At 37.5% G+C, this 72,089-nt stretch overlaps 1 long non-coding RNA gene and 1 pseudogene across 2 annotated transcripts; both read right to left on the bottom strand.

Moving 5' to 3' along the window:
* Nucleotides 1–15,223: 15,223 nt before the first annotated feature.
* Nucleotides 15,224–15,968, bottom strand: LOC149173751 (uncharacterized). Its single transcript, XR_016259703.1, has 2 exons — nucleotides 15,764–15,968; nucleotides 15,224–15,604 (listed from the first exon to the last, which is right to left on the bottom strand). It is a non-coding gene; the product is annotated as an uncharacterized LOC149173751 (long non-coding RNA).
* Nucleotides 15,969–41,780: 25,812 nt separating this feature from the next.
* Nucleotides 41,781–50,896, bottom strand: LOC149173750 (uncharacterized; annotated as a pseudogene). Its single transcript, XR_016259152.1, has 8 exons — nucleotides 50,536–50,896; nucleotides 47,249–47,272; nucleotides 46,521–46,626; nucleotides 46,259–46,327; nucleotides 44,243–44,736; nucleotides 43,879–44,140; nucleotides 42,332–42,540; nucleotides 41,781–42,091 (listed from the first exon to the last, which is right to left on the bottom strand). The product of XR_016259152.1 is annotated as an uncharacterized LOC149173750 (transcript).
* Between the last annotated feature and the right edge of the window lie 21,193 nt (nucleotides 50,897–72,089).

Here is a 72,089-nt window from a genome sequence, read left to right as displayed (position 1 = left end):
CAGCGTTGGCCATGAAGCGCAGTATCTGTTGATCCGCGTCAAAAACGCGTAAATTAGTTATGTTATCAACGATAGAAGGCTTATACAAAATTTCAACAGTAAACCTATCCTAAGTGGTGTCATCCTAGCAACTACATTAGCTAAGGCATCGGCAGTTGGATTACGCATTCTTGGCACAGCGATAATATTGAAAGCTTGGAAGTTAGAAATCAGTCGCCATACCTCTTGTTGATAACTTTTGAGATGAGGTGACAAACAGTGTATGGTGTTACATACCTGTCGTACCACGATTTCTGAATCACCTACCACTTTGAGCACAGCAACATTGAGGCTAATGGCTTTGTGCAAGCCCAATACGAGTGCTTCATATTCAGCAGTGTTGTTCGTGCACTCGAACTCCAAGCAGCTTGAGATCAAGTGTTTCCTGTGCATTGGGTCTATCAAGACACACCCGGCTCCAGAGCCATCCTGTGTCTTTGATCCATCAAAATACATGGTCCACAACTCGTTTGTACACGAACCGCTTGATGCGCTAGTACTACTACTGCTACTGCTACTAGTGTTACAATGTGTTGTACATGTTTCATTTCCATCAGTTGGGCAAGGAAGGAGACCCAACTGTGTGTCTAGTGGGGTTGGGGCTGGTTGTGCGAGATAACACCCCAGTTGTGTTTCTAGGAGGCAATTGTCGAACATGAGTTCCGCAAAAGCCAACGGTTCGTTCTCACCATTGATGGGAGTGACATTATGTTTCATGTACCTCTCGGATAACGACCAGACCTAATTGCTTTTGCTCTGGTACGGAAGCCATAAGTGTGACCAGTCTGTGGCAAAGTATCCATTCAACTTGCTGGACCAGTCTCTGCTAAGCAGTAAGTTGTATGCTTCCGGTATGTCCATAATGACAATGTTGATGCATTGGTGAACTCGATTGTCATGAGATAACTGGATTATCACATCTCGTAGTTCACAAATGGCTGGTACGCATGTTCGATCTAGTTGGATGATCTGCGCAGATGTCTTGCTCCATTGCGCATTGATCCTCTTGGCAATGGAGAGTGGCATGACATTAGCTGATGCGCCAGAGTCAACCAAACAGTTGTGAACATTGCAGTTAAATATTTCAAATGAGAGCAAGAATGGAGGGCAAAGAGAGTTTGCTTCTTCCATTCGGAGTGTGTTGAGCATAGTTGTATGTAGACCGGGAGATGTGTTTGCTCCCTTGCTGGTAGAGGTTGTGTTGTTTGTGGATGTTTGCCCCAATGCACGCAGCAGAATATCCCGCTGACCCTTGATCTTAGCTAACTCGAACAAAGAGATGTTTGCACGAGTTTTCTTCATATCTTCAACAATATTGTAGTCAAGAGCAGGTAAACTCACTGAGGTGTCCAGGGTTAGACTCGTGTCTGTACTGTCCGGTGGAGTGTTCTGAAGTTTACTGCTCATGGACGTACTCTTGTTTGCAGTTGTCTTCCCGGGCTTGCTTTGTGCTTTCTGCTTTGGGACGGCTGGTGGATCAACCTTCCTCATCATTTCAAGCTTTTCTTGCACCTCCCCAACAGTAAGGGGAGCCCCTTGACTTTTGAGATTGTATTGACCATCTTGCTTTGGGGGTTGCTTCTCGGTGTTCATTTTCTGTGTTGCGCGCATTGATACATGTTGATCACTTGCCCAGCACTTGGTGCTTCATCAGATGCAGCATCTTCTTCATCATCTTCATCTTCGGCTGACACTGCGCATTGTTTCCCATGTTTCTCATACCATTGTACATCAAGTTCGCAACTCAGTTCCAATCCAGACAAGTCCTTTCCAGGTGATGGTCATTATGGAATGAGCAAAAATCGAGTTCGCACACATTTCTGTCTGCAACACTGAGTTGGAGCTCTGCACAATTTTAGCCGAGTAGCTGCTACTGCCTGATGACATGATCCTCTTCGGTTTTCTGGGAGGCTGCCTACTGGCAGCAACTGTTCGTTGCTTCAATTCAAACACTCTGTTGTCAAGGTCTTGACAAGACAAGTAAGGGTTTCAATGTCACTTGCTTCCTTGTCTTTCCCCTTACTCGCAACAGCCTGGGGCCTCCTGCTCGCATCCTTGGAGTCTTTCGTTGGTTCATCATCTTTGATGATTCCAATCACGTGCAAGTCCTTTTCCATAGCGATCGCCTCTGGTTAAAGTCTTTCACTTTCTCTTTCGACTCCATCTTGAGACTGCCCAACTCTTTGAGCAACATGGCAGGGGTCTTGTCATCAGCAAATTTTTCCAAAAACATTCTCTTGAACATACCCCAGTTCTGGATGGAGTTGACAGGAAGGTTGTGATACCATACCGTTGCTCGGCCATCCAAGGTACACAGAAACAATCTACATGCAACGTCGTCGTAACGTACCTCGAGTGTCTGCAGTTGTAGGTAGAAGTTGTCCAAGTGGTCTTCTGCCTTCACTATTCTGTCGGGTCAAACTTTGTCAACATCCTCTCCGAACGCTTTGGCATCTTGTGCAAAGCACACGAGAGAGCTAATGGTCCTTGAGTCATTCGTTCCAAGTTTTGATCAGCCATGTCTTCCTCTTCTTCATCCTCCTCTTCTTGAGAATCTAATCATTCTGCCTCTGAGTTGGTTGGTTCGTCTCCACCTCCACCTCCTCCACTACCTTCCCCTCCGCCTCCTGTACCGGAGCCTGAGCCCAAGATCACAAGGGTGTCCTCTTCTCCCTGTCAGAAGACTGGAGGTTCCTCTCTGTTCTCAACAGCTTCTGCCAAACCTTCGAGAGTGGCAAGAACTGCTTCTTCCACTAATGAGACAACAACTCATGTGGGAGTGGTCTTTGGCTTCTTTGATGCGTATGGAAGATCTTGTATTCCTGGGATCAGTCTGACTGCTTTGGCAAACTGACGGGTGATGGGACGGACAGAGCGGAGGTGCTGATATGAAATTTCGTGTTCACATCTGGGAGGTGAGGATTGGCCAACTTCAGAGTTGCGCATAGGTGAGAGGGAGTGCGAGTTATTGCCTTGCCCAGATGATTAATGAGTGGGGGTGAGAGGACATTCAGCCATAAACTATTGGCGGCCATCCTAGCACCAGAAATGTTAACAGTGTTGGACCTGCCAACATTCAGGGGATCTCCCCGATATGAAGTCCCAACTAGACCTCACACCATTTGGTGTAGGAGTCCCATCCGGTATGATGGCCCGGTTGCCATTATCTTAAAGATATGCCTTAGCTCTTGCTTGTCAGCACATGAGAGTGGTTTACTTAGTCTTCAAACAGTGAGGTTCGTGTGCCTGGTGAGTGCTTAGTGTAACTTGTGTCTAAGTTCTTTCACTACAGAGGGAGAGGGTGAGAGTGAGTCTCAAGTTGAGAGGGAATAGTCCCAACTCAGGTAGAGACACACAACACAATAGGATCTGCGCAACTTCAGGTGGAGTAGTCCACACGGATGTGCCAGTCACAAACACAAAATGAAAAATTCAGGAGGAGTAGTCCACACGGATGTGCCAGTCACAAACACAAAGTGAACAGATAGCACATACAACACCTAGCGTAGTAGTCCACACGAGTGCAACAGGCATTATAACAAGTTTACAAGAATGAGTTTGTCTAGTGTCCGACGGAGTAGTCCACACGGGCGAGACAGCGATAACAACTGATACAACACATTTCCAATAGTGTATGCATTAAAACAACCGAAATAGTTCAACTATCTTAGTACAGGTTAAAGCAACATGCATTACAAGCGTCCAGAGAATAGTCTTACAAACGAATACAATACATGTGTGAAAATGTGTTGGTGTGTTAACAGGCTTCTGAATTAAGCAAAAGTTCCAAGACACATCCGTACACCATACATCACTAACCCCAGTAGTGGGGCATTGGAGCCACCGCTCGCTCTTCAAAGGAAAGACAACAGACTCTCAAGGCTATGTGGGAGGAGCCAAGGTGAAAAGTCTTTTGCATGTACAAATGATGGGTATATATAACCAAGGGTGAAATTGACCCTTGTGACTCTTCCACTTCCCTCATGATTGTTTGACTTACATGATTCTTCAACTTCATATGTGGGTCTCTTGGACTTCCACATTACATTGCATTGATTGCAACGTGTATGGCCCATAGTAGTGATGTGGCCGAGATGACTCATGACATGACTCGACATGACACTGTTGGTATGTTCATGTTGATGGTGGTATCCATGTCAAGTTGATATGCTGCTAAGTAGTGAGTGTGTTCTTGGTGTATCATAGCTTCACCTTCGCATGACAAGGTGTGCGGAGTCTTCGATGGTCTTGGTGTTCGCTTGATGTTGCATGTGCATGTGTCCCCTTCGCTGGTACTTGGTATGCTTCATGTGTTCATCTGTTCGCGAACAAGTCTCCTAGCATGCGCTCCTTGTTCATCCCTTTCGTCATAGCATCATGTCTCGTTCATGTACCTGTTTCTGCAATCAGTCATGATGAGATGACATCAAATCCAGAAATCCCCTAGTCTACCATGATGCATCATCTTTCGTTTCTAGGTGCAGGTGACCGGGAGAGAGGACAAGGCTTTGAAACTGCACAAAGCACATTTCAAGTCAGGATGCGAGGCTCTGGGGCACAGTTGGAAAAAATTGCGCAGAGGTCACTAAGAGGCTAGGTTGAGCAGTTCAGGACAACAGGTGACATCTGCGGGATATGGCTCAGCTGGGAGGCAGAATTGCGCAGTTTTTCTAGGGAAGGTAGTGCAAGCAACATGAGGCACTGGCAGTGAAAAGTACGCAGATTTCCAAAGAAGGTCAGAATCGAGCAGCAGGAGCTTGTTGGTCAAGACTGCACAGAACTAGGAGGCAATCAAGCAGGACATGACTGCGCAATTTCTAGGCTGAGAGGGGTGTCAGGCAGCAGGTGGACTATCCATGAAAATTGCGCAATTTTCAGGAGTGGAGAGCAGGCGAGCAGGGGGACTGCCTGACAAAACTGTGTAATTCCCTGGGACAGTGCAGTGACAGGAAGTGGGTGCTTGTCCCTCATGTCTGCGCAGTTTCTTCAGGCAGTACAAGCAGGCAAGTTGGACAGCTTCTGCGCAGTTTTGGAGATGAGTGCAGCCCTGGTCACTGCTCCAGTCAAATTCTTCGGTTGACCAACGGGAGGCTTGATAGATAGGCTTGCAGGAAGCACAAACTGAGATGGCTTCTTGGGCAACTTCTGCGCTATTCTAGGTGACAGTCAACTAGGTTGATTCCAGAAATCATAGTGATACCTCTCCATCCGAGGTACTTAACTGTTGCCTTGATCCGAGATTCCTACACCTCTTGTACCCATCCGAAGTTCAGAGCAGAATCCGAGTTTCTTGCTTTTCTGTGGTGACCCTAATGTTGATCAGTGGTTGTCATTGATGTCAACCCAAGTAGCACCAAGGGTTACCCCGATCTTGCATGGGCATTTTGACTTGAAAACTTACTCTATTCTGCGTCAAGGATCTTCTAGATGGATTCTACTCGTCGAGATGTTTCCGTTGATATACGGCACGCCAAGTAATTCTTCACGGCTTGAGAGATATTCGTGTTTGAAGTTAGTAACCCCAGTTAGTGGGCTAAAACCCTACGGGTTGTGGTCATTGAATAGTCAATAATTAATAATAAAAAAATTGCTCCTAAAATCCCTCCAACGTTCACTTGTTGAGGACCCTCTCAACTCAAGACATTCATATAAATAATGACCCCCATATCCTCCTCTAGTAAGGATTTTGTGGCTTCAAACAGGTCATCGTGGCATTTTCGCTATAACTTTGTTTTCTATGAAACTTTAGAAGCTGAAATTAAAACCCATTTGAGTTGAAATCTTGATGAACCTCGTGACTGAATTTCAGATCTTGGTTCGCTATATTTTTGGAGATATGATCTAAGGAAGTTAGGGTTTTTGCAGGCTCCCAAATTCCATGTCAAACAGGTGACGTTAGGAAAATCGTCATAACTTTCTCTCTAAGCATTGGATTCCAATTTTGTAAATAGTGACAGAAAGAGGACAGACTGTAGTTTGTTGGGTATCGTTTTCAGGGCCGAAGGTCGCAACAGTGACACATGGCACTTCGTACAAGTTTGCTCTATTGAATCAGACTATAATCAGGTCATCGTGGGAGATTGGGCATAATTCTTCCTTGAAGAATCCAATCTTGATCAGACCTGTGGGGTTGGAAAGAGGACTCAGAGGGCTATCATAAGACGAAATTTCAAACCCTGAAGATCTATAATTACATAGATACAACAGATTCAATATCGAGCCCCTAGAAGGCAAGAAAAAGCATGCATTCAAGGATCACTGTTGTAAGGACCACACATCAACATTCAAGGGTAAGTCTCCTACAGCAAGGTATGTATGATTAGTGTTTACATTTGAATTTTGAGTATCATCTCTGACATATGTTTTTGCAGGACAACATAAGTATATAAAGGGTCTTGATTATATCTCTATGTCTCTATATGTCACAATTAGGTTTGATACCACATTTCGAATGTCCTATTCTTGATACTACACATTTGATGCTACACCAAGTCTACTAAATCTATTAGATGTTGTAATTTCATGTTACTTGTCTTATCAAAGTTGATAGAATGGTCTCTGTTGTTGTACTTAGAACTTGGTTCATCACAAGTCTAGGGTTTGTCATCAGTTTCTATTGTATATATCTTTAGGTCAATTTTGGATATAGTCTTGCATAGAGTCCAGGCCTATATCAAGAGTGGGAGTCTTTGTCTACTGCTACAACAAGTCAACAACAAAAATGACAAGCACACTTCAAGTACGCATTGTAATTTTAATTTGTATTTATTCATTATTGTGCACTTACATGTGTTTTGCAAGCAGAGGTAAGTTGAAAGGTATTTCGTTTTGTTTTAGGATTGGTTTCGCCGGGCAAATTTTGCATGCAGCTAGAAGAAGATACAAGTACAACTTCAAGCAAGAATTCAAGAGCATAAGTATCAAATCAAAGGAAGCATTGCAGCGGGACATTCTTTGAAGACATGATAGCCATCCATATATTGTGAAGACGTGTCAAGGCCAAGAGTCATCATTGTAAAGTTGTAAAAGAGTAATTTGTAAAAGTGTCATCATTGGAAGAGTCATTATTGTAAAAGAGTCAATCTACTTAGAGTCGAAAAGGCATTATTGGGAGGTATAGGAGTCTTTGTTGGCATGATGTCATGGTTGGGTTGCAGGTCATAGTGTTCGGTCAAAATTATTGTAAATCATATTGTATCGTGGATCGTTGTCCCTAATACGGGAAGCCACACTCTTGTCTCATTTCAGTCATTATAGGATGGGAGGGAGGTGTTAGGCTAGTGCATGAAGTCGCCTACAGGTTGGAGCCTGTGAACACTTCAGGGTGGTAGGTTGGTCTAGGATGTTGGGGCATCCATTCAGTTGACTACTGAAGGAACCAGGGCGTCGGGGCATCCTTCCAGTGAGAGCTGGAGAAGAATGATTTTCTAGAATTCTAGTAAGTTGTCGCTTTCATTTCAGTGGGGAATGAAGATTAAAGAATTATTAGAAAAAAGTTTGGTGGTTTTTGACCTGGAGGGGGTTTTCCACCTAAAATTCTTGTGTCTACTGTGTTCTTTTATTTATTATTATTATTGCATAAACATTAATAATAATTGAAGATTAATTAATGCTCTGAAAAGATTTAAAAGTGCTAATTGCTAAGGAATGTTGATTCACCCCCCCCAGTATTTCCAACACCTAACTGCATATATATAGTAGTTATGTCTTTGTATTTGAGCCGACATGACAACGTTAAGTGTTGTGTCCTTTTATTGAGACGACATGACTTTCTTTAGTTTATTTAATTCAATTTGAGGCCAACATGATTGCTCTCTTCATCGTTTTGCTTTTTGCCTTCTTCAAGAGGATTGTGCTTGTCTTGGAGGGTTGTTCTAGACCTTGTATACATTACATATACGCTCAAGAAGAGCATGACATTGACTCTTTGACATCCTAAGGCTCTCAATGGGAGCTACTAAATAAATAAACCTCATGCTCATGAAATCCATGCAGCAAGGAATAATAATAAATTCATTTTCTTGTTTACAAAAATCATAATTACAATATCATGAAGACCAAACCTAGTTACACTTTCTTCAACAGGCACAAGCTTCACGACGAAATGGAAACAGTCGACTAGGGTTTCAAGTCCAAGCCCAAGCCCACAATTGGGCACAACCACATGGTTCGTTGAGTATGGTTCCAATTCCAGTTCCAACCAAACAAGTCCACACTGCGCAATCAAGTAAAGATATGAGGCTCAAGATGGAGTCAAAGTGGACACGGCAATAGTTACAGTCAAGAGGGTTCGACCTTTGAGTGCAGCAGAAATAAAAGTGGATGCAACACAACGGAAGTGTAAAAAGTTGCAAGAGTTTGAATTTCAAGTTAAAAGTCTGCCACATATATTCCCACAAGTTGTCGCATACATTCCTGCCACACGACTCAAACCTCATAATAAAATCGCGGAACCTAAATGAATTTTAATTTTTTAGGTTCAACAAATTTTGAACCTCAAGATTTGAGTTCTTGTAACATTGTGACATAGAGTGCAACCAAGGGATGATCAACAAGGCAAGCACATGTGAGAAGACCACCAAGCAGCAAGCACAATCATCCAACCTAGGAGAAGTTAGACTCCCCATACCAAATACCTCCAAGGAACCATCAACAAATATCCATTTATGTGATAAAAATCACGAAACGGGACCTCATACACTAAGAGGTGTAACACAATGCACAGGACTTAACCTTAGGTGCCTAGAATGGAGCACCTAGCTTGCATGCATGCTTGGGATCCTTGGAATTAGTGCCTTAATTGAAGAAGGCCAAACCATGCAAAACACCACACTTCTATCTTTGGGATCAGCCAACCCTTATTAAACTAGAAATACACTTAATTACAGAACTTTTGCTAAAATTGGAAAGGCAAACTCAAAATAGAAAAGCAAGTTCTAAATAAAAAATACAGCTAATAAACTAATCGTGGAAAAAAATCTAATCCAAGAAAGGTTTGAAGTTGATGCATGCAGACCTAGCAAGCGTCCTCTGACTCCTCCATAAGTGCTTCACCATTATGTAACCATCGGTGTACCAATGTCACATGGTTCGGGTTCGGGTTCGGGTTGGACAATGATTAGGATCAGTTTGAGTTCGAATTTTTTGATGAGATTCGGATGAGGTTCGCCATTAGGTACATCTATATATATAATGAATTATAGGATAAAATATTAAGAAATCAACATCAGTAAACATCAAAAATGCTATCACAGACATGGAAACTGCAAGGATAAATTACAAGCTTGAGTTTTGACATGAAGTTATGAGTTTTGTTGATATGGACTTGGTCAATGGCTATGAGGTTCGATGAGGTTCGCCGAACCTCAAAAATTTTTTAAGGTTCGCTAAAATTCGAACCTCAAGGTTAAAGTTCGACGAACCTTGTGACATACCGTGTACCATCACTACTCTATTGAGCACACCATAACGGTTTGAATATTCTTGCAGTGGTTGTTGATGTATTTGTTGCTATAGAACTTGCTCATCACACTACACCACAACACTATCATCACTATTGCACATCCTCCACTATCATTGTGATTGTGCGGATCTACTACAACATGCAATGGTAAATGAGAAACACCTTCAAATTTCAAAATAGCATGTAAATTAACAGTCTTGAGGAGAAAGAATTGTGGATAATACTACGGAGTGATTCCAAAGTTTCCATATAACTTTGGATCCAAATTTATGGGTTAAAACCCAATTATACGAGCAAAGTCTCCATGATAATATTGAAAGGCAATTAAAGCTATGATGGTCCTAGATCCAACCAAGGCAAATCTTTTAATTCTTAAGCATCCACTCTGCATTTAGAATGGGGAAAAATTGGAAAACATTTAACTAAGCCCTTATCCTTGGCCTATGATTTTCAATTTTACTATTTTGGTCGCAATCCTTCTCCTCTCAAATTCCTTCAACCAATACCTATTGGAGACTAAAAAATACTCTGAAGCTTTCTTTGGACAAATATAAAAGTTGGTAGGTGCTTTCTATAGTTAACTGGAATATTTACTTCCAAGGACTAGGGTGGAATGTGGATTGTTAGGCACTAGTACTCAAGCCTAGGCCATGTGTACCAAAATGGGTTATCCAAGCCTTGGAAGGAATGGAGGCATGTAAGGTGTGACTATGACACTGTATCAATCGAAGAGCTTCTTTGAGAAGTCAAGGTTGGACTAAAACCAGTGAACTCTCATTTTCACCCTAATCGTGATTATAGTTAAAGGGGATTTTGTTGCTTAAGTAATCTAGAAGGTTGGAGAGTCTATCAAGCCTTTCCCGATTTTGAAAGACTTGGGGTTTGGATTTGGCTTGTATTTCAATGAACACTCAAATTGGCAATCAACTATCCTCCTATGTGAAGGCCAGACCCTAGTTGAATCAACACGATTTTTAGCCTTAAGATTCATCAAAATATTAATTAAAACTTTATGCAACATCTTTGACTCTCAAACTAGACGCGAGATCCCTTGGCTCAAGCTAAAGAAGTGCTTAAGACTTCCTCGCCTTGACAAAATGGTTTTGAAACATGTAAAAGAGCTTATTTCAAACTTGTTGATGTTGGAGCTTCAATCTCCCATTAACTAGTGAAAGTGCTATAATTTTAATTAGTCAAAGGACCAAGGCCTTCAGAAAATAAGTCTCAGCGACTCATGTCTAAGTAGTCTACTTGCGTCTTCAAACTTCATAATGCATGGAAACCTTGGGTTGAGTGAGAAAAGGCCTTCTTTGCTTGGTCCCTTATCTTGGGCGACCTTGTTGTAGGCCGTAAGTTGGTTCATTTTGGAATACCTCAACCCCTATGCCATTTCTACGAGCAACATAAAAACCTTGCACATCTATTTTGGTTATAATAAAGTCGCTTTGCCAAGTCACCTTAGAAGTGCATCTCAAAATTATTTCCCCAACTCCTCCCTATTCTCCTTTCATGAAAATCCACCTTGTTAGGGGGCAAATTATCCTAGCTTATCTAGTTTCATGCTTCCTAGCAGCTTTTTGGTTTTCATAAGGAAAAATGGAACGTAATCTTGTTCCATTAGGCCAAAGCAAATAAGAATATCTCCTGCCAAAAAGGCATTGGTTTAGGTTAATCTTTCGTTGCAAATCAAAGTGCAGGTCCAAAAGGTGTAGTTAAATGTCACTCACTTCTGGGTGTCTTAGAGAACTACGGAAAAGTGCCATGCAAAATGAGCAGGAACCCCATATCAAGTCTTTGACACATTTTGCTTGATCCAAAGAGCCTCAACAAAGTGAAAGGAGGCCAAGGAACAAAGCTGGATGAGCCATGGCAGATAGGAGAGAGTATTGCCACTGCTAGCCACACAACCCTCATTCTCGACCATTAAATTATAAATCCCTGACTCAATAGGCAACCAAGTATATGTTTATGCTTCAAGCGTCAAGGAAACCACAATTAATCTTGTTGAAATTGTAGCTGCCAAAAAAGGTGCGAAAATCACCAGATGGTGATTCAAAGATCTTAATTGAAAAACTTTAAAGTCAAAAGGAGATCCAAGGGATAATGAAAATGAAATGATTTGAGATTGCCAACAACAATGGAGGAGATGAAAAGCGTTTTAAGATCCTTCTCCTATATAAGGTTCCAACATGTGAGGAGAACATCAAACAAAGTGGTTGATAGGTTGCAAAATACTGGTGTTGAGGCTAGCTGGGGAGGACAACCCCTACTAACTAGGAGGCAAGATCTGTAAGAAGACGAATATCTGCACATGATTACAGCATTGATCGACTTTGACAGGAGCAATTGTTCCCCGAGAAGATTTGGAGATCACCTAACCAAACTAGAGAATATCTTAAGAACAAATAGGGGATAACTAACAGAGGTAACACTCTAGAAGGGGGACATGTGGGATGATAACAGTCAAGAGGAGATGCCCACCAATAGTAGCATTACGCTACAACCAACTCAAAGGAGAAATCATGATGACAAATCCAAATGAGACGAGTGCTACATGGAGGAAGATAATGTGAGCAGGAGGAATGGTTAAGGACAATCAATTCTCAGGCGAAGTGCATGGTGATTGTGGTGGGAGGGATCAACCATGAGAAATGCATCATGAGAAAGGGGAGTTCATTCATCATAAGACTTGACAGTCTTTGGCTAGTAGGCATAATTTTCTGGATTCTTCATCTCCCCAAGCTATTGATCAGCAGCTTGCAAAGGCATTCAAATTTTAATATTTATAAAAGTAAAGTCATCCAGGAACATCTCAAAAATGAAGCCAGATTACACAGTTATCAGCAGGTGGGGATGGCAGGTGGGGATGGCAATTGATCTGGGACATTGAGAAGACTTTAGGAAAATCCTCTAAGCATCCATCCTTATCAAATTTAAAGCCAATGGCCAAGGCACCAGAGAAAAGAAAGAAAAAGCTCGGGAGTGAAACAAACAAGAAGCACAGTCCTCTTGAATCCACAAGAGAATTCAACCTCATAGCTCACATAGGTAGGAAAAATCAACACAGCTACAATGAAATTGTCAAGAAGAATCAAGAAGCTCACAATGCCCACCACACTACTCCGATAAGGAAGCAAGTTGAGAAGTTCAAGAGGTTGGATGCAAAGACCATAACAATTTGGTGGGTGGTGCAGAGGGACCATCAATCTTCATGGGCCAAAAATCAACTAGAGGCAAAAGAAGAGTTCAGAATTGCAAAATGTTCAGAATGGGCAATAAGGGTTCAATTGTTGGAATTGTTAACAAGAATTCTGCTAGCCTGGAGGATTTGGGGAAGAGAACCAGTATGTTGAACACAATAATGCAACAAAAAGATAGATGAGGACAATTATAAATGGGAATTAATGTTTGGGATGATGAAATAAATTATCATAGCAGCAAGGTCGTGGCCATAGTAAGTTGGAGGAAGCTGGGCCAGAGACAGAGCAGATAGAAATAATATCCACTCTCCACCCCGCCGTAAGCAAATCTACGAAGACACCACACATTTTAGCATATCCTCACCAAAGTGGAAGTGAACCACCCATTGGCTTCTGTAAGAAGAGAGTGGACCCTTCTCAGATTTTGGATCAAGCACTGGGAACCAAGTAATCTCCATCGGCATGCCAGTTTCTCTGACCTTCAGGTATGGTCTGTTCGACACTTTCCTGTTAGTTTCTCGGGATAAGGAACCAGATCAGCAACATGAACGGTGACTACCTTGGGAACAAAAGGATGATTGTGTTTTACAGCAGTTATAGCAGGGATGATAAGATAGCTAGCATAACTCTGATACGACTATTTAAACTCTATGTTTTGAGAAGCATGGACAAGAACATGAATGATGTTTATTGTTTTTTGATCTTTTTGAAACAAAGACTATCGAGAACATATATAACTCCCAGGATATGCAGAGTGCAAGTTAGAAATTTACTGAAAACCCAAAGGTACTTTATGCAACATTAATCAGTATATGCTTCACGATGAAATATATGCCTTAAAACTCCAAACTATTTGCAGCCAGCTATCATAATTCACTCGAACTTCTAAGGCAATCAAGACAAAAAGTGAAGCTATGCATTTATGAAAGATAAAGGTGAAGTAAGTGAGATTATAACTGTAATACCATATTAAATATCATAGTGAGAAGGTACAAATGTTTACCTGTGCCAAAATAGCTCGAGACGGATGAGAAGCACAATTAACAAATTTTTCGGGAAGTAAATTTAGAATACTTTCTTATGCAGATTGATAATTGACTATGCAAAAAGTGCTCCTACATGATAACAGAAACTTTGCACTTTTCTAGATGAATGATTCCTATCATGTTATGCTGTAATTTTAGACTTGGGAAGAATGTTAAGTTGCTATCCAAATAAAATCTTTAAAATATTCTAAATGCACTTCATATATGGGGCCAATGTGAGCTCAGTGACCAAGAAACAATATACAGATACATCCATCTCTAGTATTATAGCGTTTTCCAAGTGATATCACACCATTGGGATTGAACTATATTGAGTAGAAGCATTTCTAATTCGCTATCCTCAAACTACTAAACCAATCACACCCTCATGTCACCTGAACTTAAATTGATTATGTGTTCGGCAATCGAACACCATGCTGCAAAGTCAAATGTTGACTTCACAACGTGTGTCTTCCAATGGCTCGAATACACAATCAACATAAGGATGGCCCTCGTTTCATTTCAATGTGTGGTCAATCTCACCTTCACTGACTAGACAAGACAAAAGTTGTGAACCAAAAAATGAGAATACGAAACTCAACAGCTATATAATTAATGAAGTCAAACTTCAAGAAGGAAATGCAAGCGACATACCAAATTAGTTTCATCTCTCCATGAACCGAAACACCTATCACCTCTAAACACAGCACCAAACAAATTTTCTAAGAAGTAGATTGTCAATGCCAATTCCTAGTCAGGGTTTCCATTCCCATGTAGGCACCTCAATTTGAACAGTATAGTTTCCCATTGTCGTGGAACTTAAATTTACTGCATTTCTGTTTTTGACCAAAAATAATAAGACGGTCTCAAGATTACATAAATTACACAAACTTTCTCTTGATTCACACAAAAAACTGCGCTGCTCAACACTCCACTCAAGAAAGTAAACCCTCGATATGCTTATTTCTAAAAGCTGGAAATCTTGTCCTGAATGCAGTAGTGTTGTCTGTGTTGATCAAAAGTATTTAATGAAAATATTGAATAGAGTAGATGTTTAGTTCGTTGTGTGACTTCCATTTGCAGACTTCAACAGTGAGCTGGTGCCCATGCTAGTAAGGCCTGCCCTCTCCTCAAAGCATGCAAGGCTGATTAATGAGATTTACCATTTTCCCTATCCTCTCAAACGTATTTGTTGGATCCTTTTGGGAGGGTGATTTCGAAAGTACACTAAGTAATCGGAACCATTTTGAACAAAATATTGCTAACGGATAGACCCTGATGAACAAATTTCATATGCAAACAACCCAAAGTTGTGCCTAATAAGTATGGAGTTTTGTTGAATCGCCAGTTTCCCATATCAGAAAACAAAATCAAAATAAAGGCTCTTCGCACTTCCCCTTTCCCTCCCCACTTCCCCCCACACAAACATTTTGCTGCCCATATATAAATATTTTACTTCAAATACTATAAAATCATCATCACAACAGGGCAACATATGAAGCAATATATAATCCAAATTCTTTTCAGGAAGCATTCCAATCTGGAAAAAACCCAAACTACTGGAACACCCAAAACTGCCCTTCTTGTTATTTTTCTAGGGCAAAATCGAGAGAAGCACAATTCTCAAGTCCATAAAACAAAAAATCAATTGATGTGTCATAGCTGTTTCAACTGCACATCTGCAATACATATAAATGCAATCTGAAAGGTCATAAACAATGGCATTCTCGTCCTCGCCTAAGAACTCTTTCGGGGATTATTTTCTACTGTATTTTTAGGGGGCAATCCTGATTTTGAGTCCAACTCCTTGAGTTTATCATCCAAGCTCTTCTTCTCCCTATTCTGCAACTGCCTTGATGCTCCAGTCATCCAGAGACCTGCAACAACGAAAAAAATATGGGTAGACCAAATGGAAAAAAATAATAATAACACTGACCTGATACAATAAATATGCAGGGATCTTGGAAAGGCGACCTGGTGGAATGTCAGCATTCTACACATACGCCTACAACTAAAATAAGCGGTGTTAAGGTTACCTGCTACGGTACCGATGGTGCATATCCACAGAATTATCTGTCCTGGCTTTTCTTCCACTATTCCTCTGCCTCCCACCATCCTGGGCTTGAATTCTACCTCCTCTGGAATTGCGATGGTTGTAGTCTTTGTCGAATAAGGTTAAACCCGTACACCCCATGTGTGTAGTGTATCGACATGGTGGGAAGACACCTTGGATGGGTTCAGTCACTTTGTTTCTTTTATTTTTGTATGTTCGTAAATAATAATTTTGCTAAGATATATATGTTTTTATTTTTGTACGTTGGTAAATAATAATTTTTTTAAAGATATATATGTTATTATTTTTGTATGTTTGGTAAATAATATTTTTCAAAGATATATATGTTTATATATTAAAAGACTAGAGATTTTAAAAATATGCATCTATTTCCATATCTAAGTTTGCTTGTCTCCCCAACTTTTCTTCGCTCTCGCCTCTGGGGTATGCCCTAAACTGCTTCTGCTTGGCTAAGAGTTCATCTTCCTTGGACGTAAAGAAACAGGTTAATGGCCCAAGACCCAGAGGCATCTAGCAGGAGTGAAAGTATGTCCCCTTACGGACCATCAGTGGCTTATTTCAAGTGGCGTGGTTTTCCTTGATTAACGGTGATGAGTGAGCCTACATTCGTAGTTAACAACCAAAGATGGTTGTCCTCATTGTTGATTTGACAACTAAGTTATGATAGGTTTTTCCACTTGTGAAAAAAAAAAAAAAAAAACTTCTTCTCGCTCTCTGTAAAGGGAAAGTAAGGTATAGTAAATGTCTGCACTCAATTCTCCCACCATTTCATTAAGATAGCTCTAGTTGCCTAAAGTTTGCAGACGCTAGTTTTCTCAGATGAGTCCTAAAGTCTAGGGTGTTCACAAATAGGGATTTCTGTTTTTTTCCGGGTTCTAGAAAAAAAATTAGGGTTTGTTCAGAGGAGGGTTTGGGTTTGAGGGAGGTAATGTTGGAAGCTAGGTGGAGGAATTAGGAGTTCGACACTGCAACAGTGAAGGGGTTGGAGCTTAACATATTCAGTTGTTGTAGGTTATTTTACATTTTGAGGTTTCTTTTGACACATTTTTCAACATTTTCAGAGACATTTGATGAAAGGACATTGCATCATAAATGCATTCTAACATGACAACATGACAAGAAATTCCAGAACCTGTGGAAACAAATGATCTAGGACAAGTGAAAATTGTGTCATCAGCCAAAGTTGGGAAGTGGGTTTGGGTCAATGCCAAACGGCATTGGGGCATTTTAAAACGAAGATTAACCTGTCTAAAATGGGAGCATACAAGGAAAAAATGGTCTCAAAGGGATAGTACTTGGGCCCTTCGCAATAAGAAATATTCAAATAAGTCCCCTTTGCAAGCATGTGGCAATAACAAACCCAAAGGAAAAGTCATTGATGATTTTGTCTTTTATAGTCCCACATCCACATCTCTCACCTGGTCATCTGATCTTTATGTGAAAGAATTGTTAAGTGCAAAAAAGAGGTTGGAGGTTTTAGAAGCTAAAGAGCAAGAAAGAGATCATAAAATTCATGTAATAACAGTTGAAAACCAGGCTTTAGCAGAAAGCAATAAAGTTTTGAAAGAGTAAGTAGAATTGCTACAGGAAGCTCTCCTAATAAGGAAGACAGAATGGCAACGCATGAAGGCAGATGTGCAAAACATGAAGAAATTTGTAGAGGAAAATATAGAGGTGATGAATGCGAAAGCATCCCAAGGTAAATGAAAAGTGGTTGCCCAAATAGACAACCATGAAGAGAAAGCAAGAGAAGAAAGGAAAGGAGGTTCCACAAAAGTTTCCAAAACTTGGGCTCAAGTTATTAGCAATTTTGCTAATAGGGAAGGAGAAGCAAACATTCGGGTTGACAACATGCAAGATAGAGAAAGCAAGGAAAGGCAAGATAGAACAGTAAACATAATTATTAAAGGGGTGAAAGACTATGGGAAAAATGAATGTACTCTTGACCTTGCAAGGGACTTCTTGAAAGACAAGTTGTTATGGCAAGGAGAAATATGCCAAGCATGGAGGGTGGGTAAGTTTAACAGTGAAAGAGTCAGGCCCATAAAAGTCATCATGCCTTGCTTTCCTGATAAATATATCATTCTAAGTAAGAAGCAACTCTTGAGGGGTTCTCGTTTTTTTTCTAGAAGAAGATTTAATTGTAAGACAACAAGAGGAAAGGAGGGAGGAAATGTCAAAGGTTAGGGTAGCAAGGGAGAGCGTGGATTTATAAAGCTAAAGTTGTGATAACGCAATTTGGACCTCCCTCCAAAACATAACAGCAAGATGGTAATAAAGAAGAGGCAACAAACTCTTTAGCAGGAAATCGGGAAGCAAGGTCAATAGGGACACAGACTCAAATGTGAGTCTTGCATGTCAAAACAAATAGCAATCAAGTCATACCCAGGTTTCCTTAAGATTAGTTTGTTGGAACATCAGAGGTTACCCTGGAAACGAGGACCTCGGTTAGGGCCTATTGCGGAAGATAGAGACATAATTTGCCTCATAGAAACACATGAGCGTGAAGGCTGCAAGACACCTTTGTTTGAAGGGTACTGGAAGATGGCAGTGTGGAACAAGGCAGCAAGGAATGTCAAAGGACATGGGGGTATCATGGAATTAGTGAGGGAAAAAGAAGGCTTTTTCATAAAATTAGAAAAAGAAGACTCAAATAAACAATTTATTTGGTTTAAAATATCAGAAAATGAAAATCACATCAAAACCGCAACATGCTATTTTGAGCCGCAAGTTTAAAAATCTACAAAAGTAGAGGGCTTGATCACAAAGATCCCTTTGCAGCCTTAAAATTAGATATTGCAACATATTCTCAGCTAGGTGAAGTCCTTATAGTGGGTGATTTCAATGCTAGTACTACAAGTGAGCAAGCTAGCATTCTTTGTTGTAGAGAAGATTGTGACCTTATCTGGCTTACAGAAGAGAGTAATTGTCACTAGGAAAGAATTTCAGAGGATAAGGGCTACAATGTAACCCCCTCCTCCCACATCTACCCAAGTAACCGACCTACTGGGGTAAACATGTGATGAGAAGTTACTATGATATGATTTAACCTCCTAAGTCACGTTAAGGAAGTAGAACTAACGGAAACATACCATACAGACCTCCAACGTCAACAATAGGACTCCTAAGAACCATACCAACCTTTCAGGTAACCAACCCCTGGGTCCCAATGATGTTTTAGGCCACTTGACCCTTGGATGCTCCCATGATATGGGCCTGATAGCGTCCAGGAGGCTTTGGACGCTCTCATGACAAGGCATGCCAACGTCCAGGGACTAATTTGCTCAGTGTTGTGCCAGCATCCCTGGGACTTGAGCCACTTTTTCAGGCCCAGAGACCAAGTCATTGCCCATAATTGAATGAAACCTTCAAAATAGAAAGATAACAAGGAAACAATGAGGCAAATGCAAACACTTTAACAAGCCCTTGATTGAACCCATACTAACCATGACAGGCATTTTGTCAAACATATCACAAATATGTAATCTATAGGTGTAAATAACATATCTAAGCATAGGGGTCGCATACTCAGTTGAGAATCGCTAAGAAGCATTGATGCCTCAACACATTAGTTGCAGTTTCATCTGTTAGGTCATAGATACATTTTCCATCAATTTACAAGTAAAAACATGATGAGAGCCATACATAGCTACTGTCATAAAACATATACATAACCAAAATAATAGCAAAAGAACTACCAAGGAAATCATAGCCATATGATCCACATATAAACCAGTTTAATACTCATAGAAATACAAGGAGAAATAACTTCATATTGATGATGCAAAATCCAAACCCGGGATGGTACTACCACGTTCCACCTGACCACAGAATGGCTAAGCCAAGTCTCTCTTCATTCATTCACCCTCGTACCATATTCCCAGTATGAATGTGGGATCTCATATAACACATCAATCCAAAACCGTCCAGGGCTTCCAGAGGCCAACCACCTCAACCCATCAAACATCGACTCCACCTCACATTCGAACATCACAAAATCATCATCAGATTGTCTCTACCCAAGCCTTTCTGGGCTCCAAAGTGTTTGTTCCAACCAAGGCTTCCAGGACTAGTAACTCAACGCACAGTTGTCATCAGGCTTCCAAAGCATTTGTCCAACCAAGGCTTCTAGGACTAGTAACTCAACCCACCAAAGTCTTCCAAAGCGTTTGTCTAACCAAGTGTTCCAAGACTAGTAACTCAACCCAAGCTATTACAGGGCTTCTAGAGTGTTTGTCCCACCAGGGCTTCTGTGAACTAATAACTCAACCCAAGTTAAAGGAAACATGAGACTAACCAGAAAATAAAGAAATAAATCCACAACACCATGGCTACCCAAGAAATTGCAAGGCTATGCAAATCCACTGTCAATCCAGTCAATCCTCCATGCCAGTGATAGATCATGACCAATAAACCACATGCATATGCCATGCATTCCAAAACTAGTGAGGAAAACATACATGCAACTCGGTACCTGCAAGCCAAATCCGTTGTAGTTGTTGATCCCGATGTCCTCTTGCACTTTCCTGCTCTCCCTTTGCTTTCTTGCTCCAAAACTCCAAGTATGCCACACTCTCCAAGAGTGTTCCAAGAATGAGAGAGAGCTTCAAAATTGAACTGACAAACGTATGTGAACTAATCCTCATAAGCCTTTTTATTAATGAGGCCTCTATTTTCTTAATTTTCCATTATTTTCCTTCATTTTCCTCCTCACATACAACTTGTAACCTTTCACCTCCCTTTTCTCCTAATTTCCATTATTTTCATAAATAAATGTGTCAAAATGTCACTTTTTCCTTCCAAATCCTTAGCCATTGCCTTTTTCAATTTCCTTAGCCATAATAAACTGAAGGAACACCCACACTAGGATGTCTTGCCCAACATTCAACTTGGAATACGTGTCCCATGACCGTGGTCTTATATGTTTTTACATGAATTTTTAACCAAGGTTGTTACATGCAATCTCTTTGGTGAACAGTTGCTTACTCTATGTGGGGCTTTCGATTTAGTCATTTGTAATGGTTTGACTAGATGGGAAAAGTGCGGTAATTTCACTTGCAATGCTTACAATGGAGCAAGTATAGTAGATTATGTAATTTTCTCGCATGGTTTGTGTGAGAAAATGGAGGAATTTTTTATTGGAGATCAACTTTGGGACTTAAAATCATATCACAAGCCAATTTATTTAAGTTTCTCTTGGACTCGAAAGAAACATTTAGGGTCAAAAACTCAGTGTGTTCAACAAAATCTCCCAAAGGGAAAAATTCTTTTGACTCCAAATAATTGTAATACCTTCAAAATAACACTAGAGAGGCTCTTCGAGAAGGAGAAAATCCCAATTCATGGCCTTCATAGTCACAAATTATCACATTAATGCAAAGCGCACTTGCAGAGTGCAAGAGAGTAAAAATTAAGAAGTTTAAAACAAATTGCTTTTCGGTTAATGCTTGGTTTGATGATGAATGCAAAAAGGCAAGGAGAATGTGGAAAGAGTCAAACAAGGATAACATAAACCTCAAAGCTTACAAGTAGATATTAAGAAAGGAAAGGTTGATTTCATGGTTTCAAGGAGGGAAGAACTCATCTTCCTTGGGAAAAATAACCGCAAATTATTTTGGAAGGAGCTCCAACCAAAAGAGGCAAATTGAAAATAGTATTAGATATTATAAATGGTTCGACTATGCAAGACAACTTTATGAGCAAGATCCCAAGATTGGCCCTCCTCCCTTGGTCAAAATTAGAACTTCAGCAGGCATTTCTAAAAGTTTTAGGAGTGATATTGGGGTAAAGCAAGGTTGCCCATTGTCTCCTACCCTTTTTGGTTTATATATCGATAAGCTCGAAGAGTGGCTAAATTCGCAAGGGGGTGACGATATCCATTTGGGCAATTTTGTTATAAGGCTTCTTTTGTATGCAGATGACCTTATTATGATTGCTAAATATGCCCTTGGTTTACAAGAACACTTACTTTCCTTTGAGCATTTTTGTAGAAGGGTGGGGATGCAAGTCAATATTAACAAAATGAAAGCAGTGGTTTTATCTAACAAAATAAAATATAACCAGCATAAGTTCTACTTTGAAGGCAACACTCTGGAAGGAGTTGCGCATTACAAATACCTCAGAATTGGCTTCAACAAAAATCTAAGCTAGGATGGTTGCAAAAAGAAAAGAACTTTGGGGGTTGGAAAGCATTTTATGCTTTTCAAAATAGGTGTAGAGAGACAGAGTTATGGGACTGGAAATCCACTCAAATTCTTTTTAGGCCTTTAGTAATTCCGGTGATTCTCTGTGGTTGTGAACTGTGGGCTAGTTGTACATCCGACATGCAGTGGACGCAATTGAGAAAATTCATAAGCGTTTGATTACAAACAAATTCAAAATTAAAAGTTTAGTTCATTATGCTATCTTGTTAAGTGAAACAAGGGTTGCTCCTATTGAAGAAATTCCTATGGTGTGAATCACAAGGTATTTAAAAAAATTAAGAAAATGGAAAAGGGCAGATGGCCTAAGGTTGTCTTTAATGACATATTGTGCAAAAGAAAGAAGACTTTGATGTGGCAAAATAACAAATGGTTTAGTAAATGGGGGTTTTTGCTTGAACATGTGTCCCATAGACAACAAAGAGATAAAAGCTTCTATTATAGATAAGCTCCACAAATGTACTTGGGAGAAGGAGTTAGGGAGAAAGAAAAAGTATTATATTGAAGAGTTTAATCCCACTCATAATCATCAACAAAAAGCATACATAGGGACCATATTTATTGGAAAGGAAAATTTCTTATTGCTTAGTTAAGGACTAATTCTCATAAATTTCGTTGTGAAAAGGGGCACTGGAAAAGGCCAAAAGAAGTGTGGGAGGAAAGAGTATGTATTTTTTGCTCTTCCAGAAAAATGGAAACAAAAAATCATTTCATTTTAGAATGTGAGGCCTTCAAAGACAACAAGGACAATTATGCAAATACTCTAACAACTAGCTCTTGGGATAATCTATTAAGCGAGGGGTTTGTCGAGAAGCTGGAGCGTTTATTGTGAAGCTTCATAGGAAAAGGGTTGAATACAAGAATCAGACGAAGAGGCAATTTGTCCCATAGGCTATCTTTAGCCTCGCGGATGTTAAAATAATGTCTTCTTCTTCTTCTTCTTCTTCTGTATAGATATCGCGCTACACTTGGAGTATACCATAAAACTGCCTTTCTTTGGTTAAGAGCTCATCTTCCTTAGACATAAGCAAATAGGTTAATGACTCAAAAGGCATCTGGCAGGAGTGAAAGCCTAGCTAGTAATTCCAGGTGGCATGTTTTTTCTTGAATAACAGTGATGAGTTAGCCTGTATTCACGAATAGTCAATGACCCCACTGCTTATTTGACAACTAAGTTATGATGGGTTTTTCCCACTCTGTAACAAGAAAAAGATATATTGGGCCTAGAGTATGCCCTAAAAGTGTTTTTGTTTGGTTAAGAGTTAGTTTGTCTCCTTACATACTACTAGTGAGTAATTTCAGGTGGCATGATTTTCCTTGAATAACGGTGATGAGTCAACCTGCATTTGCGGATAACAACCAATGATGTTCATCCTTATTGTTGATTTGACAACTATATTATGATAGATTTTCCTAGTGTGTGTGTGTATATATATATATATATATGAGAGTAAAGAATTTTTAAAATATACATCTATATTTATGTGTGTGTTTTTATATATTTAAAGAACTGAAATAAAAGATATACTTAGGTTTCATTTATTTATTATTGAAGAAAAAATTATATTTATTGTTATATTTAGATGATAAATTGTTGATTATTTTATTACAGGTTATATATATTTTTAGTGTTTTTTTCCTTTTGATGTATGATTTTTGTCTGAGTAACCATTCAATTTAAAATATTTGGAGTTTTTACTAGTGTAGATCCATGTTAATTCCATATTTAGCGATCAAATTTATATGTAGATATTTTTTATCATTTAACTCAATGTTATGTATTAAGACATTTACATATTAATATTTTTATTCCTCTAGATGCTTGGTAAATTTGGGTTTAAGAAGGATTAGACTAGTTTAAATTTTTTAAATGTAGTTGTTTATTTATTATTAATTTATTCTTTATTTTTTAATATCTTTTAGTTATGTGATAACTCTTCCCCATACTAGGTTGAAAAACACCTACCTACCTCATTTTAGTTAGTAGTGATTGTCCTACCTTGTTAAATGGAGCTACATGAATTAGGTTTTGTTATCACTCTAGGAAACTCTCCTAGGTTGTAGCTCAGAGATGCCTCGTAACATATAATCTTCAATATTGTTCTTTGAACTATTGGAATGAATGATGGTTTGGATCAAGCCAGATAACCATTTAAACTCTGTGTTTACTCAAGACATGCATGAACACCCTTAGCTTACAAGGCTTTAGACCACTAAAGCTCAATAGTTTGTAGATTCAATAAATAGATGGAGAATACTGACCATATCGGCAGATGCATATATAAACACATATGAATGGCTAGCTATAGGCAGTAAATGAGAATACTAACTGTACCGGCAGATGCATATATAAAACATATGAATGGCTAGCTACAGGCCGTAAAAGAAGCTTGCAAATCTAATTTATCAACGCAGAGATAAGATTATAGTTATCTGGCATTAGATACAGAAGAAACATGAACAACCTGTTCAAGTGCAAGCTTTGAACATAAGAGAAAATGAAAACATATAACAACAAAAGAAGCTTGTATTGCTAATGAATGAAGATGAGAAGCTTGAGTAGCCAAGTCTCAATAGTCTCCAGAAGTTGAACCCTTATTACATTTTGCTTTCAGATATTTATAGCTCTTTACAATGCTCTCGAGCCTTCTGAGGCTTGAGAGGTCTTAATCTATCCCTGTGTCTCTTCAACAACTTTGATGCCCTGACTAGGCAAGCATGGCTCAAAGGTTCCTTCTTCTAACAGCAGAATAACCTCATTCTGGTATTTTGCAGCACTGGCAAGGAGCTCTCTCATGCCAGAGATACTCCATGATGTTTGTTTTGATGAGCTGCGCTGGGCTGTTGATGCTCCATGATCATTTGTTGTTGTGGCTGTGTTGCGTTGTGGCCCTTTTTATTCCATTTCCGGTCTCTGTTTCTGTCTTGAAATGGCTATTCAGGCCTCTGTTTTCCTTTTAGATGTTACAATGACTGCTTTCCTATTTTTACACAGAAAACACTGCATATAGCAAAACCTCACCCATTTCTGCTTTTCCAGACTTTAAAAGTCCTTAAATATGGCTTATTCTCCTATCGGGTCTGCCCTTTGGGTCATTGTCACCTATTGTAAGTGGCATGGCCCTGTGTTTCCCTTTGTATTATGAAATACTTAAAAACACGGGAAATACATTGAAAATGGCCTTTGGCAGATTTCAAATATTATATATTTCCCTTCTTGGACCCTTTCGGGTCCGGGTCTTATCGCATATCGCAAAACCAAGCTTCCCTTTGTATTTCATTATATAACGAAAATACACAAAAATACATTGAAAAAGGCTTTCCCGCAGACTTGAAATATTATGCAATATCATTTAGAACCCTGTTAAGTCTGGTTCTTATCGCATCGGCGCCGCTCCTTAAGGTTTCTCCGATTGCGATCTGCCGATGCGATGTGGGTCATCGATCTACATGCTTGATCGATGGTCCACGTTTAATCGTCGATCGCAGTCGTAATGCCCATACTGTCTGCGTCGATTTGCCTCTGCCGATGCGACTCATCGATTCGATCATCGGAGATCGTTGATCGGGGGTGTCTTGCGCCGATTTCCACTGCCCACCAATCAGATCCGTTGCTTGCAATTTGCCACTTAGATCTGGGTTGTTTATCGGCCAAATCTAACGGATGTTGTGCGTTGCACTGTGCATGCCTTCAATACATGGTTTTTCATGGTTTTTGAGTGTTTTTAGCCTCCTGATAGTGTTTTTCCTCCCTTTTAAGGGTTCTCCTCCCACGCTTGTTTCGATATTTGGATGATCTTAAGCACTTTTGAAGACTTTGGGAGTGTTTTGGAACATATTTGGATCCATTTTTGAGCCATTTGCCATCAAGGCTAACACTGGCTCCTTTTGGGGATGAAATCCTCCCTGTGAGGTTTCAAGAATCACAGAACATTGCCTTTCCTGTTAAAACAAAAATCAAATCTTCCTTCTAGTGTTCCATTGGGCATGGAGTCTATTTTGCAATGAAAATAAAAAACTGGAAAAAACATATTTACAATACCAAGGCTTTAAAGCCTTAAATGAAATAAAGTTTCAAAAACTGCCCATTGACTGGGCCATCAAAAACATCTCCTCCTTCCTTTAATGCATCCCTTTTGAGAAACCAGTCACCAAACTGAAAATTGACCCTTTTTGCCTTTCTGTCAAAGGTTTCTTTTTCTTGGTCAATGTGCATATCAACAAATTCATCAAAGACTCACAAAGGCCTATTAATTTGATCATCCTATTTAAAAACTTTCCAGCATTTGACATTGTTAGGCAGAGATGGTCTATATTTCACCTCATCTATGTATGCTTTCAGCCTTGGATGTTTTGCTTGGAAGGTTTTTTTCACCTGAAAAGTTAATATAAAAGATGAATTAATGCATTCATGTGTGGGGGACACAAGGAGTACACCTGCTTCTGCATCTTCTTTAGAGCAAGCGCCTTTAAAGAACATGTCCCAGATTTGTGGGCCTTCTTCCTCTGTGATCTTGCAAACTGGTTTTTTAAGCCGCATAGAGGCCAACTGAGATTCTTCAATCTGAAGAAAACAAGCTCCAACATCAGTGTCAACAACATAGATGGGATGACTAGTGGGATTCCTTTCATCACTGATTATATAAGCCAACTGAGCTTCTCTTTATAGCCTCCTGTTTTCACCTCCAAAAACTGGGACAATAGCATAGGATAGATCATTTTGCAATGTTCCACCTAATCTCTTGCTCTAGCCTCTGGAAAGCAACATGCCAAACTTGGCGGGTACATCTGCTACCATAATATCCATCATCATGCTCTTCATGGGCAGCTGAGACAAAGTGATGGCTAGGTCCTTGATTAGTCCCAGGCATTCCACTTTTCTAGAGTCAAAAGAAAATAGGTCATGGTAAGGCTTGGTAATGTCAAGACCCAATTTATCCATGACAGCCTTGGGCATTAAATTATGGCTAGCTCCAGTGTCCAGAAGGAAATTGTGAAGGACTTTATCATGAATAGACAGAGAAACATAGAATGATGGGGAGCTGTCTTAATAATTTTCAATCATTGGGCTGAGAATAACAGCTGGTTGGTCATCTTGAAGATTTACATCGTCAGTGGAGGCTTGGATGGCTTTAGACTCAAGTGCCGCGGGGATGGATTTCTTGAAGGACTCATTCTTCACTAGTTCAATCAGAGGTATAGGTATTCTTAGCATCTAGATTTCTGATTCAAAATTGAAAGGAGAAGGAGACTTGTCAGGGCCTCTTACCTCGTGGGTTGGAGCTTTGAGGATGATACGATCAGCTGCTGGTAGCTTCTGCTTATTAACTTTTTGTACTGTAGGGACAACAACTCTTTGAACAGGGGTTTCCTTGGCATTATTCATCTTTGACCTCAAATTATATCTGTGCAGATCTTCAGTTTGTACAACAACTTCACCATCCCACTCTTGGCTGATATGGTCATTGAATAATGACTTTCCATAAGCAGCTTTGGTAAAAAAAGGGGCACTGCCTTTGTCTTCAAAACAATGGATCACATCATCTTATTCAACTGCTCTTCCTCGATGACTACGTTCTGGAAAGGGGTCTTCACCCTTTGGTCTTCATTGGCATCTTTGCTTCTTTGTAAAATCTGCAACTACTTGTTTGCTCTTGTATATTGATTTGGATTTCTAGGAACAAAGGTATTAGGAACCCTTCCTTTCTCGGGGTGCTTCTCAACCTTTACTTTGGAGATCTCAGAGGCTAATGACTCTATCATCTTTGTCATTTTATCTATCTTGGGATCTGAGGATGATGAAGACTCGTCCCTCTGTCTCCTACTATCAGCATTTCCCTTAAGCTTCTCTGCATCCATGATGTTTGATTCTACTTCCAAGGTTGCATCCTTCATATCAGCCAAAGAAGCACATCACCTCTCGATCAGGAGTAAACAGAAGTCAGAATCAAATGCGCTAGCATAGATGAGTCTAGCAGAGGTAGTGGTGGGTTTTACTTCAGCTGGTATCTTGTTGTACATGCGGTTAAACCTTTTATTAAAATCAGACAACAACTCACCATTTTCCCTCTTTAAGTTCCCAAACTCAGTGTGGTAGTAAAGGAGATCCTTCTTATCCCCCCAATGCTTTAGAAATGCATGATCTAAAGCCTCAATATATTCTATAGATCTTAGGGTCAGTTCTCTGAACCATTTTCTAGCCTCTCCATCTAGGCTTTGGACAAAGACTCTCATCCACACATCATCTTCACTAATGTCCAGGTTATCAGCATAGCTATAGAATGATTCAAGATGTTCTTCAGCTGTAACACCTTCAGTCCCAGTGAACTTAGGCATATACTTTTGATATTCTCCAGTAGGCATGGCATTCAAAGGAGTGGGCAGTATTAGAGGTCCATATCTAGCAGCTATGATTTTTTCCATTTTGGTGGGTGCTTGTGGACCTGCCATAGTTGTGGTGGCTAAAAGAGTACTGGTAGTCTGAATGATAGAGGGTTGAGGAATGACTGATAGGTCTAAAGGAGTATGATGGATAGGAGGTGAGGTTTCCTTTGGGCTTACAACAAAAGGAGAAGCTAAGGAATAAGGAGCTTTATGAATCTCTAAGATTTTTTCTTTGCTACTAGTATTAGATGCTATACTCTCAGCATGTATTTGTTCTATTACAGGCTTTTCTTGAAGAGATATAGAAGATTGTTTAGGTTTACCTGAACCTGATGCTCCTTTCTGCAATACCTTTCTCTCTTTGATAATTTTTTCAGGGTCAAGTACTAGGTCATCTTGTGGCTTCTGAGGATTTCTCTGAGTATGCCTCACAAACTGAGCCAGAACTATGAAGTGGAGTCGCCAAGAGTTTCGACCTCCAGTAGAGTCGCCAGATAGATGATTACAACCAAAAAAGTGCCCAGAATTTGTCTATCATCAACGCTGGATCTATGTTGTCTCCCAGGGAAGCTGAGCTTCAATTTCCTCTCCCCGGCAACGATGCCAATTTTGTTATCACTCCAGGAAACTCTCCTAGGTTGCAGCTCAGAGATGCTTGGTAACATATAATCTTCACTATTGTTCTTTGAACTATTGGAATAAATGATGGTTTGGATCAAGCTAGATAACCATTTAAATTCTGTATTTACTCAAGACATGCATGAACACCCTCAGCTTACAAGGCTTTAGACCACTAATGCTCAATAGTTTGTAGATTCAATGAATAGATGGAGAATACTGACCATATTGGCAGATGCATATATAAACACATATGAATGGCTAGCTACAAGCAGTAAATGAGAATACTGACTGTACCGATAGATGCATATATAAAACATATGAATGGTAGCTACATGCAGTAAAAGAAGCTTGCAAATCTAATTTATCAACGCAGAGGTAAGATGATAGTTATCTGGCATTAGATACAAAAGAAACATGAACAACCTGTTCAATTGCAAGCTTAGAACATAAGATAAAATGGACATTGAACATATAACAGCAAAAGAAGATTGTATTGCTAATGAATGAAGATGAGAAGCTTGAGTAGCCAAGTCTCAATTGTCTCCAGAAGTTGAACCCTTATTACATTTTGCTTTTAGATATTTATAGCTCTTTACAATGGTCTCGAGCCTTCTGAGGTTCGAGAGGTCTAAATTTATCCCTGTGTCTCTTCAACAACTTTGATGGCCTAACTAGGCAAGCATGGCTTGGAGGTTCCTTCTTCTGACAGCAAAATAACCTCATTCTGGTATTTCGCAGCACTGGCAGGGAGCTCTCTCGTGCTAGAGATACTCCATGATGTTTGTTTTGATGAGCTGCGCTGGGCTGTTGATGCTCCATGATCATTTGTTGTTGTGGTTGTGTTGCGCTGTGGCCCTTTTTATTCCCTTTACGGTCTCTGTTTCTATCTTGAAATGGCTATTCGGGCCTCTGTTTTCCTTTTATATGTTGTAATGACTACTTTCCTGTTTTTACACAGAAAATGATGTATATAGCAAAACCCTGCCCTTTTTTGCTTTTCCATACTTTAAAAGTCCTTAAATATGGCTTATTCTCCTATCGGGTCTGCCCTTTGGTTCGCCGTCGCCTATCACAAGTGGCCTGGCTCTATGTTTCCATTTGTATTATGAAATACTTAAAAACACGGGAAATACATTGAAAATGGCCTTTGGCAGACTTCAAATATTATATATTTCCCTTCCCGGACCCTTTGGGTCCAGGTCTTATTGCATATCGCAGAACCAAGCTTCCCTCTGTATTTCGTTATATAACGAAAATACACAAAAATGCATTGAAAAATGCTTTCCTACGAACTTGAAATATTATGCAATATCGTTTAGAACCTCGTCGGGTCCAGTTCTTATCGCATCGGCGCCGCTCCTTAAGGTTTCTCCGATTGCGATCCACTGATGCGATGTTTGCCATCGATCTACGTTCTTGATCGACGGTCCATGTTTAATCATCGATCAAAATCGCAATGCCCATACTGTCTGCGCCGATTTGCCTTCGTTGATGCAACCCACCGATCCGATCATCGGAGATCGCTGATCGGGGGTGTCTTGCACTGATTGCCACTGCCCACCGATCAGATCTGCTGATTGCGATTTGTCGCTTAGATTTGGGCCGTTGATCAGTCATATCTAATGGTTGTTGTGCGTTGGACTGTGCATGCCTTCAATACATGGTTTTTCATGGTTTTGGAGTGTTTTTAGCCTCCTGATAATGTTTTTCCTCTCTTTTAAGGGCTCTCCTCCTGGGCTTGTTTCGATCTTTGGATGATCTTAAGCACTTTTGAAGACTTTGGGAATGTTTTGGAGCATATTTGGATCCATTTTTGGGCCATTTGCCATCAAGGCTAACACTGGCTCCTTCTGGGGATAAAATCCTCCCTGTGAGGTTTCAAGAATCATAGAACAATGCCTTTCCTGTTAAAAAAAAAAAAATCAAATCTTCCTTCTAGTGTTCCATTGGGCATGGAATCTATTTTGCAATGAAAATAAAAAACTGGAAAAAACATATTTACAATACCAAGGCTTTAAAGCCTTAAATGAAATAAAGTTTCAAAAACTGCACATTGACTAGGCCATAAAAAACATCTCCTCCCTTTAATGCATCCCTTTTGGGAAACCAGTCACCAATTTACTGAAAATTGACCCTTTTTGCCTTTTTGTCAAAGGTTTATAATTCTTGGTCAATGTGCATATCAACAAATTCATCAAAGACTTGCAAAAGCCTATTAATTTGATCATCCTCTTCAAAAACTTTCCAGCATTTGACATTGTCAGGCAGAGATGGTCTATATTTCACCTCATCTCTGTTTGCTTTCAGCCTTGGATGTTTTGCTTGGAAGGTTTTGTTCACCTAAAAAGGGGAATGAATTGGCTTTAAAGCCACGAGCCAACAGAGACAGGACAGAGACAGGACAGAGACAATGAGGCAAAGAAGCAGTGAAGAAGCCGAAGGCCGAGAGACACATAAAGAGAGGCAAAGTTGCAAAGGGCAGAGAAGCCGAGCTGACCATCAAGGTAAGGGTAGTATCAAGCAGGTAGAGACCAATTGAGGTCAAAATTCGGTACGGGGAGTTTGTGAACTCTAAGGACTTGGTAATTCCAAGTGCCATCCTACTGATCATCCTCTGTCAAGTGAGACTCAGATTGAGCTCCTTATTGTAAGACTCTGCTTTAAAAACATAATAAAAAGGCCACCACTAAAGGTTGGACCAGGAGATGTAGCCCAGGAGGATTGGGTGAACTCCTTATTAAATTTTGTTGTGTTTATGTTTGCTTACTGTGATCTCTTACTGTTTCAAGTGTCTGTGTATTTCATAATCTTATCGATCCGTTGCACAAGATAACATAGACACACACACCAGCACATGAGTCTGTAATACCTTCATTAATTTCCTGAGGTCACCTAAGGGTGATTTTATATCAATTTCATGAAATTTCTATCACTTTAACATCAAAATTTGTTTTCGGTGCCTTTTTTTCACCTAAGGGTGATTTTATATCAATTTCATGAAATTTCTATCACTTTAACATCAAAATTTGTTTTCGGTGCCTTTTTTTTAACTACCATTTTTTCAAGAGTATTCCATGTAAGCAATAAGTTTAGTATTCCATGTAAGCAATAAGTTTATGCTTTTGACACTATCTTACTACATATTGTACTATGACTAGTCCAAGTGATCTCTTATTTACCGATCTAACTACTTCTAATGGAAATATGATATGGAGGATTACTATATAATATGGGACTTTATCAAGTTACTTTATAAACAAAAATTGTCCATATTAATGCATTAAAGAAATAAAAAAGGAATAATAAAAATATTAAAGCATATGGACTAATTTAAATATTCATTTCTATTAGTAATTAGTTTTCACCTTTAAGAAATTGAGACTTGAAATGTTGCATAGCAAAAGTTGAAAATCGTGTGTTTAATACAATAAAGTTTGATCCCACTACCTCAAAAACCAATTGTTTGCTTTAAATCCTAGTGATTTCCCTTTCATTGAATATTTTCTATCTAATTTAAAAACACTTAGATTTTCACTTGCAAAATATAAAATAATAAAGACAAATGACCAACCTATGTATACTATTCTCTTTAAGCTTCACACTACCTAATTTTATTTTCTATCTACTTTTTACTCCACCAAGGAAGCTCTTACTAGTCAAGGATCGCCTTACAAAATACCCTATTTCAAAGCTTTTTGTGATTGATTAGAGAGAAGAATAAGCTCTTACATCTTGGAGTGATCAACACTACAAATACATCTACTAAATTCTTAGTGAGACAATAGAAGTATAAAGACAAGAATCCAAAGAAACAACATTCTTGCACTAAAAACAAAACAAAGGTCCCAAAACCTCTTAATCAACTCATGCTCCCAATAGTTCTAAAAAAACATATCAAAAGGTAAACACTAAGAGACACTGTTTTTTTTGTGTGGGTGAGATGGTCTTTAGGAGCTTAAATGTTTCAAAAGATATGGAAGTCTTAGAAGAAGCAATGAAAAGACACAACATCAATCTTAAGTTTTTCCATGTTCTTTGCTTCTAGTTTATTCTTCAATGCAACATCTACTTCTTTCAATGAGGTTCTTATTGATTATAGAGCATCCTATCATATGGTTAAGGATAAACCCATATTTTCTACCCTTAATAAATGTAACATTAAAAAAATGTTTGTTGGGGATGATATATCTCTTAGTGTTGTAGGGTCTACAAAATTGCTAAATGATGGCTATATTAATGATGTATTATGTGTTCCAAGTCTTTCTTGCAACCATCTATTAGTGTAACAAATCACTCATTCAAATGAAGGTAAACCAATGGAATTATCACCTCACAAAGTTGTAATTAGGAACTTAAAAATATTAAGCATGTCCTAACTAGAATTGTTGATATTATCACATTGTACAAATTTGATAACTTTGGACCACCATATCTTTCATCAGTTTTTGCTACTCATAGTGATGACTTGAGAAAAAATAGGCATGAGTGATTTGGTTATCTAAATTATTTTTCATTTAGCTACTACGTAATTAAAATATGGTGACTGGTCTTTTTCTCATTTCTTACAAAAATGATGTTTGTTTCCACTGTGTTCTCAACGAACAACATCGAGACAATTTTAATAAATGTGCTTGTTGGCATGCCTCAACCCCCCTCGTAACTTGTTTATAGTTATTTGTATAGTCAACTTCATTTTTTTTCTTTCTTTGCATTCAAGTACTTCTAAAATTGCATTGGTTACTTCTCCAAATGCACTTGGTTTTATTTCTTAAAACTTGAGAGAGAAGTTTTTTACATATTTTTACCCTGTATGGCCCGTATTAAAAAAATATTTGGATATCAAATTCAAAGTTAAGAGTGAAGTTTTATTTCTCAAAACTTAAGAGATAATTTTTTTACATATTTTTAGCCGACAAGGCCCTTCTTTGAAAAATTCTTTAGATATCATATTCAAAAGTTACAAAAAAAAATAGTGGAGGAAGATATGCTAACAACAATTTACAACTTACTCGACTACATAGGGCATTTAGATGCAACATATTGCTCCATATACACCACAACCAAATGGTCTTCTTGAGAGAAAGAATCACACATTAAAAGAAATGACAAATTGTATGATCCAATATAAAGGATTAATTCCTTAATGGGATAATTAAGCACACTCCCTAAAGGAATTTAAAAGATATAACACTAGAAGAAGCATAGAGTAAAACTAAACTAGATGTAAACTATTTTTTTTGTTTGGTAGAAAAGTATTTGAAAGCATTCTAGCATAAAAGTGAGAAATGTTTTTTGATTAGATATGTTGAAGATATAAAAGGTTGTAGAATTCATTATCTTCAGAAATCATAAATATTAGGGGAGATGTGATAAAAGGTCTCTAAGCTTGGGAGCCTAATTTAATGTTTGTAACATCTTTGGCCTCCATGCCATATTTGGTGATTGTGTTATCTTCTACTCCCAACTTTTAAGTGAGTGCTCATATCACAGTTTCTTCTTCATATGATAATAATGAGATTGAAAATTTACCCCCTCCTATGGACCTTCATCCAGTCTATCCTATTGAACTTGTCCCTGCACCAATGCTACAATTTCCTAGATGGATTTGTACAACATGAGAATCAACAAGCGATCTTGTTGATGATCTTTCAAGATAGCATCATACATGTACATAATTTTGATGAGCCTCCTCTCTTTTCACTTAAATTTCAAAGACTCATTGTCTAGAAACATTTGCAGAAGCTTCAATCCATTTAGATTGGGACACATAAATGAATGAATAATATTATTCATTAATGGTGAGCTATATTTAGTATCTTGTACATCTTCCAAAATGAAACAAAAAAAGTAATAATAAATAAATTGTCAAATGTAAATGGGTGTATGGAACTAAGTATGCATTAGATGGAAATGTTGAAAAGACAAAAGGCTTGATTAATTGCCAACAATTTTATTAGGGACAAAAGATTAACTAAAACTTGGTCTTTCTGGAAAAAAATGAATACCATTTTCTTTATTCTAATCATTATTGCTTCACATAAATGGGAGGTTCGTCAAGTGGATGTTTGAATCCACCTTCTTGCATGGGGATTTGCATGAAGAAATTTACGTGGAACAACCTTCTATATATATTCAGTGTTTTTTATTGCCTTAAGAAATTCCTTTATGGCATTAAGTAAACTCACCAAGCTTGATATGTATTATTAATTTATTTGGTTTCCCTAGGCCAACGATGCCTTGTTGACCATTCACTATTGTTTATTTCATCATTATTCCTCTATCTACATATTTTTTAGAATATTTAATCAGTTGTTTGCAAGTTTCCTTTAAAATACTCATAGATTGCCCTTGATTTTTTGTCAAAGAACATACAATGATCTTCAAAAGGGACTATAAAATAATTAACATCCTTTAAATGCAAGCTCTAAAGCAAAGAACATGGGATACATACCCCTATACAATCTGTATCTCCATCAGTAACGAACAAATATATTTTTCCATGGTATATATATGAGTTATTTGTTATCCGAAGAGGGAAGAGACCATCAAGAGCATGGATATACTAGGATAATTCTTAAAAGCTCAACCTTGGATTATAATTGCTTTCCCCTCATTAAAGCCCCCAGGTTCTGAGCTTGTTTTAGTTTTAAGTTGGGTCAAAACATTTCTTAGTTTTCTCAACCATAGTGAAGTTGAAGATAATAAGTGGAATAAGTAGATGAGTAGTCTATATAAGAGGAACTCGGAGTTAGGGGGCAAGGCACCAACATCATAAATCAAGTGTAAAGTTTTATTTGTTGTACACATTAAATTAATATCCCTCCTCAGGGACCATTTTGCAATATGATTGATTATTTACTTTTGATTTATGATTTGAAGATAAATGAACTCCCTAATGTTAGTTAGAATCAATATATTATCAAATTATGTTATTGTATTAAATATTTATCATAATTCATGTTTATATTCTTAATTGGATTTGAAGGAGGCATGTTCTATGTTTTGTGGGTTGAGGTTAGAACTATGAGAAATGGATTAGCCATTTGATCATGTGGTTTTGTCATCTTACCTTATGTAGTATATATTGTAATGACCCATTGATCTTAAAAAGTAGTTAGTGTTCTTTAATTCATTATGTTAGTGATTCAATTCTAGTCACTAGGACTTTTCCTTAAAACAAAAAGGGCAACTCCATTGGGAATAAATGTGTGAATTCTTCCTCGTAAGTTTTATTTACTCTAGTTTCCCAACTTTCTAAGCTTGGTCTAATTTATCTTGTAATTTTCCCTATTGTTGGTATAGAACTAAAATATTGTATTTCCTAGCTTATCTTTTGGAATTTTTTCTCTTCCAAGTTAGTGCATTGATAAGTGCCTACATCTTTCTTTCAAAGAATCCATAGACACATAGATTTCTTTAAAGCAACCTCTCAACAATGTACATTGTATTTTAAAGATTTGCAAATATTTCCTATAAATTAAAAATCTTTGAAAACCTAAGATTTACTTCCCCTATTTTAATATTTTCTACAAAATTGAAAGATCTAATTCTCAATTCGAGAAATTTGACCTTTGGCTCATTTTTAGGAATCTTTTAAAAAGTTTGATTTGGAAATGATTACACTTATAAGAAATATTCATGAAAATGAAAAAGAATTGTTTGCGTTCATTTGAATTATATTTTTAAAACATTACATAACATTTAAAAATGTTTACTTGATTTTTATGCTTTTTATAGGTTTTTTGAATTCAAGTATTTTCAAGTAGTGTTACCATTGACAATTACTTTTTTTGTATTTTTTCATTTGAGAATATCATATTTTTCTCATTTATGCATCGCTCTCAATAAAAATGTCAATAAAAACAATTTCAATCTAAAACAATTTCAATCCAGAGATTTTCTTTGATAGAAAACAATCAATAATCTAAAACTTAAGGCTTTGGTTGTATTTGGAGACTCAATTTCCAAGGTTAAAAATACTTAAACTAGGACAATTAAATACTATGTTTGCGGGTTCCTTGTCCCACATATAAAGGGTCTTATACACCAATTTGGTGTCTAACTTAGCCATGACCTTACAATTAGATTATTCTCAACATAGATCCATGTGAACCCTAGATCTATCAAGCACCTAAGGATCAAACATCTTGAAATGCAAGTTTGAATAAAGATTAGGGCCTCTAGAAATTTGATCTCTCTTGACACTTACTAGATAAGGGGTCAGCATGGATCTATGTTGGTTTAATGTGTGTGTGTGTGTGCATGTGTGTCAACTCCATGCAACTCCACGCTGAGCATGGAACAAGTTACACATTTCTTTCATTTAGAGTATCACACTGATAAAATGATTTAATTATAAGAAATTCTTATTTTGATTTGTTTCATATTAACCCATAGATTCTTTATTTCTATTTTTACAGCACCTTATTTGATTTGCACAACCCCAGCTTTTAGAAGAAGTGCAGAATCCAACTACTTTCACACATGCCCAGATTGCCTTTAATTGACTCCATACTAAACATTGAAATAATTACAAATCTCCCTCATGCCTTCAATTAAAAAGCGCACACACACACACACACATATTAAACAGTGGGAAAACCTATCATAACTCAATTTTCAAACCAATAGTGGGGACAATGTGAGTGTATGTGTTAAAATGTTAGAAGTCGACTCCATATTAAACATTGAAATAATTACAAATCTCCATTATGCCTTCAATTAAAAAAGCATATATATATATATATATATATATATATATATATATATATTAAACAATGGGAAAACCTATCATAACTCAATTTTCAAACCAATAATGGGGAAAGTCACCATTGCCTATTATACACAAATGTAGGTTGACTCATCATTGTTATTCAAAGAAAACCACACCACCTATAATTACTCGTCAACTGGTGGTCTATAAGGGGCCAAATTTTCACTCTTGCCAAATGCCTATGGGTTTTGGGCTGTTGACTTGTTTCCTTACATCTGATAAAAACAAGCACTTAGCCAAGCAAAAGCAGTTTTAGAACAACATAACAATATTTTACACATTGAAATATTTTATTTATAAACCACATTGAAATTTTTTTATTAATATTTTTTGATGTTACATATCAATTCCATATTAATAATTGAGTAAATTCTACAACGCCTACACAATGGAAAGTGAAAGAGTAGGAAAAATTTTAATCTCAATTACTTTATTTTTATTGTTATTTTAATCACATTAATTTTTATGAGCTTCATAGTTAATTGGGTGTTGGTCAATTCCTAACACTCCATAGGATGACAGAGTTTATACCTATGCATTTAAATAAGAACGGAAATGAAAAACACTTTCTTTTAAATTGTTCATCTTATACTCGCATTTGATCTAATATTCAAAATATTTTTCTCTACCACCCTTCTTTATCGTTTAAGTCAATAGAACTAGAAATATTGCTCACTTCTTTTTTAATATAAAAAAAAAAAATGTTAAAGAATTTTGATTAAACTCTTACTTGGCATTATCAAAAAAAGTTTATTTGAAGTATTAAATTTTTATATATTTATTAATTAAATTTAAATATAAAATTACAAAATATGATGATTATGAATATGAATCATTATTATTTAATTTATATGGTAAAATGTTATCGATTTATAGTTACTATTTATATTTTGAGTATTTTTCTTTTTTTATGTATAAAAAGTATTCTTATTTCTAATTATATGTCTATTAATTAAATTTGAACAAGTGAATCATCATTATTTAAATTTATTTTAATGCAATATGCATATTATAAATATATATATATTTTAATGTAATATGCATATTATAAAAAAATTGTAGATAATTATTTGAGAACACGTGTTTTAGAACACATCCCAATGCAATCATTGATTTTTCATAAAATCCATTGGTAGAAAAAAGGCATACCTCACACAAGTGTTAAACATGAAATTAAGCTTATGTAAAACAAAAGCTTTTGGCAAAATTAGCAAGGTCCCCAGTTGACAGAGTATAAAATGCAATCATGTATTCCCTACCCCTAACTCAAGATTGTTCCACCCAACCACCAACCATGGAGTGTTAACACTAATTGTTTTTGATAGATTGCAACGACTACAAAAGTAAAAGGCACTTGTGACCCCTACAACAAACACACAGCATTCGTCTCAACTTCCCTAGAGGGTGTTCACCTTCATGTGGGTACTTGCACTTTTGGTGATTGTTGCACAAGAGTAATCATAATTGTCTCTTGCACCTTGGCCTTGTCCTTCATCATCCCAAATGGACGATGAAAGACCCTTTTCAACACTTTATAATTGGAGTCTATACTTGACCACCCTAAACCGACTTTTGGAAGAGAGTGTTTGCTTGCCTAAATTTTGACGTCTTTTACAAACATGGTTGATTACAATTTTTCAACTCTATTAAAAACCTTGGAGATTTTATGCTTTCGAATAGGGAACCCTTGTACATTTCATTTGTTTGAATATTTTGGTGCCCTTCTTATGGCTCTTTTGGATCTCCTTAAATTCACTGTTTGACTAGCACTTTGTTTAGATGTCTAGAATGCTCCTAATAGAGCGCAAATAAGCATCTTGTGTTTAAAGCATCGAACCAAATTGAACATGTTGATTTATTTGTAAATTAAATCGATTCTTCATCCTTTACCTCCGATGGAAATGCTCCACTTACTCTTAACGAGTACCCCAAAAGTCTAATAGGAATAGGAAGAGAAAGTCCAAGAAAAAGAAGAGAAGACAAGGGAGTAAAACACTAGACCATGCAAGTTATTGGGGGCGAAGAACCAGACTATGGGAGACCATCTTACTTATCTATGCCCTACAATCGTAGAGATATGAGTATAGTCCTTGTCACAACAATCTTCTTCCCCTAAATAAACTATGGTTATTCACAGGGAAGGAAGCCTGCCACTCAATGTCAAGATCCATTCAATGTCAAGATCCATATCAATATGCGCTTTAACCAAAGCTTTCATCACAAGAAAGTTCCAAAGAGAACAAACCCCGACTCAGCCAAAACCCTCGCTCTAGGAAGGAGGGCATTGAAATCCCCTCATCCTAATGATTTTAGAACAAAATTTGACTATAACATAGATCTTATAATTTAAAAAGGATCCCAAGCGAGATATTTGATCATAACAAAAATGGAAACATAAGCCATCTTACAGAATCTTCAATTCCTTGTTTAAGTGCTCGCTTTCCGTTGTTATCCTAAATGATGTTTTCCCTTGGTTCCAAGGTTCCCTTTCCACTTGTCATCCTTGATAACGGTTCTCCAAATTAAGTGCTCACTTTTCCATTTGTTATCCGAAATGATAGTTTCGCCTGGTTCAAATGTAAAATGATAGTTTCCCTTGGTTTAAATGTTCCCTTTTCACTTGTCATCCTTGATGATGGTTCTACAACTGAAAATGGCGAGACACAGCATCTCAAAGACCTGCAATTGGAAGGTGTACAATGTGCAAATAATGATACACGAGGTAGATAAACTTAAAGGTGGTCAGTCCAAAATAAGATGTTGCACCTACCTACCTTGGAAGGACAAGTATATTTCAGTATACACATTTGTTAAGAATAGTAAGGACGTGCTCCATTTTCCTCACAAAGAGGTTATAGCCATCTCCGTATAAATAAAGGGCAACAACGATTAAAAAAAATGATTTTATCGATCAACGGGAAGATATTTGATTTAGGTTTTAATAAAAAGACTTGGAAAGGTTTCGTAGACTATTTTACTTCAGCAATAGGATCGATCATAACACCAAATACTTGAGAAGTTGATTACCAGATTTTTGACAATTGATTTGAAAATAGGGTACTTACATAATTCAATGAAAATTGCAAAATCCATAGATAGGCAAATAGGCCCGAAATAATGAGAGCCTTGGAATCCCTCGTCAATTTTGGCATTTTTGATTACCAGATTTTTGACAATTGATTTGAAAATAATGGGTACTTAGAGAATTCAATGAAAATTGAAAAATCCATAGATAGGCAAATAGGCCCGAAATAATGAGCCTTGGAAGCCCTCGTCAATTTTGGTGTTCGAAATGAATAAGCCCTGGGATATATCACTCAAAACACTCTGTGTGGCAACTTGATCGAGAAATATAAGGGCAATCCATAGATAGGCAAATAGGCCTTAAACAATGAGAGCCTTGGAATCCCCGTCAATTTTGGCATTCAAAATGAGTGCCAGGACCTGAACATATGGGCAGACCAAATCAATTGGCACTACAAGATGGTACAAGAATTCCAACTCAACAATAGCATTTATAGATGAGATTTTTTTCGTTTGATGATACTGGAACCCTTTGTTTTTCAATAAGGAAAACTTGCATAAGAATATAATAAATCAAATGAAACCCTCTCAAGAATCTGGAGTCAATATAGTTACCATATAGAATTTAGGAGCACTCTGAAATAAATTAGTAGAATGCTACACAATGAATAACGTGGCCAGAGGCACATTTTGAATGGATTTCAAGACAAGCATATGATCTTATAAACAACTCCACATGTTGCAGAAAAACATGTGAGAATGTCTCAAGGATATGATGCGTCTCGGAACAAGTGGAATCTAATCTAAAGTACAATAACCTAAACATCTCAATAAAAAGTGTTTCTAGATTAAAATAGACAATAATGAACTCTGTGCCTCGAAATTAAAGAGAAGCTTCTTAGTTCATCAAGGATGCATAAGAGAAGCATTTAAGTCGCAAACACATCCAAAAGAATCAAATCACAAGAGAAATGATAGATACTAAACAACGATTATAAATTTATATGCAATGCAAATTCCAATAGAATCCAATTAAAGTATTTCTGCTAGCACACCATGCTCCATAAGTATAGCAGTAGGATCTCATAAATTGTCAATAGAAAACTGATTATCTATGTAAAGCAGTTGATATACCACTGAACACAACATATAAGAGTTGCAACCAACATCCTAACCCCCACAATATTGTAGTCATAATTAAGCTTCTAATATAAGTTCACATTATTCTTCTTCTTCAGCTTCCTCCAACCATTTCACAAAAGGCTCCAGTGACTTCACAAAGGTTTGCCTGAAAATGCCCAAAATCACAGCAGATCTTATTTTCACCCTGACAAAACTCAAACTAAAAGAACAGTATTTGCTTTTGAAATCCCAAAAGTTGCTTAATCGGGCATTGTAAGTCTCACTTATTAGAGTTCAGAATTCTCTAAATCATACAATTAGATTTGTCTAAACCTGAATTAATTGCATTTCTACATAACCAAAAGGTTAAAAACCAAAGAATAAATAAATGTTAGGCTGTTAATACCTGCCCTTTGGGTTACTGCCTTTGCGAAACCACATCAGAATAGTATCTTCAGCAAGAACTTCCTCATCATAGAGAGACCTCACAATTTCAGGAAACAGTTTCATGAGTTTAGCATCCTCATAACATTGAATTTGAATCTTGTACATTATCTCCAACTGTAGTTTTGCAGTTGTACAGAAACTGTCAAGGAGTTTTGCCCATGTCTTAACCTGATAATTCAACAAAATAGAGAATCATTTTAGTAAAATATGTAAGCTTCATACAGTTTCCAAAAAAACCATGTACAAAACTTCTAATAACTGAACTGTTAAGACTCAAAATAAAATAACAAGAAAACTATTGAATTCCAAATGCCAGCAAAAAGACAACAGATACTGTCATTTTACATGCAAAATAAAAAAATCCATGTCAGATGGATAACCATCATTAGAAATATTGCACACAGAAGTTAAATAAGTACATTATGTTAACCCAGTGGGTTAGCTCAATAAGTTTGAACCAACCAGGTTTAAGGCAGTGAGGTCATGGGTTCAAGTCAAGTCCCTCTGGGTTAGGAGTACATGTTATACATCTGCAGCATTGACCCTGGCCACCATTAACAGAAATGTGAGGAATCCCCTCAAGGATTTCCCCAAGTAAGTTTTCCATGGGAAAGAAAAGTACATTCTGTACGGAAAACCATGGATACAGACACTGCATGCATAAGTAATCTCCACAGACTACATACAAGCAATGCAAATGCAAGATAATAATTCCCTCAAGCCAAAGGAGATATCTCTCGAGTCTTGCCACATTAAATGCATGCTGACTGTTAAGTTTGATCCTTGAAGCACTTTTGATGGAAAATGGAATTAACATCCAATATAGCACAAGCCTGGACAAATTATTGCCTTGTGAATTCCAAGTGAGATCAAACGAAAACACATTAACTAAATTTTTTTAAAAATGCATCATATGTGAGAAAAGCCAGTGTAACCATATTTATGGCCAAGAAAAGACATGCACAGTTTTTACATTCGATGAAACCTTAATGGAAATACAGGTTGAAGGATTCAATGCTGCATCTGTATAAATTCTGCAATTGATTTCCAATAAAAATATCTACTGAATTGATAGTCTGTTAAAAATATTTATATATACATCAATAAAACAAAACAAACATGCAAGAAGCAAAAACAAGATATCCAGAGCAAGAAACAAAGTATCCACAATTGCATTTAAATTTTAACAAATAATGTCTATGAAATTGAAATATTCTATTTTCTCACACATCAATGAAAAAATCAAAATGCGTAAAAAACAAAACATAATTATTAAAAGTATCAAAATGCAAGCCATGGGGAAGAACTTCAAACAGTTATGCATAGAGCCATTTTCCCATTAGATTCTACTATTGACTAGAAGTTGTAAACATATTAAACACTTAACAAGAAGAAAATACTACTCAAAATTCAGTAAAAATCCTTTAAATTGTTCATGATATGATGAGGCACAAAACATGGGGAAAACAAAAGATACTACACTGTGAAAAAAGATTAAATACTAACTTGACGCAACGCCAAATTTGAATTTTGTTGCTGGTTTTTGCCAGACCACTGTACAGCATCCATAATAGCATCCCATAAGATACGCACTACTTCAATATCAGGTAACTTTGACTCTTTATGGCGCTGCTTTACAGTTTCAATGACTTCTGAAATATCAACATTCTCTGCAATCAAAGTTGTTAATGCACTCTTCATGTCCTTTAATTTCACATCAAACATTTTCTTTTCATTATATTCGACAAGAGCTCCCAAACCCTCCTTACTGCCACACAAAAAGTCCAAAAGACACATGTTAGTAGCAATCAACAGCAAATAGCTGCAACTTTAAGTAGACAGTTTGGTTCCAACAAAAAAGTTTCCCCACCTAAAGTGTTCTGCAAAAGCTTCAGTGGTGTGTTTCTGTATTGGGAACAAATCAAGAAGATTATCTTCTATCTTCCCTCACTTCAGCAATGCTATGAGATCATCAAGACTGTTTTCAACCAGATACTCCTTGAAAAAATTTGTGATGAATGAAAGTACAATCCCCTTCGAAACAAGGTTGTCTTTGAGAAGAGGTTGAAAAACGGTTTCTGGTGAAAGCCCAGATAATTTCTGAGAGAAAGTGAGTGCAGTAAAAATTGCAAGTTTTTTCCTTTCATTGTCCTCAAAAAGCTCAAGGGACTGCAAAAACCTTCGCATAACATTTTCAAGATTCTTGATGAGGAAAGGCCTCCTGCGAAGTATCTTCTGTATATACAGAACAGATGGCAAGATATTCTGCCTTGCAGGTTCACAATTCAAAACAGCATAAGGATGTCGATCCCCTTCTTCAGGTTTTATGGTACCCGGTTGTGTGCGACCTCCAATGAAGACCACCTATATGTCAATGAACATCAGCATTAATAGCTCATTATAATTTTACAGAAAATAACTTCTTTGAACAATTAATAGCTAAATTGATAATCAATTATAGTCCAAGACCAAACTATGCAGATTTAGTGTGGGACATCTATATTTCAAATGTCAGGATAGAATTCAAGATTGAGGTAAAAATATCTCAACCTGCCTCTTTTAAAAAAGGAGGGCCAATGAAGAGGGAAAGTATGAAATGACACAAATCAAAGCCCAAGGAAGATGGAAAGCATTACATGCCACAAATCAAAGCCTCTACCTGTCATCAACCAACCGAAACCACTCCCCCCGCACGAATCAAACCTATGTTGTAAATGCTCTAGACCCTAGTTTAAGGGCCACATTTCCAACACTCTAAAAGCTTTTATGGAAACAACCTACACCAACTCAACTCTAAATATGAACATGCAGAGGAAACTCATACTCTTCTTGGAAGAACAAAATAATGAATCCAGGTCACAAAACCTATTCCTTTTTTTGTTAGAAACAATAGAACCCTTCGTTTCCTTTGCTACAATCAATGGTTTGGGTAAAGTTGATACCTTCAAGTTTTATGCACATATTAAAAAATTGGTGTGTAAAATTTAAATGTTATACTTGATCCCAGTAGCACATTAAACATTCCTGACGAGAAACAGGCTGAGCATTTGGGCTTTTTGAACACTTCTTCATCAGCATTAAGTGTGAAGGTGCGGTGCACAGGGTGGAACCCTACCATGGAAGACTCACAAATGTTGGAGTAGATTTTGTTTTAGGTGTCAAACTATCAATGGATTATTTCCATATGGACCTACTCCACCAACCACAGCAAGAAATTAATATAAAAACCAAGATGATCATGTAACTATCAAAGGGCTAGGCAGGCAGACTCAAAACATGTCCAAACCTTCGAAAAATGGCCGCGTTGGTTACACAACCTACTTGTACTATATGAAGGCAACTCCTTGTCAGCAACCTTATACTTTAGGGCTCTTCAACTTATAACACAGTCTATCAGGATATGTGTGCAAAACATCCAACAGACAAGGGCATGGAAACATATAGCCAAAAAGGTAAGGATGTCCAACTAAAAAAAACTAAACCTCAAAGACAGTAATCACAGACATCCGCTCCAATGCAATTACCCAATCTAAAGACCAAGATGATCATGAAATCACTCTCAAAGGACTAGGCAGACTCAAAACATGTCCAAACCTTTGAAGAAGGGCCTCGTTGGTTCCACAGCTTACATGTACTATATGGAGCCAACTCCTTAAAAGCAAACTTGTACTTTAGGGCTCTCCAACTTATAACACAGTCTATCAGGATATGTGTGCAAAACATCCAACAGACAAGGGAACCATATAGCCAAAAAGTTAAGAATGTCCAACTAAAAAATAAGACCTAACCTCAGACATTACTCAGACATCGGCTCCAATGCAATTACCCAAACAGCCAGTCTAAGTCCAATATAGAAGCATAACAAACAAAAAGAACAAATCCTAACCTCAAAAAAGGTATCGCCGTATCTTGAGAAGTCAAGATCTGAGGATTCAATGCTCTTGGCAACGAGTTCCTGCAAAAAATAAATGCCTTTTAGTTGGGGTTACAATTTCTTAGTTTTAGTTCTATTGATCATGATAATAATGTGTTCCATTTCCAGTTAACAAATCTTTTTTATTTTATTACAATGTGCAACTAACTTCCCCATTTGTTGAAGGTGAGACATAAAGCATTTCAAAGATGTAAGTTTCATTTAAACAACATACCAAGTCACCCTCATGCTCGAGGTAGATTTGGACCACTGCATCCGCAAATGTTGTGGGGTCTAAGGGAGCTGCTATGTTCCGCTTGCGGGTCTTAATCCGCGCACCGCTGCACGAGTCACCAAACTATCAGAGACCATAACAGCATCAAGCAACTCAAGAATAAGGACAACTTGTGTATCTTTGGACAAGCTGAGATTTTATTGCCTACCAGTTCAAGTGTAATTACAAAATAAGATCTGATAAAACAACCTCAAAGACATCGGAAACAGAATATAAGGAATCAGTACTGCCAATTGCAGAATATTAAATAAATAAATTTGATCAATTTTTAAAACTTAAAAGTGACATAACGGATAGGTCTCAATAAAAATTAACTAACTATTACCATGAATCCAAAAATCACACAGTTCATAAGCAATTCATTAAATCCATCCATTGCTACGGGGTATTTTCCTAACACAGTTAGCTTCTTTTTGCTTTTGTTTATCATGAAATGAACTTGAAACAAGAAAAAAAGACAATAAACAAAATTAGATATCAGGGATACCATCTCTAAAGAAGAGTTGCATTACTCCCTTTCTTTGGCTGGCTATCTTTCATGGTATGTATTCAAAATATGAAAAAGACATCTTTATATTCACGCTAAGTATGATTCACTAACTTGTATATATAAAATATATCGTAATAAACAAACAGAGAACAGCTATTTAGGAGTAAAATAAACGTACCCAAGAGTGGGTCTCTCCTTCGAGCTGCAGAATAATAAGACAAAACAACAACATTTAACGATCAGTTAAAGAAACTAAACATTAAAAACTAACAAAACATTCAAGGAAAAAAAATTGAATATTCTTAAAGGTTATAACAAAAAATCCACTGAACTGTGAACAGTTTAAATTAATTATACAATGAAATTTATCAGCATTGATTAAGATTGAAATTAATTGAAGACTACTGTTTGGTTATATTCTAAGTTTACAACTCTTCAAATCATTGCAACATCATAGTTAGAAGATATACAAACTACAGAATAATCACAAAGAAAATCCTCTGAACCTTACAACTATGGTCGCTGTATCTATCATTTGAAAAAAGTTGAACATTATGCTAATGCAAAATGTATTCTCTATTGTCAAGATCCCATCTATGAAAACAATAACATGCACTGTTTAAGTCTGTTAAATCACTTGATCTCATTGTCAGTAATTATTGCTTAAATTTTACACCCACATCTGGAAGAATATAACAGAACCAAGTCCCAAAGACTATGAATGGCAGAAACAAAATAGATATGTGATTATCATACCCTGAATGGCAGCAAAAAAGAAAAAGATAATACAATTATATCATACAGTGAGAGAAAATGAGAATTCACATCAAGTACAATTTTTTATGGGTTTGAAACTTTGATGCACAAATCTGCTTTCAAGTAATCTAAGAGCATACGCTTTAAAACCAGCCCCAAAATGTATTCTCCATTGTCAAGATCCCATCTATGAAAACAATAACATGCACTGTTTAAGCCTGTTAAATCACTTGATCTCATTGTCAGTAATTATTGCTTAAATTTTACACCCACATCTGGAAGAATATACTTTGAACAGAACCAGGTCCCAAAGACTATGAATGGCAGAAAACAAAATAGATATGTGATTATCATACTCTGAATGGCAGCAAAAAAGAAAAAGACAATACAATTATATCATAAAGTAAGAGAAAATGAGAATCCACATCAAGTACATTTTTTTATGGGTTTGATGCACAAATCTGCTTTCAGGTAATCTAAGAGCATACACTTTAAAACCAGCCCCAAAAGCTCTGAAAGGAAGGAAAAAAAATGGGTATTGATTCAAAAATATTTTCCCAAGTCAATAACATAACACAAGTTTAAAAAAAACAGGCCCCAAATATAAGAAAAAGGCCAGCAGAGGCTTGGATATAATTTATATTGTCCTTAATCTTGAGTTGTTGTTTCCTTTTTCTGTTCGTTCCGTCTTTCAGTAGGACTTTTTGGACAGGCTCAAGGAGCTCAAATGGAATGTGCATCTGACTATGCAATTATGTTTTTCATAAAAAGAACAACAAGACCTTTTACAAAAAGAAAAGGAAAAAGGCCAGCAGAGCCTTAGTTCACCGGTAAGATTGATGGAGGGTTGAGCCAACATAGTTTGCGAATACAGGGCAGTGGTCCTTGTCGTGACCTTGGCCTTTGCATTTGATACATCACACTTTCTTCACGCGCCACCGGTCGGGGTGTCCTATCTTGTTTCAAACTTTGCATCTCCAAGCATAGGTTTTGTAGTTGCGCGTGGATTTGCTGAACTCCCAACCCCGGATCCTGTATTGGAGTTTCATGCAACCTCATTGCTGTCTCTAATGCTTCAGCTTGGGTTGAGATCTTTTGTTGTGATAGTGCCGTCCTCAGATGTGGTGTCAAAGACACCACAAACCACGCGCAATATTGCACCTCTGGCAGCGTCATGTTGGCCTCGCAGATTGTACTCTTCAATCTCTGATCCAGATCCCACGTGGTTTCACCAGGTAGCATCCCGATCTCCTTGAACCCGATGATCAACTGCGTTTCTGATTTTGGCCAGCTAAATTCTTTGTTTAATGCATCCGGGATCGCCGCTATTCCCTCATTCGGGTGGTCGCTCTAGTACTTTATATACCATGTCAACGCACAGTCCTGCAGCAGCACGCTAACCTACTGGAACCAGCGTTCCATTTTTGCTATTGTCTGCCCCACCCAAATGGCATGTTTCTAGAAGTACTTCCAGCTGTCTATCTATCTATCTATATATAGATATATCAATCCATCTATGCGTGTGTGTGAGACAGAGTGAAACCCGCATTTAGAATAATATATGTGGATCAAAACAACAAACCAGGGCTTAGAAACTTTTAATGACAGAAAATTATCACAGTTGACGAGAAGATGAATCTATCTGGAATATATATATATATATATATTCCACTCAGAGATTTTGATTTTAAACAAAATCTCCGAGTGGAAGAAAATAATATATATATATATATATATATATATATGATCAGACCATGGAACAAAAGAAGATCCACGTCAAATGCACATTCGCACAAAAGTTAGATCCTATCACGCCAAACCCCAATCAAGGCCTACCAGGAGAGAGAGCTAATAAATATGCAGAATTGATTAAAAATTAAGAATAGCTTACTAATATATCATCTTCTCCATTTTTAGTTAGTTTCTAAATCTTGATGAGCTCTTTATCCTAGTACACCTGTCTGGGGTTCGGCGTATATATTATCTTCAGAACCAAATCAACAAAAGACCCTCCTAGGAAATCAACTGAATCACAAGAAGTTGGAAGCAGGCTGCCAAACTTCTGAGAAGATAATGTATATAATATACAGATAAACTCTAATACGGAGAAAAAAAAAAAATTTAAAAGGGCTGCATCTAATGCTCTTTCATAATCGTTCTCTCCTCAGGAATTTATCTATAAAAAAAACTGCTTATATAACCAGATCACAAGACTATCTCAGATCTCACCAAACCCATATCACATCTACATTTGAAATCAAATTATGCATACAGACCTGTGTGTGGGTCTGTTTATATATGTGTGTCCCAGATGGTAACAGCATATGCAAAAATACTGAAGTACAGAAAGAAAGAAAAAGGAGTACAACAACCCATATAAGATCCCAGATAATGTATATATATCTAAGAGCAAACTTGACAGGGAAATAATTATCTACCCTCCAAACCAACCCTCATAAAACCAGACACGGGGCTATTACCAGAGATGAAAAAGTTCTCAATCGGGGAAAAAAGGAGAGCTACCCACAACCGATCGCTCAAAACCCACAAACATATCCCAATTCCTGGTCCAAATAGTCACCAAAAATTCCATTTACACTTGAAAATGAAAGAAAAGCTTAAACCCTAACAAGCAATAACATAGAAACCTACAGCCTTCCAACTATATTATTTTAGCCCAAGTTAAAGGGCAGTCTGAACCCAACTTGCCTCATAAACCACGACTGGGAAGGATCAAAAACCTTGACGAGAACGAGGACTGAGAAGGTGAAAACAGACGCCTTGAAGCTCCCAGCAAAATTGAGATAAGGGTCTACTGGCTTGGATCCGACGCCGTTGAAAGAGGACTGCTGAGGCCACCTCGCTCCCTTTTATTTCTTCTCGTTTCGCTCAGCGGACAATGTCCTTCGTTCTCGTCGGCCTCTGCCCTTTGTAGACCCAAAGTAAAACAGGAAACAACTAAGTGGTGGTCATGCAAAGAAAAGATCGCCAACCAAATGAAACCCAAATCAGAATAGATTTGCACGAATTTGCATTTGTGTTTGGGGAGGATTGGATTCCATTGGAAGGTATCTGCTTGGTGGACTTGGAAAAAAATAGTTGAAATTATTAATTACTGTTTGAAATTTCTTGGGAATGTTCATGACATATTCTTTGAGAAAGTGAGAGTGGTCTAATGCGGTGAGAGTTGACAGTGAGTATCGTCACAGAAACAATAATAATGGATTCACCAGGTGTTGAATTTTTGTTGAAGGATTTGATTTATTTTTTTAATATAGAAATAGGATTCACCAGGTGTTGAATTTTTGTTGAAGGATTTTTTTGTTAAAGGATTTTAAATCTTGTTTTTATGTTATGTGGGTTTATGTTATCAGACGCATGTTAATTTTGGTTGAAGGATTTTTTTGTTAAAGCAATTTTTTTTTTGTTTTTTATGCGAGGTGAGTTCAAGTAATTGGAGGTATGTTAGAAAGAAAGAAAGAAAATTATTATATTGTTTATGAGGTTAAAGATAGTTTATGAGATAAATTGTTTTTTCATCTGGTAAGTGTATTTGGTCTTTTTCCTGTGAAGCCTCGCAATAAGCACTCCCAGTTTCTCGACAAACCCCTCGCTAAATAGATTATCCCAAGCGCTCGCTGCCAGAATATCTACATAACTTTTCCTGTTGTCTTTGAAGGCCTCACATTCTAAAAAGAAATATTTTTTTATATCCACTTTTCTAGAAGAAGAAAAAAAATACATACTCTTTCCTCCCACACTTCTTTTGGCATTTTCCAACGCCCTATTTCACAACGTAGTTTATGAGAATCAGTGCTTAACTGCGCAATAAGAATCTTAGCTCTCCAAGAAATATTGGCCTCTATGTGTGCTTTTTGTTGATGATTATGAGTGGGATCAAACACTTCAATATAGTATTTTTTTTCTTTCTCGCTAGCTCCTTATCCCAAGTATGCTTGTGGAACTTATCCATAACAAAAAAAAATTATCTTTTTATTATTTATGGGACATGTGTTCAAGCAAACACCACATTTACTAAGCCATTTGTTATTTTGTTGCATCTAAGTCTTCTTTATTTTGCACAATATGTCATTAAAGACAACCTTAGGCAATTTGCCCTCTTCCATTTGCTCTTTTTTTTTTAATACCCTATGACTTGCACCATAGCAATTGCTTCAATAAGAGCAGCCCATGTTTCACTTAACAAGATAGCACAAGGAACTGCACTTTTAATTTTGAATTTGTTTGTAATCACATGCTTCTGAATTTTCTCAATTTGTTTCCACTACATGTCGGATGTACTGCTGGCCCACAGTTCACAACCATAGAGAATCATCGGAATCACTAGACGCCCATAAAGAGTTTGAGTGGTTTTCCAGTGCCATAACTCTGTCTCTATACATCTATTTTGAAAAGCATAAAATGTTTTCCAACCCCGCTAAGTTCTTTTCTTTCTACAACCATCCCAACTTAGCTTTTTGTTGAAGTCAATTCTGAGGTATTTGTAATCCGCAACTTCTTACAAAATGATGTCTTCAAAGTATAACTTATGCTGGTTGTGTTTTCTTTTTTTAGAGAAAACAACTACTTTCGTTTTGCTACTATTGACTTGTATCCCCACCCTTCTACAAAAATGCTCAAGGGATAGTAAGTGTTATTGCAAACCAAGAGCAGATTTAGAAATCAGAATAAAGTCATCTACATACAAAAGATGTCTTATAACAAACTTGCCCAAATGGATACCATCACCCCCTTGTAAATTTAACCACTCCTCAAACTTGTCGATATATAAACCAAAAAGGGTAGGAGACAATGGGAAGCCTTGCTTGACCTCGATATCGCTTCTAAAACTTTCAGAAATGTCTGTTGAAGTTCTAATTTTGACTTTCACCTCTTCATACAATCTATGCACAGCTGCTCTCAAATGTTTAGGAACCCCAAGTTCCTCCATTCTGTGTCAAAGCTTATCCCTAGGAACCGTGTCAAACGCTTTTCTGAAATCAACAAAGCAACAAAAGACTTCTTTCTTTTTCTCCCAAACTTTTTCAATGATGTATCTTAAAGTTATACAATGATCAATTGTGTAATGTTTAGGTCTAAAACTTGCTTGCCCTCTAGCATGCTTATCTCTTTCTTCTCCCCACTTGTTAATTTTGTTTTCTAGCATGCTTCCAAATAACTTTGCAAACAAGGGGTTTATCATTATGGTCCTATAATTGGAGGGATCTGTGGGGAACCCTTGTTGTATGTTGTTGTTGAAAAAAAAAAAATGTGAGGAGAAAGAATCTTTGAGACCCACTTTAGATACTTTGTTTGGAGTTCGGCTAAGTATTTTGCTTTTCCAACACCCAACTTCTTGATACCCATCTCTACCTCTTACATCGTGAAGAGTTCAGTATCAGTGTTGACCAAGGAGGAGGATCAACCTTGGGATCATGCTCATAGAGTTGTCTTGCATAGTTAAACCATTTAGAAGTTGTAATACTATTTTCAATTTGCATCTTTCTCGACTGGATCTCCTTCCAAAATAATTTGGGATTATTTTTCCCAAGGAAGGTTAGTTCTTCCCTCCTTGAAACCATGAAATCGTCATTTTTCTTTCTCAATATCTACTTGTAAGCTTTGAGCTTTATGTTATCCTTGTTTGACTCTTTCCACATTCTCCATGCCTTGTTTGCATTCCTCGTCCAACCAAACATTAACCAGAAAGCAATTTGTTTCAGACTTCTTAATTTTTGCTCTTTTGCACTCTACAAGTGCCCTTTGAATTAAATGTGTTAATTCGTGACTATGAAGGTCGTGAATTGGGATTTTCTCCTTCTCAAAGAGCCTCTCTAGCATAATTTTGAAGGTATTACAATTTTCTGGAGTCAAAAGAATTATGCCCTTTGGGAGATTTTGTTGAACACTCAGTTTTTTACTCTAATTGCTTCTTTCTAGTCCAAGAGAAACCTAAATAAATTGGCTTGTGATCTGATTTTAAGTCCCAAAGTTGATCTCCAATCAAAACTTCCTCCATTTACTCACACAAAACCATGCAAGCCAATTACATAATCTACTACACTTGCTCATTGTAAATATTGCAAGTGAAATTACCGGACTTTGCCCATCTAATCAAGCCATTACAAATGACTAAATTGAAGACCCCACATAGAGTAAGCAATTGTTCACCAAAGAGATTGCAACCATTGTCCTCTGAAATTCTTTCCCACTGATGGTTACTCTCTTCTATAATCCAAATAGGGTTGCAGTCTTCTTTGCAACAAAGAATGTTAGCTTGCTTACTTGCAATCTTAGCATTGAAATCACCCATTATAAGGACTTCACCTAGCTGAAAATATGTTGCAATATTTGCTTTTAAGGCTGCAAAGAGATCTTTGTGGTCAAACCCTCTACTTTTGTAGATTTTTGAAACTTGCGACGCAAAATAACATGTTGCAATTTTGATGTGATTTCCATTTTCTGATATTTTAAACCAAATTAATTGTTTATTTGAGTCTTCTTTTTGTAACTGAATGAGACGACCTTCTTTTTCCCTCATTAATACCATGATACCCCCATGTCCTTTGCCATATTTGTAACATTTATGAAATATTTGTATTTTTAAATTTATTTAGTTAAAATTGGAATATAAATTTTTTATTTGAAAAAAAAAATTGATAAATGAGTTTATTATTATTATTATTTATATTGGAATGAGTTTAAATGTTTTATGTTTTTTATTATGCCTACTAGTATATTGTAATTAGTTTGGGTTAAAGTGCTTTGACTCTTACTTAATTTGCAAATTTTTAGAAATTATTTCCAAAGTTTATTAAGGTTTTGGTAAAATCAAATATTAAATAAAATTATTTTTTGAATTTTAAAATTTTGATTTTCTATTTTTTTATTGTTGGATGACTAAATTTTATGTGGTTTAAAATCAATTTTTCAAAATTAAAAATTGTTTAAAATAATAAAAAAACATACCAAGGTTAATTATCCAAAAAAATTAACTATATGAATTTTTCCATAATTAATATTTTATTTCTATTAATTATCATGCTTATTTTTAACAATAAATGTTTATTAACCTATAATTATTCATTTATCTCTTATTAATGGTTGTATTCTTTCTAATAACAATGTGTTTTCATCTTTTTCCATTAATATATTTTATTAATCATAATATTTTTTATTGTTTAATTATTTAATGGTTGTCCACCATTTTTTCATAAAACTATGTTATCATGTAACAATAAATTATTAGCAATTTGATCCCTCTTCTACCAAGATTGTAGTGCTCAAGTCATGCACTTAATATAACTGACTTATTTGATCACATTCCCCATATAAATTCTCCACTTTTTACATAAGAAAAATTGCATATTACACTAGTTTTTCTAGTAATTACATAGTGAAATTACAATTTTATATTCTTGAAAACACATTTCCAATACATATATTGTTTAGTGTCCTCAAAAACCTTTTCAAAATTCCATATGTAATTACAAATTTTTCAATAAAATTTGAAACGAAATGAATAAAAAGACATGTCAATAAAAAAATTAAAAGCAAACTTAAAAGCATTAAATATTTAATATATGGAAGCTTTTCATCATGTAAGATGGATTTTTGGCAAAGATTTATGTTTATAAATTTAGTTTGTACCATGTTTCTCATGAACTACCATCATTATTATAGATATAAGAGCTTTTTATTCATTTGTGAGTTGTATTTAATATGTTACAAATAATTTGTGAAAGTTTATTATACAAGTACTCATTAATATAATTCATTATTAATTAGTTTAATTTTTGATATGTCTATGAGGTGGATGAGTTAGTTTGTGTGGGATTTAATTTCTATGAGGTGGATGAGTTAGTTTGTGTGGGATTTAATTTCTATTAGATTTCACGTTCAAATATCATGGAGAAGAGTTAGAAGTCACTTTTGGAATAATTAAACTATTCAAAAAGTGTAAGTTTGACCCAACTAAGAAATAGGGGCAAACCCTGGCTTAGGCTCTACCTAATGGTCAATTTTTTTATATAAAAATAAATTTAAAATATAGAAAATTTAAACTTATAAATATTCCTATTCTTATTGTAAATAATTGCACGTTTTTTTTTGCATATATTTTAAAAAATATATAATTAAATAAATTACATCTTAAACAATATGGCATGTAGAGTTTTTATAATTTTATTTTTAAAAACAACCATATCTTTAGGAAAAAATATAAATCGAGGACATTCCATTTTAATATTCTCATTATAAAAAAGTTCAAACATCTTGTCAAATTATTGAAAAACATTTTTGGAAAAAAAAAAAATATGTCGTTCATGTCTTTCATAGTAACCTTCCAACCCCTCATGTCAAGAAGGGTTTCTTGACAAAGAAGGGGAAAATATTTATAACCTAACAGTCTTTCTTAGACAAGGACTTGGGGCCAACCCACGGTGAAGATGCATGTTTGGTTGTCTTTGTGGAATTTTTGTGATGTCAAGGGACATTGATTCTATCCAAAGGAATTACAAAATGATAGTAGTTACCATCATAAGTTGAGATGTGAATACAAATTCTTTCATGAAAAGGGGAGATGGACATTGGATTATATAATTATATATATATGTTTGTTTAGACTTTTGAGCATTGGATTAGATAATGACTTATTAATTTTTTTAATATGATCTATAGGATAAGATTAAAATATTATTTTTTAAATATTAATTTAATAAGATTGAATATATATATAAATGAAATTTATAAATAATAGTTATGATGGATAATAAAGATTTTTGTTTGAAGAAAGTCGTAAGATATATTTACAAGTTATATAAATGCATCAAATTTAATTGGTAATTGGATTTATTTCTTGTGGTTGGAAAGAATGATTGTTATCATTTTTGTTTAGATTTAACTTTTGCAGAATAATGTTGAGCTTTATAAAATATTTAACTTTAAATCCTATGAAATATCTTACTCTTGTGAGATGGAATATCTTACCCTTGCATATGGGTTGAAAAATGAGGTGTTTTATTACATAATAAAAAATAAAAATAAAATATATATAAATAAAAATAAAATGTAAAAATAAAAAATTTAAAATAGTCAATAATAATAATATTAAAAAATTAAAAACGATGATAGGGTGTTATGTTAAGGCATTTCATGGTGTAAAGGTCATTAGTTCGAAACTCTGTCGGTGAAACTCCAAACATGCTAAGGGTTGGCGTGGCCTAGGCCGGGTGTGATACTTGGTTGATTTTGACGACTTAGATGCCCTTGAGTCACATCTACTCAAGCCACATGCTAGATGTACCAGTCATCTCAATACTCACATAACTTGACAAACAAACAAAAAATAATAATAAAAAAATATATAATAATTATAAAACTATGATATATAATTACATCTCTTTTTCTTTCCTCTCGGTGTTTATTACTATTAAGATGGATCTTACAAATTTTCTAACTTAAATTTTGATTAGATTTCTTTGACTACAAGATTGTCTATATATATTTTCTTTATTAAAAAATTATTAAAACTATGAGAAAATGGCTCACCACCATTATAGTCTTAAGAAATTGGATGTTTCACCCTAATCATCTCTAAATTGTCGTTTTAAATATTTTGAACTCAAAAAATATTTTTGATGTTTATTTTAGAAAATAAACATATATTTTTCTAGACAAATTATTTATAAACAAGGGTAATAACTGCAACACAGCATAGCCCCTGCCTCTATCGTTACTTGATTAATTAAGGTCATGCTTCTTTATGTGGGGCCCACATTTTCTCATTATTCGAGAATGCTCATATTTTTGCAATTTGTCATTATTACGGAGTACAGAGGAAGAGTCAAAGTTTTTATTGTACAAAGTGCTTCTTCGTACACCCTTATCTTTGCACATACCCGTTATCTGCACACAATACACCATTTCAAAGCTACTTCCACATATTTGGAACCCCCATCAACTTTGGCATCATTGGACAAAGCAATAGCGTTCTCAAGCATAACAGTGTCAGAGCACTCACTAATGAAATCGTTAGTTACAAAATTGGCCCTTTTTTACCATTTCTCAACTCTGCATACTAAATTAGCTTTATGCACATTGTGGAGGAAAAAAGCTTGACTCGATATAGTCCCTGCTCCTTAATAGACTCCTCTGCACTCAATTTCTCCACACACCCTTTCTCCTTCCTCTGCATATCACAAAATTAGCCAGTTTTTTATACCTTGACTCTGCATACTAAGTTAGCGTTATGCAGAGTGTGGAGGAAGAAAATTTGACTTGATATCGTCCCTTCTCTTTAATTATTTCTCCACGCACCCTTTCATCCACACTTCCCATTCACACATTATATGCACAGGAAAATAGTAGCAGTTAGTGCCCCACCCCCTTGCCCTCGGTTTTGGCATCAATGACCAACGCAATGTCCCAAAAAAATCGATACTTAATGGACTTTGACCACAATTTATAAAAATAAACAAATAATTGGATGCTTTGATGTTTTTGGATTTTATTTCCTATAAAATAATTAGAATTGCCACAACTCATTTTGCCTTGTAGTTTATTTACTTAGGCTTTTGTCTCACTTCTCTCAGTTCATATATGAATTTAGATATTGTTGAATCCTTTGAATCCTCAAATATCGAACTGAACTTGTCCCTTTATAAGGATCCCACACAAAAAGACAGGTAAAACGATAGTGGAAAAAGCTTTCGTTGTGCAGAGTGTGGAGCTTTCCTTATAGACGTGGTACTCTAATTCTTACATAACACGTCAATCATGCACAATGAAAGCCACCTTTGCATAGCTTTCCTCCACATTTCTGTACCTCGCATAATGAAAGGTATCTTCACATAGTGTCATGCAGATTGCACAAAAATAAATAAATAATTGGATTCTTTGATGCTTTTGGATTTTATTTCCTACAAAACAATTAGAATTGCCACAACTCATTTTGCCTTGTAGGTTATTTACTTAGGATTTTGTCTCACTTTTCTGAGTTCATCTATGAATTTAGATATTGTTGAATCCTTTGAATCCTCAAATCTCGAACTGAACTTGTCCCTTTGTAAGGATCCCGCACAAAGAGGTAGGTAAAACAATAATGGAAGAAGCTTTCATTGTACGGAGTTAGGAAATTTCCTTATAAATGTGGTACTTCAGCTCTTACATAGCATGTCAATTCCATACCGTGAAAGCCACCTTTGCATAGCTTTCCTCCACATTTATGTATCTCCCATAATGAAAGGCATCCTCGCATAGCTTTGTGCATAATTACGCACTCCACAATGAAAAATTGATCTATATTTTTGCATTTTGAATGTCTGCATTTCTGACAACTAGCAAAATGACAACTTAGCAAAGCACGTAGAAAAACACTTTGGAAAAAACTATTTGTAATAAGCCCCCTCGAAAACTAATCGAGTATGTGTTGTAAATGCATGTCAACAAATGCATGATGAACACTTGGCAAATGCAACCACAAACACGTTATGTTAAAATTTCATTAGGTTATGCACGCTAATTTGCAATTATGTTCATGAAAGATTCATAAAACTTAGATTTCTTTGAGCATTTGTGAATTGAACACTTATTTTCCAACATGAATGAAATGTGATTTTAGTTTTTGATTTGTGTGGGAGAACAATTGTGTGCAATAAAAAACACAAGTGTGTCACGATGTTCTGCACTTCTGCATGCATTCTCTCTCTACACAGTTCTCCTGCATACATTCCTGTCATGTAAAGAAGCAGGTAAAATGATTGTGGAAGAAGGTTTCATTGTGTAAAGTGTGGTGTAACACCCTCCTCACACATTTACCCAAGTAACTAGCCGACTGGGATAAACATGCGACGAGAGGCTACTATGATTGGATTCGACCTCCTATGTGACATTAAGGAAGTGGAATCAACGAAACACATCAACCAACATATCCACAATAGCAACAGAACACTTAGGAGACATGGCAGCCACTCAAACATCATGTCCCTGTGTCCCACTGATGTTCTGGACATATTAAGCTTTCGTCGCTCTCATGCTATAGGCATGACAACATCTAGAAACCCAAAGTCACTCTCACAGGCTTGCCTGCTAGCGTCTAGAGACCCAATTTTCCAGTGTTATGCCAATGACCCCGAGATTTGAGCCACTTTTTCAGGCCCAAAACTGAGGTTACTGCCCAGAATAGAAATATAACTTAGGATCAATAAAAGAACAAGGAAACAATGATGCAAAAGAAATAAGTTAAACAAGACCTTAATCAGATCCCTACTAGCCATGACAGACATTTCGTCAAACATGTCACAAGCATGTAATCTACAAGTGTAACCAACATAATTAAACATAGGGATCTTGTACTTATCTGAGAATCACTAAGAACCATTGTTCCCTCATGCCATTTGCTACATTACCATCTATTAGGCCATAGATACATTATCCATTCATTTACAATAAAAAACATGTTGAGAGTCATACATAGTTGTTGTCATAAAACACACATATAACCAGCATAATAACAACAGAAATACTCATGAAATTACAACCATATAGACCACATATAATCCATCAAAATGCTCATAGAAATACAAGGAGAAATAACCTTTCATTAATGATTCAAAAACCAAAACCGGGATGGGACTTCCACGTTCCACCTGACCATAGAATGGTGAGCCAAATCTCTCTTTATCCATTCACCCCTGTGCCATATTCCAAGCATGAATGTAGAACTCAAACCAAAAGAACGAACCAAGGCATACCGAGGCTAAACCACCTCACCCTTATCAATGGAAATCAGGCTTTACTGTAATCCCTCCCGGATCACTAGGCCAACACAATGAACACATCATAACAAGCTTTACCGTGATCTCCACCTGATCAATAGGCCAAACAAGCATGGATGCCACCATATTTCTCCACCTACACCATGAGGAATTTTCATGTCTCCTAGTCTCTCAAGGTTTACCGCAATCCAAACCCGGATCACTAGGCCCTAAACCGAGACCCACTCTCCAGGCTTTACCGCATATCCCAAACCTGGGATTACTAGGCCCAACAAAGAGAAAACCACCTCTTGGATTTATTGTATATCTTGCCATTCACCGACAAGGATTCCTAGGCCCACCAAGGCAACACAATACTAGATTTGTGTAGATCATCTTCCGGATTCATCACATTAGGTTTCTTGTTGATCGACGTTTCGAACCAGCAACGGTGGTTCATCTTCAGGATGTGAAAGATTATTGAAAGACTGGTCTTATTATTTAGTTTAATATATAGATAAGAGATGCATTGCCGATAGATATTAGGATTTATTAAATTATTATTTGAATTATTCTATTTGTTTTAATTATAATTTAATTATTCTATTATGTTTTGTTATTTTAATTATATTTAAGATATTAGGGATTAAAATTATTATTTTATTAGGGTCATAGTTGTATTAATTTATATCCTTACTTTGTATTTTATTAATTTTAATTATATTTATTTTAATTATATGTTGCAATTATTTATTAAGGCTAATACATATTACCCTAGTTGTGGAATTTTTATAGTTAAGATATTTTAAATTAATGTTTATTTTTTAAATTCTTGTTAAATTATATTTTAGTATGGTCATAATTTATTTTTAATTATAATGGATTAAATCATTTTTATTTGTTCTTGGTTAATTAGAGGAGAATTATAGTTAGGGAGGGGTAAATTTGGATGATAGGATTGGAATCCAGTTTTCGCTTATGGTCCATCCGTCGTCTCTATTGAGGTTATTAGGGTGCTTGCTAGTTTCTATGGCTTCTCTGAATTTCCTTATGAAGTAGTGATCACTTCTAGCTAAGATGTGGGTATCTTCTATACAAATTTGGTGCTTAGTTTTATGAGAATGTTCAGCGAAAGCTGAGGATTTGGATCGATTATGTTTAAGTCCAGGACTGTTGCCTTGGAAAAACAGAGTTGGTGCTCTAGAGGTTGGAGCCTCACAAAAGTCCAAGTTAGTGGTTGGAAACTAATGGCAACCATTTATATATTGAATCTATTTCATTGCACATATTATATTAATAAAATCATTTATTCCAGCTATCTATTTTTGTGTTCCATATATAAATGTTTTTGGTGATAAAAAGAATAATTGAAAAGAAATACTAATTCACCCCCTCTCTCAGTATTTCCAACATTTCCATGTCTCCAGGTATCCCAAGTATTCATCTGCTTCTCAGTAGTACCTGTACAATGGTTTCCAGGAGAGCAGAGATGAAGACACCATTCATAGCACACTTGGGGATGCAGTCGATCAACTGTCCATGGACTTGCCTACCCACAAACACATCAAGTTGTTCATAGACAAGGATGTCAAGATATGACAGCAGCAGTATCACAGCGAGCAGCATCATGAACAATAGCTGAAGGCAGCATACCAAATGCAATGAATGCAAGAGGAGGGTTGTTGACAACACAGAGGCAGAACAAGGTTGCAAGCTCAAGCAAGTCAATTGATGATGAAAGCAACTTTGGAGACTCTGACTATGAAGTGACAGCGTGACATGAAGATCGCGCAAAGGCAGAAGATGGAACAAAGAAGGAGTTGCATGTGCTGAATCAGCCACTTAGGAAGAACATGAAGCTGCACAGATAGACGAATGAGTTGCAACAGGAACAAAAACAGAAGTGGGTGCAACATGCACTCATGGATGAAACTGCGCCCATACAAGTTAAGGATCGATCCCAGCAGCTGACACAGAGTAGACATGGTGAGCAGTGTTGTTGATTGCAAGCAAGGGATTCAACAACATGCATGTCGTTGAGTGCACGCATGCAATCTAACCCATTCAACACACTCACCAAGGCAAAGACAAGAAGCAATTCCAACTGGGGCTGAACATGTACTTCGGCAACTTGATGTGCATGACCACCAACACACACTTGAAGATCAGCACGGAAATTATGCATCAGTGTGTTGTTGGTTCAATAGTACCCAAGAAGGCCATGTGCATGTTAGCAGACGAGTTGGATGAAGGGGAAGAACCAATGCACTGGTTGCAATGGAGGCAAGCGTTCGCTTCAACAAGATGTCACCATGAGGTGCATACACACCATCATAGATGACCATGCATGTCAAATATTTGGTCTCATCACAGCGGACTGAGTTTCAGTAATGTATTGTAAGGCTTGCTCAATCCATGTTGTCTCACATTAGTACATGTGTATTGTAATGTTGAATCATGTCAAGTGTAAGTCAAGTGTTAAAGGTTGGATGTAACAGTCATAGAGCAGGTGAAGAGTCATGAGGGTAGTTGAACTGTCACAAAGGGGAATGTCAAGGGTCACCCCACCCTTTGTGATAAATAACCCCTCATAAGTCATTGTAGAGGCTTTTGGTCAACCAAGCTTCTGATAAGATTATCTTGGATAAAGCTTGGACAGTATTGTAGCGTGCCTTGGCTTCTCCACTGCATGGAGCTAGTTCATCTCATTGGAGGAATAGGTGGCTATGGCTATAACCTTCCGTTGTTGGGGCTAACAGGTTTACATGGATGTATTGTATGATTGTGACTTACACTTATTTATATAATAGGAGCCAACACATTTTCATGCATATGTTGTTATTGTAGTTTGACTGCTCGAGTCGCCTTAATGGTATATGTTATTCAACTTACGTATTTGTGTATGAACTTATTTGTATGCAATTATATGAACCTTGTTGTTAATGTGTTGTATATGTTGTTAATGTTGTCCCATCCGTGTCAACTACTCTATGGGACACCAAATAGATATTTCACATGAACCTTGTTGTAACAACCACTGCACTCGTCTCGGATTGATCCGTGAGTGATGTACATGTTATCTTACCTTGCATGTTGTGACTTTCGCATCCGAGTGGATTGCTCCACTGGAAGATGTGCATGTCCTTTAGTGTTGTGTGTTCCTAGCTGAGTTGGGACTGATCCCTTTCAACCTAGAACTCACCTTCACCCTCATCTCCCCTTTATGTGTTAGAACCTCTCATACACCTTCTTTGACTCACTAAATCATTCACACCCTTGCTACTAACAGAGTTATCTTACTTGACTTTGTGCGACATCGTGGTCAAGGCATTACCTTACGACCCACTATTGGGACTCCTACACCAAATGGTTTGAGGTCTAATTGGGACTTCTTGCTGGGGAGATCCCCTTGACATGTTGGCGGGTCAGGCACCATCAACATTTCTGGCGCTAGAAGGAGGGCCTGATGACAAGTTGTGTCATCTCATCCAGTTTTGAACCTTTGCATATCTTTCATGGAGTCTTGCACTCTTCTTCCCCCGAGGTCTTTTTCGAATCGTGAATATGTCTCCATCTCAGGGAAGATTTTTGATCTCTTGTCCACTCACACGTATGATGGTGAAGGCAAGGTGGATGAGCCTAGGCACTTACATAAATTTCTTTCCATGATTCACGAGGAAGATGATTTTTCTGATGAATAGGTCGGTTTGTTGCTTGCATACACTTTTTGAATCTCCATTTTGTTGGGTGCTTAGCCTACTAGCTGACACCGTGCACTCATTTGAACACTTCTGTGATCTTATTGAAGACACATTCTATCATTTTGATCTAGATCATCTTGACCAGAAACTGTTACAGAAACGGAGGGCTCCGCATGAATCCCTTATTGATTTCTGGTAGCGCTTCCGTGAGTTGCAGTTTCAAGCTTCGAGGAGCCAGATGAAATTTTCTTATCTTTGGGACCGGTTTGAGTACTGCCTTAAGAAATATACCTGTCCCAAGAGAAATTTTGAGATCAAGCCTCGCTCAACATTCTTCGTTGATGGAGTTGTGCAACCTCATGTGGAAGCGAGTACTGTCTCAACTAACTGTCTTCCTTCCTCTTATTCAACTACTCCACCATTACCCAGTGATGTTGAGGATCATGCTCACAAACCTGTTCATCCTTCACACCCTCCCAACGTCACTTCACTCAATTTTCGTGCAGATTTGGTTGTCAGTCCTTTGAGTCCTCATATGCATTCTTTACTATGACCTCTGTCTTCTTACCCTGGTGTTCCTTCGGATGATGTTGTCTTGTGTTCATCCATTCCAGACTCTTCACTTGTTGTGAATGAGGAACAACCCATTGATGGAGTTGGTGTTGCACAACCAACATGGGCTATCATTCATGAAGAGTATGAGTGGGAGCTTGAGCATCAACAATCAGTGAAGGATGACTCCCTTCTGTTCAAGCCCCCTCCATTCTTTCCTAACATCGTTGGTGAACCTTCCATCCATGAGTATCTTCATCCACAGATGCACCCATTGTTGATCTTTCGAAAGACACATCATATGTTAGCCCATCATCCAACAATGGATAGGACCAATCATTCATTGGAAATACACTCGATCTTTCATCTGCTTTTTCTGGAAATGTAGTGGGTGAACATCCTTCCTCCTCATCTACCCCTTGTGTGATTCATCAAACCATGAGGATGTCGACCAACATCCTGAATTTTCTGATCTTGGTTGTCGTGATCTCTTCACCTCGTCATCTGATCACGATGTTGATTCACTCGCTATTAATCCATCTAAGCCACTAGTCTATGAAGATCCATCTATCAACGAAGTCGAAACCCCATAGACCGTTGAGGCACTTCAGCCCAAGCTAATGGTTATGTCAGGTCGTTGTTGTCCCGAGGTTGGTTTCGCTTCTGATTAGTAAATTGTTCAAACACTCAAGGCTCCTCATCACTCATCTATATGCACTCAAGATCAATCTAACACTCAGATTTTACTTCCTCCACTTGAACTACATGATCCCATTTCTCATGCATTAGAGGAGTCTTACATTGCAAGCACTCGTGTGTGACGCAAGTTATCTTTGTTTCTTTCGTTTGCTTGCATGTCACAGTCAAGAGTGTGCTTATGCTTCAAAGTTTCACGTAGTTTCACACAGCACCATGATAAGTTCGCGGACTGCCCGTCATGCACATGCACTCACTGATGTCCCGTGGGCACTTTGAATCACAAAGTGTGGTTGTCTTCATTGTTATATATTTCTTGCTTGCTGGTTCACACAACTGGGTTGCTCGCGGACCAAACCTTCACCAACATGGGTCTACCAATGCGTCGGTGGATGCATTGGAAGTATCACTTCACATGATCAGGCTCATGTACCATTAGTGTAGGAGTAGGAGTAGTGTTTGCTTTCAGTTTTTTGCTCACATGCTTGTTTGCTTACGTGCTTTGTTTGCTTTTTTGTTTACTTTCTTCACTTTCATTTTTTCTTTTGCTCTTGCTTTGCTTCATTTATTGTTATTTTGTTCACTTGTTTCCTTCATAGGTTAGTTTTGCATGAAACCATGTATGACTCTTGAAGCGAGCTAGGTAGGTACAAGAGGGCTTGCACATCTATCACTACTTGGTTATCTGTCATCTTGCCTCTGTATGATGAGCTTGTTACTTTTAGTCCATGATACGTTGAAGGAAAATATGTATTGTTCGAAGTGAACCTTGGTGTAATCACAACACTTGCACGCTAGCTAGTATCACCTTCTATAGTCGATTGTTTTTGGGTTAACCCTTGTCAACTCAGTCAAGTAGAGTAAGGTAAGGGGGGAAACCTTAACAAGCATATCAGAGATACAATAAACTACTTCTCTGCTGGAACAACCTCTTATGCTCTCAATAAGTCGGCATCCCTCTTCCACCTCTGAAATGAATAAGTGCTATGCATAGTGAAAAATGAAAAAATGAAAAGTCAAAAACTCAAAATGAAAAATAAATAAGGTGAAAGAAGAGAAAGGCTTCCTATGCAGGGAGGTGATGCAAGTAACTCTGCCGGGGTACTGACCGAGCTCGTTGGCAGCGGAGCCATGCTTGTGTTCCTATGTGACTCCATCGGGGTACTGTCCAAACCTACTGGCAATGGAGCAACACCAAAGATGAAACTAAGACCCTAATGACTATATTGCTTGTGCACCTATATACCCTTCAACCCCAACCGAAACAACTATGTTGCCTTGGCTTGGAATGTTTGTCAATCAACCAAGGGTTTGGCAAATGATACATCTTACAATCAAGTTAGTGTGAAACCAAGATGAGATGAAAATTGAACAATACTTCCGGATGTGTTAGACTTTATTTTCATGAACAAGGTCCATTCAGAGAGCTGGAGTTCTACCAGTGTGTCACCAAGTGTTTTAGCGGCTACAACCACCCTCCAAAATTTTGCCTTAGCCTCGTTTTGGAGCCTCCATTTCAGCCTTCAATTGCTTCGTCAAGTTCACAAGCTTCAGTGTCTTTCTTGCACAATGGTAGCTAGTCGGTCACAACTGGACCCCTTCCCCTCACAGGTTGTTCACCCGAAATTGGTCCAGCTACAGGCTGAGTAGCTTCCCCTTGAAAATTGTGCATTTCTGGAGGGCATCCAACCTTCCCTCCAGAAATTACGCAATCCTCTCTGGCAGCCTGCTGGGCTCCAGGATTGCACAATCCTGCCTGCCAACACTCCCAGCAGGATTTGCGCAAATTTCCCCAGCAAGGCTGCTCAACCCATAATTTGCACAAATCTAGGCAGCAGTCAACTGCTTTGCCTAGAAATTATGCAAATCTCCTAGGCATCCAGCCTAGCCATAAATGCGCATTTTTCTCCAGTAGTCGAGCAATCTCTTTCATGTGCAGCTGAGTTGACCAGTTCCCTCTGGGATTGAGAAAAATAGACTTGCATGCATGGGCTACTTCTCCCAAGGCAACATGCAAAGGCATCCCTTGTTTCAGGGATCTATGTTTAGCAGTTGGAGGTTACATGCAAGGAGAAATTCAAAAACATCCCACCAAGTGTCGCTTCCCTTAGATTTGTGGCATCCATGTCACAACCTCAATGTTATCAAAACTCATAAACCAGATGTTGAAGAGCTCATTCCTCACATCAACCTTGCAGATCTGACATTCCACATCACATCTAGGAGCAGTTGGCACGTTTTAGCTCAATTATTTTGGGGTAAGTCCGCTTCCCATGCCTTGTGCTGCATTTCTGTCGCTTTTTGTGTTTTCTCTTGTGGGAGTGCTATTTGCTTGATTTTTTTCAACGCCTGTTTTCGTTTACATATATACTAGCTTGTCCTAGATCTGTTTCATTTTTCGTTGGTATCTCACTGTTGTCGCATGCATGAAACTGTTTTGCACAGATGTTCACCCAACCGACGAACTACCTCACCGACATGCATGTTGATTTGTTTGCTAAATCTTTCATTCATGTTTTGCATGCACTGTCAATCACTTCTACTATCACATAGTGTCGCCATGCATTTACTGTCTTAGTTGCTTTTAGTTGACCGTCGGAGAGTCGAGTCAACCTTGGCCCTCTGCCTTCACCAAGGCTGCATTGCGTAATCTGGGGAAGGAAGGCTCACCTTCCTCTCCATACTTGCACATTCCTGCCCAGCGCTGGCCTCTAGGACTATTTTGCACATTCCTAGAGGACAGTGGCTGCTTGGCCCAAGAAATTGCGCAAATTTGTCCCTAGGCCAGTAGTCCTTCCCAGTTGGAATTGCGCATTGCGTAATCCCAGCAGTCATCAGCCAGACTGTATTGTGCATTGCATAGTTCCAACAGTTAGTCAGTCTCCCAACAGCCCAGACTGTGCATTTTTCATTCTTGACAGTCGGTCTCCCGACCTCCTGGCTGAAATTGCGCAACCTTCAAGATCATGCACCTAGGTATGTTGCAAGTCAATTCTCATGTTCATTTTTATTTTGGATGAATAGATTTATTTCCATGAGTGTTTCCATGTCTCCAGGTATCCTAGATGTTCATCTGCCTCTCAGCGATACAGGTACAATGGTTTCCAAGAGAGCAGAGACGAAGACACCGTTCAGAGCACACTTGGGGATGCAGTCGATCAAGTGTTCATGGACTTGCCTACCCACGAAGACATCAAGTTATTGATAGACAAGGACATCAAGATATGATACCAACAACATCATGAACAGTAGTTGAAGATAGCATACCAAATGCAACGAATGCAAGAGGAGGGTTGTTGACAACACAGAGGTGGAACAAGGTTGCAAGCTCAAGAAGGTCCATTGATGATGAAAGAAACTTTGGAGACTTCAGCTATGGCACGACATGAAGATCGTACGAAGACAGAAGAGGGAACAAAGAAGGAGTTGCATGTGATGAAGGAGCAACTTAGGAATAACATAAAGCTCCACAGATAGATGAATGAGTTGAACAGGAACAGGAACAGCAGTGGGCGCAACATGCACTCACAGATGAAACTGTGCCTGTACAAGTTAAGGATCCATCCCAGCAGCTAACACAGAGCAGACATGGTGAGTAGTGTTGTTGATTGCATGCAAGGGATTCAGTAGCATGCATGTCGTTAGTGCACACATGCAATCCAACCCATTCAACGCACTCACCAAGGCGAAGACAAGAAGCAAGTCCAACTAGGGTTGAACATGTACTTCGGCAAGTTAATGTGCATGACCACCAACACACACTTGAAGATAAGCACGGACACTATGCATCAGTGTGTTTCTGGTTCAACCGTACCCAAGAAGACCATGGGCATGTTAGCAGATGAATTGGATGAAGGGGCAAAACCAATGCACCGGTTGCAACGGAGGCAAGAGTTCGCTTCAACAGGTTGTCTCCATGAGGTGCATGCACACCATCACGGATGAGTAAGCTTGGCATCAGCTCACCAATCATGTAAAATAGTTGGTCTCATCACAGCGGACCGAGTGTCAGTGATGTCTTGCAAGGCTTGCTCAAGCCATGTTGTCTCACATGAGTACATGTGTATTGTAATGTTCAGTCGTGTCAAGTGTCAATGGTTGGATGTAACAGTCATAGAGAAAGTGAGGAGTCATGAGGGTAGTTGAACTGTCACAAAGGGGAATGTCAAGGGTCACCCCACCCTTTGCTATAAATAGTCCCTCATAACTTATTATAGAGGCTTTTGGTCAGCCAAGCTTCTAATAAGACTATCTTGGATAAAGCTTGGACAATATTGTAATGTGTGTTGGCTTCTCCACTACACGGAACGAGTTCATCTCTTTGGAGGAGCAAGCGGATGTGGTTGTAACGTTCCATTGTTGGGGCTAGCAGGTTTAAATGAATGTATTGTATGATTGTGACTTACACTTCTTTATATAATAAAAGCCAACACATTTTAGTGCATATATTGTTATTGTAGTTGGACTGCTATGATTCCCTTAATGATATATGTTGTTTAACTTATGTATTTGTGTATGAACTGATTTGTATGCAATTATATGAACCTTGTTGTTAATGTGTTGTATATGTTGTTAATGGTGTCTCGTCTATGTCGACTGCTCTGTCAGACACTAGACAAATCTTTCACATGAACCTTGTTGTAACAACCATCGCACTCGTCTCAGACTGATCCATGAGTGTTGTATGGGTTATATTACCTTGCATGTTGTGATTGTCACATCTGAGTGGATTGCTCTGCCGGAAGTTGTGCATGTCCTTTTGTGTTGTGTGTTCCTAGCCGAGTTAGGACTGATCCCTTTCAACCTGGAACTCACCTTCACCGTCATATTCAATTTATGTGTTAGAAACTCTCATACACTTTCTTTGACTCACTGCATCAGTCACACCCTTGCTACTGACAGAGTTAGCTTACTTGCCTCTGTGTGACATTGCGGTCAAGGCATTACCTTACGACCCATTACTAGGACTCCTACACCAAACGGTCTGAGTTATAATTGGGACTTCTTACCGAGGAGATCCCCTTGACATGTTGGTAGGTCCAGCACCGTCAACATGAGGATAGAGCCAAATTAGTTGATTTCTACATGCACAATATGATCCTCACAGACATGAACTTTTCGGACCCCAACTAAAGATTGGGGGCATGCAACTAATGGAAATGACAAAATAAGAGATGTAGCCTTTATACATCAACGTAGAATTATTAACCCCCAAGGCTGTCATCAATAACCACAACCTCATCTCCACTGATCCTAAATTTGCACCTTCGTATATGGAAACCCAAGAAAAAACCATCCTCAGTTTTGAAGACACCTTTAGGATGTCAGGGAAAGAAAGTTTGTAGGATTTCCAAAGAAGATGGCATGCTCTGCCTCACAGTTTGCAAATCAAAGAGTATCAATCTCTAAAAAGACAAAGAAATTCCTTGGAGAGAAACCCACTCTACAAAATAATCATGCAAAGGTTGAAGATCAAGTGGATAGGACTCAAAATCATTCCTCCCTTATTGTTGGGCCTACATAAGAGAAGGGACTGGATAGAAAAACAAAAGGAGTGGACATACATAGAAGCAAATGCAGGCTTCTATCCATAAGAAGGAACACCATCTGAGATGCCTTTGGATGTCAGAGAGACCACCAAGGCCATGAATGAACTTCACATCAGTGACTGAGTTTCTCAGAGGGTGAGAAACACCTTCAGCAGGGGGGTGATGATGGGTCCCATCAATAGGTATATTTTGAGGCCCATTGTGCTATCCTCCAGTCCTTAAAACTCTCATTTTCTCACATTAATTTGCATTTTTAACCATAGTATGTTTATTAGGAATACCACAGTGTGCTTGTCGTATTTCATGACCTAATGTGATTAATATGTAGGTAGAAGAAGCATTTTTGGAGATATTTACTATGGAAGGGTTGATTGGAGACATCTAGAGAGAACTTAGTGTTGGAAATAATACTGAGAGGGGGGGCAGGGGTGAATCAATATTAGCAAGTCAATAATATTTCATTTCCATAATTAGATTCATATACACTACTTCAGTTAATGAAACTTGTGTGTATACGCAACTATATTTAAGGAACCTAGCATATATCCTGCAAACTTATGATTTAGTTAATTCATCATATGCTGATCTTTAATCTGTGCATCATAACCATTTAAACAGTAACCAGGTGCAGTAAAAATAGAACAAACAATCACACATGAACACAAGATATAAGGTGGAAACCCAATGTGGGTGAAAACCACCTACTGTAATCGTCTCTATCTTCTTTTAATAAGAAACTTCTTTTCACAATTTGTGTACTGGTGCGGTCTTATACCAGTACACAAGCTTCTACCAACAAAAGGATACAACCTTCTCTTGTTCTCCAGCTTCTCCTGGAAGGGAGCTACAACCCCCCTAGCTCTTGTACTAGCTTATATGTTTACAAGTATGTAGGTGCCGACTTGCAGAAGGCTACAACCTTATCTTTTCTTCCAGGGACCACGTTTCATAAATTTTCAGACTGGATCCATCAATAACATCAATCAAACATCAAATATATCTGTATTAAC

This window comes from Pinus tabuliformis, chromosome 4_2 (assembly GCF_031772625.1).
Source record: "Pinus tabuliformis cultivar Carrire ecotype Pingquan chromosome 4_2, CPIR1, whole genome shotgun sequence".
In the NCBI taxonomy this organism is placed as follows: domain Eukaryota; kingdom Viridiplantae; phylum Streptophyta; class Pinopsida; order Pinales; family Pinaceae; genus Pinus; species Pinus tabuliformis.
This window is presented reverse-complemented; position numbering and strand designations above follow the sequence as displayed.